At 38.9% G+C, this 72089-nt stretch overlaps 2 protein-coding genes across 3 annotated transcripts; one reads left to right on the top strand and one right to left on the bottom strand.

Annotated features, from left to right (window-relative positions):
• The first annotated feature begins 15100 nt into the window (after window positions 1-15100).
• Pou1f1 (POU class 1 homeobox 1) lies at window positions 15101-28448 on the top strand. Of its 2 annotated transcripts, none has more exons than XM_028892679.2 (6): window positions 15101-15361; window positions 18068-18139; window positions 24308-24532; window positions 26403-26567; window positions 27307-27367; window positions 28207-28448. In XM_028892679.2, exons 1-6 carry the CDS (start codon window positions 15220-15222, stop codon window positions 28415-28417), a joined length of 876 nt encoding a protein of 291 aa, XP_028748512.1. In that variant the 5' UTR covers window positions 15101-15219; the 3' UTR covers window positions 28418-28448. The 2 variants fall into 2 exon arrangements, with proteins under 2 accessions (XP_028748512.1, XP_028748511.1); XM_028892678.2 differs by having other exon boundaries at window positions 17990-18139.
• Window positions 28449-33472: 5024 nt separating this feature from the next.
• Window positions 33473-57434, bottom strand: Chmp2b (charged multivesicular body protein 2B). The gene is made up of 6 exons (XM_028892667.1): window positions 57135-57434; window positions 44477-44568; window positions 41611-41805; window positions 39928-40030; window positions 34765-34871; window positions 33473-34590 (listed from the first exon to the last, which is right to left on the bottom strand). Exons 1-6 carry the CDS (start codon window positions 57166-57168, stop codon window positions 34480-34482), a joined length of 642 nt encoding a protein of 213 aa, XP_028748500.1. The 5' UTR covers window positions 57169-57434; the 3' UTR covers window positions 33473-34479.
• Window positions 57435-72089: the final 14655 nt, after the last annotated feature.

Here is a 72089-nt window from a genome sequence, read left to right as displayed (position 1 = left end):
AGGGGCATGACTAACATTGGTCAAGAAGAGAATCCATATGTCCCTTGTCTCAGGAGTGGAAAGCCCACCTGGATAAGAGATAGGAAATCATAGCTATGATTCTTTAAAAGTACTGGGCAAATAAAGCAGGAAGTGCTTAACCAATGATTGTAGGTACTAAAGTAAAACCCAGATTCTAAATCTAGTTCTTCAATATGAAGAAACATACCTAAAATTAAAAAAAACAAAAACCTTTCAATAATATTAAGACAAAAAGAAATCTCAGTCCCCAATGTGGACACAGGCATGTCTTCACAGTGGGTAGATGCTTTTCATTTGAATGAAATTGCATTGCCCTTCTCCGTAGTTTACACGAAGAAATCTCAGTCCCTAGTGTAGCCACAGGCATGCTTTTGTAGTGGATTGATGCTCCTTATTTAGTTTCCATGCATCCTTGGGGTGAATTTCATCGTTCTGCTCCATAATTTGCATGTGCTCCCAGCCCCTTCATTACAGGCAGCCTCACCAAGATTGCAAATTAAGTCCTCCAGCCACTGAATCATGGATACCCAGTTAAAATGTTCATGCTTTCTTGTTTGTTTGTTTATTTGTTTGTTTGTTTTAATCTTCCTGGGATTTTTGTATCATGTTATGTAAATCTTAGAAGTGACATTTTTGGTGGGCCATAATTTAGTTTGCTGGGAGCCCTCTTTCCCAGTTTGTCCAGTTCACACCTGTTGCTCAGTATGGATTTTTATAGTGCACACTCCCTTCTAAAGATTGCTCATGTCACATGGATGTGTTACAAGTTCACACTAATCAAAGAGGATTATTTTGATAAAAAAGACAAATAGTGGTGAGCATGAAAGGATGCATCCATGGAAATAATTACCAGGAAACAGGGAAGGTGAGCCCAGGGCAGCCATGTTGGCTTTCACATGAGAAAATGTGCATTACTGACAGAAATGAAATTGCTTTATGCACTGTGGCCCTTCCCTCATTCTGTTTGAATGTTGAGCTCCTACCCTGAGAACTCTAACTCTTTTTCCCCTTGCCAAAGGCAGTTTGTGTGATGGAAAACTATATTTAATTTATTGAAAGAGAACGCATATTGTGTAAAGGTACATCTTTCAGTGGCATCTATCTTGGTTATTTCTGTGTTTTTAACTGATTTGTCTTCACTCTGTTTGTGTCTATGTTAACACTTACTCTGTATCTTCCTAAATAGGATTGACTCATTTCTTGCCAAAAGAATTAACTTCCTATGAAATTATTCATTTCATTTTTCAAACATAATCTTTTAGGTTTGAACACCAAATCTTATTGGTGAAGGTGTAGCCGTCCTTTTTTCAAGCTATGATGTCAGTAAGTGGAGTGACAGAACATTAAAAATAACTATTAAATATCAGCAGACACAGCTAATGCCCATGTTGATCTTGTGATTTCTTTGTCAGGGTCCACCAGCTTTCTATGAGAAAAAAAACAAAAAACAACAGATAGTAAGTAAACAGGCAAAATTACTATATCAAAGAAAAAGGCGGCTGGAATAATTGCTTTGGAGAGAGTTCCATGTCAGACGACATAGCAATATTATGGGATATCGATTTCTCTTCATTTTGGGAGACATATTACCATTTTTTTAACCATTTCTATTTACTTCTATGTCCTAGATTATTTAAATGGATAGTTGTAACATTCAGATGTTGCTGAAAATGGCAGGCAGTATGGATAGAGGAAGCAGTGTTCTGAAGTATGCAGCCTGAATCTGCTCTGTATCACACATCTTTTAATTTTGGTCTAAGCTTGATCACACTCTCTCTGAAGTGTCTTCTCATTCAGTGTTAAATGCCTATCAGCTTGTGAAATGATAAGGCTGAAATTTCACAGTCCATATGAGGAATGAGTGAAAAACTCATGTTCTTAGCATCCTTAGACTTGTCTATCCCCTCCAAAATAATGAAACAGAGCTTTGTAGCCATAAGAGTATTCCTGTGTGATGGCTACAAAAGATCCTGTCCTAAGACCAGGACCATATCTACATGTCTATGTATTGTTCAAAGACAGGTTTCTGAACACCCAGAATGTCTCATATATTTAGTATATAATTTCTTGGCTTGGTGGTTTTTTTTTTATTTGTTTTTATGAGACAGGATTTCACTATAGCAGGTGAGGCAGGCTGCCCTGGGACCTCCTGTGTAGCCCAGGCTAACCTTGAACCCACATTCTTCCTGCGTCAACCTCCTATGTTCTGGAATTTCTAGTTCAAACCACTAAGAAGAGCATAAATAACTTTTGAATGTCTATTTTCATTTTTTTTTCTAAAATCATTTCTCTTGACATAAACTTAACCTGTACCATCACTAATTTAAGAGTTTGTTATTATCACATTTCTATTTTGCTCCCATTTCTTACTAATAAAATATTTTGAGGAAATTCCTCCATGTATTTTTGGCATCTCTGAATACTTTTTAAGTTCCTAAGGAAAGAAAACTACATTATTTGGGACTTTTTCAGTAACTGATTATGATATAAGTTGACCTATATAAATGTTAAACAGATTAAATTTCTATATCGTTAGGAGCACATTGTTTCAGTATAATGGATGATCAGTCATACTACTATTTTTATTCTATTGCTTTGAGTATTAGTGAATCAAAATTGCTCTGGAATTTTAATGAGTGTTCATATTCTTTCTGGATGCTCCATTCACTGCTTCTTCTCCCTTAACACATTGCCGCATAATCAGAGATCAAGGCCCCATATGTGGCAAGCTCTATTGGCAACCGTGACACCTTTCAAATGCACAGAGTAGTTGAGATATCTACATTCTCAGGCCTGATCTCACAGTTGCTGTCCATCTGCCTGATCACTGGGTTTTTTAAATCTTCTTTACTATAAAAAATAAAAATGGCGTTAGGGTTGTGTATCAAGTAATAATTCCTGTGTACTCTCCTCCCCTTAGTCCCAAGGTACTGCTGTACAAAAATCATTGTTGTTTTGTATTTTTTTTTTGTTTTACTTGTCTACACATATAAAGATGGCAAAACATATAGCATTTCCTTAGTGCTTTAAAATTTTACATAAAAAAAGTCATGATACATCTCCCCTTCTAAATGTGCCTTTAAGCTTAGCAGCATATTATTAAGGTTGAATAATGGTTAGATGTTATTCTCCAGTGTCTGATAGGGATTCATCTCAAAATCCTTCTCAAATACCAGGCTGGTTAATTGTGTCAACTTGACACAAGCTAAGGTCATTTGGGAAGAGGGAACCTCAGCTGAGAAAATGCCTCCATCAGGTTGGCTGGTACGCAAGTCCATGGCACGTTTTCTTGATCAATGATTTATACAGGCAGTGACAAGAAACCAGTTTTCTTTGCTGTTCTGTAGACTTTTTTTTTTTGCCTATGGTAGTTCTCCCTCACGTAGTATGCCTAGTTCAGTTGTGAACAACCTTTTTATTTACTATTTGTGGTGGCTGTAAGTATCCCACACTGTGAATGGGTCTATTTGTGTAATCTCACAGAACAGTTTTGGGGGTTATTTCTTAGACTGAATAAAATAAAAATACTTAAAAAAAATTAAATTTTTTTATTTTACAATGTGACTGGAATTCCCCTCCTCCTCTCCTTATGTTTCCTCCTCCCATCTCCCCTCTGCACCTCCCATCCACTCCTCCTCTATTTCTGTTCAGAAAGGGAAAGGCCTCACATAGGTGTCAACAAAGCTCAAGGTGAGGTAGGACTAAGCTCCTCCCCTCATATTAAGGCTTGGTGTACACGCATGTAGGCCCTACGCTTGCTTCTTCAGGCTTTGTGAGGTCAGAAAAGCTTTATTTAGGCAGCCTTATTCTTTATTTTTTTATCATTTTTATTTATTTATTTTACAATACTATTCAGTTCTACATAATAGCCACAGATTCCCTTGTTCTCTCCCTTCCTGCCCCCCTCCCCTTCCCCCAGCACACCCCCATTCCCACCTCCTCCAGATCAAGGTCTCCCCCGAGGACTGGGATCGACCTGATAGACTCAGTCCAGGCAGGTCCAGTCCCCTCCTCCCAGATTGAGCCAAGTGTCCCTGCATAAGTCCCAGGTTTCAAACAGCTAACTCATGCAACGAGCCCAGGACCTGGTACCACTGCCTAGATGCCTCCCAAACAGATCAAGTCAATCAACTGTCTCACCTATTCAGAGGGCCTGATCCAGTTGGGGGCCCCTCAGCCTTTGGTTCATAGTTCATGTGTTTCCATTCATTTGGTTATTTGTCCCTGTGCTTTATCCAACCTTGGTTTCAACAATTCTCGCTCATATACACCCTCCTCTTTCTCACTAATTAGACTCCCAGTGCTCCACCAGGGGCCTAGCCGTGGATGTCTGCATCCAGATTCCTCAGTCCTTGGATGGGGTTTATGGCACAACTATTAGGGTGTTTGGCCATCCCATCACCAGAGTAGGTCAGTCCCGGCTGTCTCTCGACCATTGCCAGCAGTCTTTTGTGGGGTATCTTTGTGGATTTCTGTGGGCCTCTTTAGCACTTTGTTTCTTCCTTTTCTCTTGTGGTCTTCATTTACCATAGTCTCCTATTCCTTGTTCTCCCTCTCTTTTCTTGATCCAGCTCGGATCTCATGCTCTCTTTCCCTCGACCCTCGCCCTTCATTGTTCCCACTCATGTCCAGGCTGTTCATGTAGATCTCATCCAATTCTCCATGTCTTTCTTGGGGTGTTTTCAGTGCTACTGTATGTGAGTAGCATCCATCATCTTGTTCACATCTAGCATCTTCTATGATAGTAATACATATTTGTCTTTCTGGTCTGGGTTACTCATCAGTGATTTTTTCTAGATCCATCCATTTGTCTGCAAACCTCATGATGTCGTTGTTTTTCTCTGCTGAGTAGTATTCCATTGTGTATATGTGCCACAATTTATTTATCCATTCTTCAGTTGAAGGGCATCTAGGTTGTTTCCAGGTTTTGGCTATTACAAACAATGCTGAAATGAACATAGCTGAGCAAGTGCTCTTGTGGTATGATTGAGCATTTCTTCGGTATATGCCCAGGAGTGGTATAGCTGGATCTTGGGGGAGATTGATTCCCAATTTTCTAAGAAAGCTCCATATTGATTTCCAAAGTGGTTGTACAAGCTTGCATTCCCACCAGCAGTGAGGAGAGTTCCCCTAGTTCCACATTCTCTCCAGCATAAAGTGTCTTCAGTGTTTTTGATCTTAGCCATTCTGACAGGCATAAGGTGGTATCTCAGAGTTGTTTTGATTTGCATTTCCCTGATGATTAGGGATGTTGAGCAATTCCTTAAATGTCTTTCAGACACTTGAGTTTCCTCTGTTGAGAATTCTCTGTTTAGTTCTAAAGCCCATTTCTCAATTGGACTGTTGGTCGTTTTGACGTCTAATTTCTTGAGTTCCTTATATATTCTGGACATCAGTCCTCTGTCAGAAATAGGGTTGGTGAAGATCTTTTCCCATTCTTTAGGCTGTTGCTTTGCCTTGTTGACCGTATCCTTTTCTCTACAAAAGCTTCTCAGTTTCAAGAGGTCCTATTGATTGATTGTTTGTCTCAGTGTCTGTGCTACTGGTGTTATATTTAGGAAGTGATCTCCTATGCCAATGTGTTCAAGACTACTTCCTACTTTCTCTTCTAGCAGGTTCAGAGTAGCTAGATTCATGTTGAGGTCCTTGATCCTCTTGGACTTAAGTTTTGTAGGCAGCCTTATTCTTCTGGTACCCTTCATACCTGCTGGTTCTCACACATTTTCTGCCTCCTCATCCAAAGGGTTCCCTGATCTCTGAGGGGAGCGATTTGATGGAGTCATCCCATTTAGAGCTGAGTGTTTGAAGATATTTCTCTCTCTCTCTCTCTCTCTGAGTAATGTCTGGCTGTGGGTCTCTGTATTTGTATAATATATACAAATATATATATGTAAATATATATAAAACTCAGATGTCATCGTACTTTTATTAAATGAGAGTTTTTGGTAAAGATTTAAAAAAAAAACTCCTTGTTCCCACATAAATGTTTGCACTGAGACTTGAATGAATAATTTTGAGTTATAGTAACTGGTGAAAAAATTGTAAATATAAAATATTAAAAATACCTTATTTCAAAAATATTGAAAAAAGTTTTCACATGATGTTCTTAGATTAAAATCTTGCCTACTATGACCTATGCTTCGGAGTATTACAAATGACCTTTAACGGTTGCTGGGCATTGCTTTGAATATGCTGATGAAATCAGTTCTTTTGCAAGATGTTCCATAGGAAAAGGAAACCTTAAACTACCAACCGTGTTTGAACAGATGATGTTTTCTGCCTTCTGCATCCATATTCATTAAACAGAGGTACATGCTCAAAGTTCAGGTATAAATATACATGAAATGTGTTTTCTCTGTGCTTACATGTTAATCTCCACTGGGTCATGATTTCTCAGTACTTTTATGCTATTGCTCAATATAAATGGAGCAATTAAAATATTACAAAGTCCCTGTGAACTCTGATGAACTTCTGTTCTCCTTACCAGTCATTTTCAAACTAGGATTTTGTAGTTTGCTTTACAAACATGCATTGTTGCCTAATTCTGGGGGCTCATTCTCTTTCTGTTTTTATCCCTCTTATCCCAATTTTCCCCCTCTAGATTATGGAAAATGAGTACAAATTGGATAGAATTTAAGAAGACGTTGACAAGATTCATCATTTTGTGCTTCCATGTATTTTTCCTTGACATAGGGCATATATGAACTTTGAACATTCACTCCTTTTATGTCCCATGACACTGTCCTTAGTCATTAGATTTTTCCATTGACCTTTTAGATCCTTGATGCATGGCCAATCTATTGTTTTCAATAGTTCAATTCCTTTTCCCTAATTTTTTGTCTTCTTCCTTTTCTTTCATCTCAGCCTCTAATCTACTGAAGCGCTTGGAAATAAGTAGAGTTAATGTAAGATACAGAAGATGCATGGCAGTGTGCGCTATCACTGCCTGCGTGTGCTTATCAAGGGGAAATCTATCTCCCAAAATCTTAGTAGCTGTATTTTATATTCTGTGAGTAGTGTTATTTCACTCATTCATCATTTGCAACTTCTGAATCACTGATTCGCATTTTCATGAGTAAAGTAGCTGTCATAACCAGGACAACATATGATGTATCGCAAAATAATCTTAGTTCACAGAGTGGCTAATTTGGGTAGGATTCAATTTCCATTTCATTATCAGACTTCATAAAAACTCACTTTTAGTGAGTGGATGTATAGCTCAGTGGTAGAATGATTGCCTAGAAAGCACAAGACCTTAGTTAGGTTCAATTCCAAGCACCCACCAAAAAGTATTAAACAAAAATGTACAATTATCTGAAGTGTCCAAAGCATATCCATGACACTGTTATTTTCTATGCAGTTAAAATTATTATCTTCATCATATATTTTTCTAGGCCAGAAGTTATCTAACATGGGTTAACTATCCTTATTTAAAATTCAGAGTTTATCTGGCTTAGTTTAAAAAATCTCTGTCAAGCACTTTGCTCGTACCTTGCATGTTCTCTGAGAATCATTGGAATAAAAGTGTTAGCCCTAAAGATAGGTCCTTTCTGTTATGTAGCAACAGTGACATTTATTTGCAGGATCAGCTTAATATTAGACAGGTATCTCTACAAGACAAATTCTAATTTTATTTATTTGTCATCAAAATTTTCAAATTTCATAATTGAGTGCTTAGGCTCCCATTAAGTGTAATATAATTATATTTATTTTACTGAGAACTCAAAGATTTAGACAGCAATTAATCTCCTGCATACACACTTTCACACACACATGCATATGCATTCATATGCACACCAATATAAGTATATAATATTTCTAGTTTTTAAGGCATCAGGGATTATTTTCTTACAAATTGTTTTATTCTGTTCTCTCCATTTCCCCTTGTACAGGCAAACATATCCTACCTGTTGAGCTTGACCCTCAACTGCAATAATGGTTGCCTAAACAAGACCTAAAAATGGCAACACTAGTTGACATGCCAACATGGTTGAGGGAATTCTTAGGAATCTTATCTACTAGAAAAACTACAGGTGTAAGGCTGTTTTCTAAGCGCCTTCTAATGGTTCATTGTGATCTGACCTTCTGGTAAATCTTCTTGCCTTCACTTTTATGACTATTTTAAAGCAATCATTGCTTATTACACAGACATTTTAGCGTGACTCCTTCACTTCAACAATAATAATAGTTGCCTGAACTTTTTTGCTTAAACATATGCCAGGCACTCTTAAAAACAAGACAAGACGCTGGGGCTGTTCCATAGAATCAGATGTACCCTTTGATCTCACTTAGAGGAAATGAAACACCTTTTTCCCCTCCCACTTCGCACCCATTTACCTCAGCTCCCTCTGTAGCCCTCATGTTAGATTATCGTGTGTCAGGAACTAAGCCATCGCCAGATGATTCTAATTAAATAATCTTGTTGCAGTAACTAGAAGAACATTTTGCTTCTTTCATCTTTAAAGATGCCTAAATGAAAAAGGTGTCAGACTCGCAAAGGGGACAAACTCACTTGGTACAATATCAACTCATCTGCTGCGCTCTCTGCATTCATCTCTTGCTACACCATATGATATCCTTGTGTTACCCAGTAAGACTACTAAAAAGATAATCGCTTGTTCCTTTTACTTTCCCTAACATTAGGAGTTTAAAGAATAAAGGCCTTACTCCCCCCATTGAATCTAAATAGTAAATACATCACTTGTGAAAGATTTATATACTCTAAAATGTACCTCTATGTCTCCCACATTAATGCTAGGTAATGGAACAGAACAAAGAGGTTCTCCAATTAAATTAACTCAGGCACAGCAGTGTGTTGTTTGGACAAGTCTAGATCAATTTAAGTGAGTGAGACAAATGATAAATCTACCCACCAGCTATAGTGCAGCCGGGATATGGCCCTTGTGGGGGAAGGATTATTCCTAAGTCCGTGTCTCACCTTGACATTTATTTGCTATAAGTTACAAGCTTACCCTTTAGACAGCATTATGGGAACATTAGTCTTCAGCACCATTGCAAAGCTTTGACATTATCTCTTCCCTGGGCAATAAAAAAGCTTGATTTTTGGATATGAAAGAGTTTATGCAAAAATAAACCACATAACATGTATATTCATTGCTGCTTTCACAATCAGAAAACAGCTAAGAATGACATACAGGACCGATACGTGTTTCAATAATGAGTGCCTCCAATGTGACATAGTCCTCTTTCAAGCCATATGGCTGTTTCCTTTAAAAACTGCATTGAGTAAAATTCATCATCTTTTCAAAAGTTATGAGTTGTGTAACTATTTCATTTTACTGCCACTTAGGCTAACTGAATACATTAATTTAGATAAGATTCAATTTCGTACCAAATGGGAATCCTACATTTTCATTACTTCCTCTTCCTCATTTTTTTAAATATTCAAACTCTCCACAAATAATTGTTAGCAGCAATAGAGCATCACCTAGAATAGAAATGAACTGCTCTGCGTGGCCTGTCTATTTCCTACAAGAAATAGTCTCCATGTCACTCATGATAATATAGCTCTGTACTGATAACATTACATAGAGAAGCAGGTGCTTGAAAGGGTGCAAGAATATGCCATACTTTACAGAATTAACTTGCTGTATTTTCTTTCTGAAGCTATGAGATAAGGTAAAAGTAGAGATGGGGTGGGGAGATAGAGACAGAGAGAGAGAGATGGGGAGAGAGAGAGATGGGAAGAGACAGAGATGGGAAGAGAGAGAAAGAGAGAGAGAGAGAGAGAGAGAGAGAGAGAGAGAGAGAGAGAGAGAGAGAGAGAGAGAGAGAGAACATTATATTTAGGTGAAGATCAATCTAGCTCCTTAATATATAATAGAAGACAGTAGTAAATGTCCTCAGAACTCAAATGTCTGGCATCCCTATCCTAGCATTACCAGATACTGAATGACTTTTGATAAAAAACTTTATCTACGTGTGCCTCAGTTACCCAGACTGGAAAGACATCGACCTCACGAGGTTAATGTGAAGATAAATGAGATAAAACTTATCAAGACACATGCTATATGAGTATACATGATTATTATAAAGCTTTAATGATTAGTAATTGCTGACAATTATTGAACATTTATTATCTGCCAGACATTGTTCTAAATGAGGTATTAATTATGACCTCATTAATAGTAAAGAGACCATGAAGCCTGAAACTTCCTTGTTCATCTTTCCATGAAAGTCAGTGCTCCAAAGAACGTTGGCTCTAGAAACTAGTGATGCTCTGAGCATTCTAGATAACTACGGAATTATGAGAACATGTGGAAAGATTAAACTGGGATAATTTGTAATGCCAGCAACTGTGAGAAGATTTAAAACCAGTCTAAGCAAACAAACAAACAACAACAAAAAAAAAACAAAACAAACAAAAAACTAAAAAAATTAGAGCATTAGAACATACAAACATAAAAAGTCCTTTAACTCTATCAACTAGAGATAAATAATTTTGAATATTATTTCTTAACAGAATTATTTCTTAGCTTACACTTAAAAACGCAATCAATCTTTCAAAACTTAGTATGTTTTAATTTGAATCTCTCATCTATCTATCATCTATCTATCTATCTGTCTATCTATCTATCTATCTATCTATCTATCTATCATCTATCATTTATCTATCTGTCATCTCTCATATAATTATCTATCATCTATATATCTCACCTATCTATCTAATATGTATTTGTGATGCCGGGGACCAAACCCACAACATTTTATATGCCATGGAAGACGTCTACCACCAAGCTACATCCTCAGCATTGATTATTTAGATGATACTAGTTTTTTAAGTTGAGCTGCAATTTTTGTTATTATTTAAGTATTAAAAATGAGCTCTCAAACTATAATTAAAGCATAAATGAGCACTCAAACACAATGTGTTTGTGTTAAATGTCAAGAGGAATTTTTTATTTTCTTTATTTTCTTAGACAAGGTCTTAACAAGTACCTTAGGTTGGCCTGAGACTCCTGCTCCTCCTGTGTCTTGCTCCAAATGTTCTGATTACAGGTGGGGACCACAATGTCAGACTTGGAAAAGGAATGTAAAATATTTATGTGTATATTTACTTTTATATTATATATGAGTACTTGTATGTATGTCTGTATGTATGTGTATCATGTGCTTTCCTGTTGCCTGACATTGCCAATAAAGGGTGCGTTGGATTCCTTGGAACTGGAGTTACACACAGTTATGAGCTAGGAAATGAACCTAGTCCTCTGAGGGTAGAATATACTCTTAACCACTGAATCACCACTTAAATACCCCAAGTAGAACTTCTTTCAGACTCTTAAGTAACAACAAAACCTTTTGAATAACAGATAAAATTAAAATGCTGAATTATTAAGAAATTCACAAAAGAAGAAACAAATATATTTAATTCTAAACTATTATTTATAATGATATCTGCATAAGTTCAAAAGACGCTTTGATTGGAAAAAGTTTTCAAAAGCAAAGGAAATTTCAGTTTTTTTGTTTTGTTTTTTTGGTTTTTCGAGACAGGGTTTCTCAGTGTAGCTTTGTACCTTTTCCTGGAACTCACTTGGTAGCCCAGGCTGGACTCGAACTCACAGAGATCCGCCTGGCTCTGCCTCCTGAGTGCTGGGATTAAAGGCGTGTGCCACCACCGCCCGGTGGAAATTTCAGTTTTAATCAGATTAAGGTTGCATCTCTATGGTAGATCACTTGGTTAGCATGTGTAAGGCTCTAAGTTTGATGCACAAAACTAAAAAGCAAACGTGAATGGAAAATAATGCCAAAAAGTGTTGAATTTAAAAATCTAAAACAGAATCAGCTAACAAAATCATAGATACAAATAGCTACTATAAATCCAAAAAGATAGTGTGTTAGCCACTCAAAATGTGAATAAAAGATCTCAACTTCTCTGGTCTCACCAGATCCATCCAGCATAAGTATTCCTACTTTGTAATAGCATTGAGAATGCAAGGTGATTCTCAGTTGTACACTAAAGGTTCGTGGAGCAGATGGTATTTCTGTATTAGCCATATTTTAGAGCTATTTTTCTAGATGCTGGTGTACCTTTCATTGACTAAATGCCTGCATATTTCCTAAGCAAATTCATCCATCTACACAGGTAGGTCTTTCTGAGCCACGAATGTGCTTCTTATCTAACCAATATCACTGGTGAGAAAGAAAACTCAGAAATGTAGACTCATAAGCTGGTAGGGGTTCCCTTTGCCTAGTTGAAAATATAAGCCACAGGACAGCTAATCAACCTAGGCTATTCTGTTGAGTAAAGCCACACCAAGAGGTAGAGGAAATAGATAGGAGATTCTGAGAGATGCCAATGGCTTTCTATTTCTTTTTAAAGCTTTCCGCGTGCCCTAACTTCCTTTGTAGATTAATCTCTTCATGATATTTGAAACAAAATTATGTCATTATTTAAAATTTTTGCTAACTTTTTAAAACATTAAATGTTCATAAACTTAAATGCAATAATCCTACTTCTTAGAAATCTGTATTACCTTTGGGCATTCTAAAAGTCTAACAGGGAAAAAAACATTTTGAGAAAACATGTTGATTGCATTATTGTTTACTAAAGTGAAAGAAAACAATGTAAAGGGAAAACTATAAAAAAAAAGGTAAAATTTAGCATCTCTATAAAAGTCAATTTTGATTCTGAGGAAATGACTCAGTGATAAAAGCCAGGAATGACAGCATACCCTTGTACTTCCAGAACTAAGAAATGGGGACAGAGACATGAGGATCTCAGCAGCTTGCTGACTAGCCATTATAGCCAATCCGTGAACTCCAGGTCTCTCTTCAATGAGAGACCCTGTCTTGAAAAATAATGTGAAGAGAAACTGAGGAAGACACCCAATGTTAGCCACTTAAAATGTGACTTAAATATCTCAAATTCTATGGTCTCACCATATCCACACAGCATAAGTATTCATACTTTGTAATACCATTGATAATGTAAGGTGATTCTCAGTTGTACAATGATATTAAACTGATTAAGATTCATTTTTAAAAAACCCTGATAACTATATTATCACTTATTATAATCTTTTAGATGCATCATTTTCCCTGAAAAAAATTTTAAATTTCCTCAGTGTAGTTGCTCTATAAGCCCATTCAACCATCCATCCTTGCCTTTTTCACATCTGGAAAGAAGGAATATTATCCAAATTCTGAAAGATTATAAGAAATTATTTTGATTACCAAAGCTTTCTCCAACTAGAGAAGACTAGCTGTGCTTTCAATCCAGACTGAGAAATATGACATTTTTTAAAACAGTATTTTTCAGGCAATATCTAATATTTAGGCACTTTAATACATTTTTGTTCAAGATATCTACTGATTGCTGACCAACATGTCCATGATTCTTGAAGCTGTAGTGATGTCAATATTAATAAGTTTAGCATGAGGCAACCAATTCTAAGTTATCTCAAAACACACCATAGCAAAAGAATTCAGATACTGATGAAGTGTGGCCCTCATTCAGTACTGTCAAACAGCTGCTTTTACTTCTGTTTTCTATATTACTCTTGTTTACATTCTCTCAATAGTAGTGAGTTCACTCATTGCTGTGGTCTGGATATGAAATGGCCCCATAGGCTGGGTTCTTAACTAGGGCGTTGTTTTTGGAGTTGATGGAAATTTTAGGAAGTGAGGCCTGGTTGGAGGAAGTAGGCCTTTTGGGGGTGTGCCTTTGAAGAGCTCCTTATAGCCTGGCCTTTCATATTTGTCCCTCCCTTATCTTTTTTCAGTTAGTGTGCACCATGCTCCAGCACATGCTCTGACCCCAGCATCATTCTGCTTAAATTCTGTCCAAGCAACACAGCCAGCCTGACCATGGACTGAAACCTCTGAGTAGACGTTCTTTATAAAAATTATTTCCTTCCGGTGTATGTCACAGTGACTAAAAATCCAACATACCATTCATATACAGACATCGTCAGAATTAAAAGATCTTGAGGCTGATGTTTATGTTGGAATTGATTGTGCATGTGTTTCCTTCTCATAATATGTCAATTTATCTTGTGTGAAGTTTATCCAGTATTAACATGGTTACCTCAACATCTTTAATAGAATAGCCCAAATCCTAGCCTGTGGCTCAGAGTAGCTTATTTTGGGGGGGGGGCATGGTACATCACGTATGGAGAAGAAGGTCTATTTGATGTAACTGTAGAAAAATGCCATTGAATTCTGTCAGTACTTAGGAAGAACTGTTAGTTCTTAATGAGTACATTAAAATCAAGGGAAATACGGTGTTCCCTCCCACTTGTCTTCCCTGCACATTATTATGTATATTAAAATCTTCCCACTGTATACTTACAGGAAAACTTTCAATAGTTCTCTCTCTCTCTCTCTCTTTTTTTTCCCCCCAAAACATGCACTGTTGAATTTAAACTCAACAGCACATGCATTGTCATATTCCATTTCACATGCTGTCCTAAGTGTCAACTTAAACATTTCATTTCTTTAACAATCGTTTCTATTATTGTGTGTTTTCATGATGTATATGTGTGGGCTCATATGCCATGGCATTCAGGTGGAGGGCAGAGGACAGTTTGTGGAGTCAGTTGTCTCCTCTCCCTTTCAACTGGTTCTGGGTACAGAACTCATGTCATCAGGCTTGTGTGACCAGTACCTTGACCGCTGATCCATCTCCCAATCCCTTAAATACTCCATTTCTTAAAACTATATAGTATACATTTCCTCAGTTTAATACTACATTGAATGTAATTTAAGAAGTTAGCGAAAAGGAAAACATCTCATATTTAAAACTTTTATTATATTAGAAACCAAAAGACACCTAGTTTTCAATTCATTGTCACTTATATTACTTTGAGAAACAATTTTTCAAAGTTCCTGATTCTTCCCCAAAGGTCTCATTTATTAAAGATGCCAAATAAAGTTTCTGTTTCTGCCTTCCCCTCAATTTGTACCCACAACCAGGTTCCTCCTTGGGCACAGATAATATTTGGGTTAGAAAGACAGTTTGAGTTGACAAAGCAACACTCCTGGGGGAAAAAAAACTATTAACATGTATAAATGGATTTCCTCACAGTATAAATACTAGCCTGCACCCTCCTGGTGCCTCAGAGCCTTCCTGATGTATATATGCAGGTAGCGAGAAGTGAATCGGCCCTTTGATGATACGGTAATATAATAAAAGTGATCTGGCAAGCAGCGGGTCTTATTTTCTACTCTCTCGTGGGAATGAGTTGCCAATCTTTTACTTCGGCTGATACCTTTGTACCTCTGAGTGCTGATGCCTCTGCAGCGCTGCCTCTGATAATGCACCCCAGTGCTGCTGAGTGTCTCCCAGTCTCCAATCATGCCACCAACGTGATGTCTACAGGTACTGACTTCCATGGCCGGGCCTACAGCTTTCAGAATGGATGTGGTGAATCTTTTCAGTTGAATAATCTCTTTGTTCCATTTCCCTCCTTTAATTTGCTGTAGTTAAATATTAAGGATATTATAAAAGTCCAGTTGTCTGAGAATTAAAAAAAAAATACTAAATGAAATCATTTATCTATTTATTGGCTTTTGCTTTGCAATCCCGAACTATTTTCTACATAAGCAAATAGCGAGCTTGAGTATTTTTCATTGTGAAAACTATTTTAGTAGAGATGTTTATGGATGTTTATGTATAAAGATCAAAATGAAATATTCTGAAATAGTTAATGTTAATAGGTACTACTACTTTATATTAAAAATGTATTTCATTTTTGAATTATATTTGTTACTACCTTTAAACAAACATAAACCTTATAAAAATAAACAAAAAAATTCCCAACACAAACCATTCATGAAAGTGAGCTTTAATAAATAAAGTAATTAAATGCTTTATTAAACTTGCATTAAAATACATAGTATTAAACTTAGAAAAGAAAGCAAGATAGCATTTAGAGTTGAGAGATTTAAACTTCCTTAAGACTGAGTTTTAGAAATAACTTAAAATTTGTCTTTACTTAACATTCCTAAATGAAAATGGGGATCAAAACATGTTATCTAGGCACAAGCAAATGTATGTTCTTTGCTAATATATTTGCACTTAATGCAATAACAATTGGTCTCAAAGTCAGTTTACAGATGGATGGAGCCTTAGACTAACAATTTCTTCCATGAAACAGCAATCTGGATTCATCTTTCATTTGTTTAAAATGTAATTGACTGACATGGAGAAATGAAACAAAATTTTATATTTGTAGAAATAAAGTTTGGGCTTATTTTATTATTTAAAACAATTAAATAACTTTTTATGATAATTAGGCAGTTTCTAAACATAAGTTAAGCTTTCTCATTCATCTTTGCCTGATTTTAAATAATGAAGAGATTAGATATATGGACTCTACCAACATGACTTAATCTACTAAAGATTCCCATAGTTTAATTTAAAGGAAATTTTGAGAATGTACTGAAATATATTTGATGGAAAATATAATAATAAAGTAATTTATCCCTATAATAATCCCATAAATAGTCCCCAAGATAATCTAAAGGATTACAATACAACCATACTTTTAAAACAGCACATTTTATAGATTGAGAATTAGATAAATTTGATCAGTAAGAAAGTAAAATTTAAGATTAAAATAATGATGTAGCAAAATGATGTAGCTTTTAAGTTCTATTGATTTATTTAAAAATACATAACAAAGCATTTAACCTATCTTTTATCCAACTTCCTAAAATCTAAAAACAAATATAACTCTTATAAATAAAAATAATTTCTAAAAGTTTTCTTTAATTATTTTTAAATTATTTATAATTTTTCTATAAAATTTTAGTTATATATACATCTAGTTAAGTAAGGAATTACAAATATATATTTTAATGAAAGCCCTTAAGCATTAAATACAGTTAAAATTCATTTAATGTTTTTAAATGAATACTAAAATTGTTCTATATGAACATTATATGGGAAAATTACTTCATGTCTCTCTATATCAGTCACAGAGTAGAAACTTGTTCAGATATTTACAATATTGCTCTATATTTAGACAAAATACATTTATTCTATAAAAAGATCTCGTGTCATTATTATATCATGTACTCCCAATTATATACTCTATATACTATTTATCTGAAAAAATTGTATGTTTATTATAATGACCTAATTATTGTATTATCATAATATATTATATTATAAATTATATTTAGGATATGAAAGAAATGAGGAAGTAAATACATAGGGAAACTTTTACTGCTAGTTTTATTATTGAAAGTCCTGCTGTTAAAATGTTGATTTGTGTTTAAAACTTCATATATGTTTTATAGTTTATATCTTATTTCTAAATGCACAATAATTTTAGGAAGTATACATGTATGCATAGAATTATGTGTGTATGCACAACCTTCAGCAATATAGGAACTTATTTTTTGATTTGCTTTATCATTAAAATTTTTCTATCAATGTCATGCATGAGGGAAAACTGCAAGTCCAACATAATTGGACTAAATGCTATCACAGGGTTCTCATAAAACCCTGAAAACAGTATTTTTATGATTGTATCTACACAAGGGAATACTTACTCTGGCATTTTCTTTTTAGTAAAAGGAACAGTAAATTTATCAGCTATGATTATTCAAGAGTCTATTTAGGTATTAGCTCTTCCAGAGACACCTTTCTTACAATACTGTGCTACACAATGATGTTCAGACTACTTTTCAATGGCTATAATGCATTATCTACACTGGATGGAAGCTACAAGAATTGTACAAATCTCAAAAAGCTGGGGTCCAATCTCCTCTCATTTCACTTCATGGGATACTTGTAGCCACAACATAGACCCATACAAGTCTAGTTCGATGACATCGGATCTCATCACTTGAGACAACCTTTGGCTGATTTTATCTGCTCATTAGAAAACTACCAGTGAGGAAGAAAGTACATATTGGCATATAATTTAAGACTTGCATAGATGTGTAATTTTTGAAATGAGTTGAATGTGTCTTGAATCATCATACATTTTCTTACCAGTCCCGTCTATTTTGTCTTTGATCCAAACTCCTAAATGTTTGCACACGTATTTCTCGATGACAACTATGGGAAACGCAGCGACAGGACTTCATTATTCTGTGCCTTCCTGTCATTATGGAAATCAGCCATCCACCTATGGAGTGATGGCAGGTAAGAAAAAAAATATCTTCACATGTGGTGTTGAATTGGGGAAAACGGTGTTGGATTTCCTGGACCAGAGGGAATGGTGAAAGATTATATAACATGAAGTTCTGATCTTCCCTCTTTTGGCTTGGAAGTTAGTGGTAGATCTGTCAGTTGCAGAAGTGTCCCCTGACCAGAGACCTAGAGGTGGGCCTCATGGCCTTTTCCTCCACAACTCTATACTCCAGTGTTTCTGTCTGTTGCATGAGCTTTGTACGGTTTTGCTATCATTTGTTTGCTTTTTAAATTTACTACTGCCAAACTGCTAGATGCTACTTGTGATTGCCTCTGTGGGATTCCCTGCAGCTATGTTGTACGGGCAAGTAGAACCCATGTGGTTACTTCAATTTAAATGAAAGTTAATTAAAACAAGAATTGAAAATTCAGTTTCTCTGCTCAGTCATCTCCATTTCCAGTGGCCAGTACTCTCGTTTGTCTAGTGGCTACTCCATCAGACACCACGATTTATGGAGCATCGCCTTCATCACAGCTCTGCTTTTGTATACCTGTTCCGTAAAAATAAATAGGAGATACAAACTGAAGACTCAGCCTGATGTTCCGGGACTTTAGTCATGGCTATTTCAGGCTGTGGTGGTCCTTCCTAGGTTGCTTCTGAAGCTTGATTGAAATAGGTGAAGTGGCACACTTTTTGGGAGACGGGAAGCATCCTTCTTTCAAGTATAATGCCAACCCTCTGGTATCGGCATAAGTACATTGATAGCTTGGCTTCCTAGAAATGAGAACACATGCCCTAAGAGGTCCACTCACCACCAAATTCACTACTTAATTTCGGGGCATGACTAAAGAAAATAATTTAGTCAGTTTAAAGACTGTGGATCGTTGTTCACAGATTTTTATTTGTGAGTTTGTTCTGAAGGGAAATCTTTGGTAAGTCAATATTTGTTATTACAGCAGGAAAACAACGCTCATCCAGGGGAAAAAACAAGAACTAGCAGTAAAAGGAGTGGGGAGGAGAAACAGAGACAGAGAGACAGTGGAAATTTGGGATAAAGGAATCAAATATGAAGGAAATCTTTTGAAATTTACTCATGGTTTTCCTCCAAGTAAGCAATTATACATGGAGAAACACAGAGATATGCTGAGAATATTTAAATGAAATGAAACAAGTAATTTAGTTCATTAATCTGTAATTTCTCAGTAAAACTTTAAGATTTTCAAATAAAACAATGAGAATATTAGCCTTTCTGTATAAATCCACATCTTAACCGTTATGGTAAAATAAAGTCTGATTTTTTAAATATTTTATTTAATTTGTTTTCATACAATAAATTTTAATTGTTTTCTTTTCCCCTTCTAAGCTTCACCTCCCTATCCGCTTACTTCAAAGAGTTGTGTTCTTAATGATTGCCTATAAACCTTGGTTTTTCTTTCTTTAAAAAGATATTATTTTTATTATTTGTATGGGTGCTTTGTTTGCATGTATGTCTGTGTATCATTTTCATGTGTTGTTCACAGAAGCCATAAAAGGCTATCGAATCCCCTGGGACTGGAATTATAAACAGTTGTAAGGCACCATGTGGGAGCTGGGAATCAAATGCAGGCTCTCTAGAAAAGCAGCCAGTGCTCTTAATCCCAGAGCTGTCTCTCCAACCTGGTTTTACTTTTCAATAATTAAGGGGTATCTAACCTGAGTGCTTTTTCCATCCCTTGTAAAAATCCATCACTCATAAACCATCTACTTAATCAGTATTCATAAACAAGAACAGCTTGCCCCGAATTCCACGATACTTGCTGTGGAATAGCAGAATATGCTCTATTATCTGTCGGAGTGGAGTGGAGGTAGAATGCTTTCTTTGGCTTTCACGGGACCTCAAGGAGCTAAACAGAAAGCGACAAGCCTGTGGTCACATGCTGCTCTCTGCTGGAGGAAAGCTCTGTCACAGTGATTTCGGGGAATCCCTGTACAACCTCAGTTCCTGTATTTCCTCAAAAAGAGGAGGCTTGTGCCTTTTACTTGAGTTAGTGTGAAAGCCAAACCAACCAACATATACACACATTCACATTCACACATTCACATACATGTATACACTTAGACACACACACACACACACACACACACACACACACTCACACACCAGTCACAGACCAGTGGCTAATTAGCTCTTGTCCTAATTCCTTTGGGCACCACCTCCCTTGTACTGAAGAAAGTGGTCCACAGTTATCTAGACAGTTTATAGCTAGCCTTGGAGTCCGATTAATGTAGCCTGCACTCTCACTGGGGCAGCAGGCCAGGGTCCCGTCGAGAGGCAGTTGGCTGATCTCTGAACACCCTCTCTCCCATTCTGTTGTTTTTTCTTCCTTTCTTTCTTTTTCTTTTTCTCCTTTTTTGTTTTCCATCTCAACATAGTCACAGGAAAGGGCCTGTGAAAATTACTTTCACCATCCCCAAAGTCTGGTTTAGTGACATCATGAACCCAATTGTCATACCAAGATCTAGAGGTATCATTGTAGCCTTCAAATTGAATTATATTTTGTCACTAAAATGAAGCCTCACCATGGTGCACAGAGACCGTATTTGAATATTTCTGAGAGAGATGTCATTAAAATATTATATATTTCATAATTTGTCGGAACGCCTGGTTCTTGGCATGTATTCAGCATCAGCATGCACTTCATTGCAGATTAAATCTTACACAATCTGAATTTTCCTACGTTCATTCCCAGGGAAGCTGCACAAATTGAGTCATAAAATACCGCCATTCAAAAATGAGGAAGGCAAGGTATAAAACAGACGGTAGAAACCCAGTCGTGTCGTTTGAATTTTCTGAAATGTCAGCCACTCCCTCAAGGTCCACCGAAGCATCTTTATGGGCAGGTTTGGTGTGTTTAATCTGTGAGGGGACCCCTGCTAGAATAACTGTTTCAAAGGGTGTGGAGAATTTTAATACGGCTATTATACTGCCCAAACTCTGATTATTTCATTTTAGTATTTTGTTAAACTAGTTCACAGGAACGAAAGAGATATAGTGATTTTTGTCAGCTTGGTGAGGAGGATTTAAATCCTTAGATGAATTTCCTGTAACAGTCCAGGCACCAGCAAGCTAAAGAGAATGACTGGCTGGGCTGGAAACAGCAAAAAGTGTCACCATAAACTAATGAGACCTCTCTACCAGGTCCCTGTAGAAAGCAGGTTTGTGATAACTCAACATTCTTCTCTTTGCCCTTCTCGTATAGACATGTGGTCATTTACATCTTCCTGTCTACCCCTTAGTATTTAGCTCTAATGTCAGCAGTCCACAGTCCAAACCGCACGAGGGAATTACAAATGTTCTTCACAACCTCTGCTAGAAGATCCCGAGCCGAGCACACTGCCGGCAAAGAATGCTCAGCACTCGGGCTCCTGAGTCTCTTGGGCTGCTTGGCTTCTCAGCTTCTAAAGCAGAGTGAAGTTTAGGAGGCAAGCGTGGAGGCTGTTCTGTCCACCATCCCATGGTAACCCGGCCCACCAGCCTCATGGCAAAGAACAAGGACCATCTGGGCATGGGATATAGCAGCTAATCCTAGAGGTGGAGGGAGAGTTCTTATTGGAAAAGTACATGTTACGCGGAAAGGAAAAGAAAAAGAAAAAGGTTTCTGTTTGGGAATGAAACAAAGTCATAGAAGTCCCTTCATTCATTCCTTTTGTTTTTCCCTTTAACTTCTTGCCTTTTGTTTTTTCTTCCTTCCTCCCTCCCTTCCCCTTTCTCTCTTCTGGGTCATCCTTCCTACTTTCCTTTTCTTTTGTCCCAGGTTGGTAGGGTTGTCTAGGGAAGAATCACTCTGAAGACATCGGGCTTTTCCCCAGTAAAGGCCTCCCAGCAGGACCGTGGTACCTTTGCCTTCTAGATGGTTTACAGCCATCTTCTGTAAGGAGCTGGAGTGCAAACACCCTGAACTTCCTCTGCTTCAGCTACCTTCTCTGTTCTCGGAGAGCAGTTCCAGGCTGTGTGGAAACACAGGGACATGGGTGTGTTCCAATTAGATTTATTTTGTCAAACAATGAACCCATGTCTGGCTCAGACAGTATGTTAAGTCCTCAAAGAAAGGGAAAAAAAAAATCAAATTTGAGCATACGATACTCTTGTCCTGTGTTTGTGAAAAGGAAAGAATAAGTAGAAATATTTCAGTGTTCCTCTGCACAGTTACGATGTAGTCATGGATTCCCATGTCCTTCTGTTTCCCTTATTTGTTCTTTTCAAGCCACAGATTTTTAACCTGAGATGCTCACAGGTAGCCACATACAAGGGAGCAATTTATCCCAACACATGAAAGGCTGAGTCAACAGCTTACAAGGCAATCTCTACTTCTGTCCTCCCCTCCCCCGTGCCTGCTTTGAAAGATTTATCTGTCTTCTGCCATGTCTACCAAGCAGAAAGACACACAGAACAATTCAGAGAGGCCAAGATGGATCAGTGTGCGCTGTGAAAAACTGAGCATGGAGAGGGCTCCAGCATTTCCAAGCTTTCGCAGGGGTCCTTGTCCAGGCTCATGACAGTATTGCTTTACCAAAGTTTTGAGAAACATTTTTGAGATTTCTGCTGCCTGGGCTCACTGTGTACTTCAATAATCTGGGCTTGAAAAGTTTTGAAAAATAGCTTGCTACACATACCATACCACCACTCCCCATGCTCCACAGAGTGAGTCATGGGCTAGGAGCAGAATTCTGTCTGATTGTGATGGTTACTGCTAGAGTGAATTGTTAAGGAAGGCAAGTTCTATCAAAATGATGATCCAATGGATATAATTGTGGAAACTTTATGTAATATTTTTTGTTACACAATAAGAAATATGTTCTGTGTTAAACCACATATCTCAATCTCACTCTCACTGTGGTTATTAAAACATTTCTTGCTCATTTTTCATGGACTCCATTCAAATACCTTTTCTAGATGTCTGCTTTCTGTGAGTGTTTGTAATAAGGAAACGACCCTTGAATTTGCCTGGAGTGACACACTGCTAATGTACTTTTTAAAATCATTACAGTTTTGCCTGAAAGAGATTGTGTAGAGGCAACCAAATGTGTTTAGATTCAGGGAAACTTTGAAAGAAAGTTGTTTGATTTACCCGAGTTCAGACTGGAAAATGAAGTAGCATTTTTTTTCTTAGTGGAATGTGGTTCTTGTGACCTCTGCGTAGTTAGGACAGCTACTAATCTGAAGGGGAGTTACTGATTTCTTTACACAGAGACTGGATAATTCATAAAAGCAGCATGCATTGAAAAAAACAAAACCGAATAGTTTCTCTCTTGGGTTGAAGAGATGGCTCGGTGGTTAATAAATAGCATTTGCTGTTCTTGCAAAGGACAGAAGTGTGGTTCCCAGCACCTACATGGTGGTTTACAACTGTCTCTGACCCCAGTTTCAAGAAAGCTTCTCACCATACTTTCATAGAAGCTCTAAACTTACCTTTTGTTTCTCTGGCTCATTAAATCGACATTTATGTGTTTTAATCTAAGTTTTATCTGTCTTTATCAAATTTAAAAGACATGCTTACTTTTTAATGAAAGTTAAACATTTACCATCAAAACAGTAGTTTTTATAGTGCCGTAAGCTTAATTTCCTAATTACAAGAATTTCTCAGTATAGCATAGAGTCCAAATACTTCATGCTTTGGTTATAGCAAACACTACAGGCCACTTTTTAAATTAATTAAGAAGACAGAGATTACTCCATACAATCTGGTTAGAATCAAGAATCAGACTCTCAGGAATACATGTCTTTTTACAAGGAACAATGGAATCTTACACCCTGAGAGAGAACTAGAAAATAATTTAGATATTTAAACTTGTCTCCTGGTCCTTTGACATTGACTTTGGTTTTGTTCTTCTGGGGAAGGTGGGAGGTGAATCATCTCATACCAACTAACAGCTCACTCTGGGTCCTGCTTTAGCACACTGAACATATGGGAAGGTGTAAAAGTTAAGACTGAGTCAATGTGGCATTACACATAATCCGAGCATTTGGGAGGCCAAGGTGGCAGGATTGTGCAAGCTCAGGGGCAGCCTCGACTGTACTACAAAGTCCTGCACTGAAAACCAATTGGGAGTTTTTATGGAAAACAGTGGGTTCTAACAAAGTGATGCTTGTAGAGAAACAGACATCATTACCAACAGTCCTTTCCTCTCTTTCTCCACAGGCAGTTTAACCCCTTGTCTTTACAAGTTTCCAGATCACACCTTGAGTCATGGGTTTACTCCCCTGCACCAGCCTCTCCTGGCAGAGGACCCTACAGCCTCTGAATTCAAGCAGGAACTCAGGCGGAAAAGTAAATTGGTTGAAGAGCCAATAGACATGGATTCCCCAGAAATCCGAGAACTTGAGCAATTTGCCAATGAATTTAAAGTGAGAAGAATCAAGTTAGGTATGCCTTTGATTACTGTGATGGGTCCAACAACTTAATTCTCAAATCCTTACTCTATTTACTGGGAAATATTTTATACTCTGCTTGAAAGTCAAAGACACTTCCCATTCTCTTTCTCTCCTGTGCACTTAACTTAGTCAAATTGGGAAAACTAAAACACATCAAAATTCTTTAACTCCTTGTAAATTCTCAATAGGATAAAAGCATGGATTTTTTAAGTTCATGTTACTTCCTAAAATTTAGCCTACCTCAAGAGTAGCTTTCAAGTATCTTCTTTATTTAATATTTTATTTGAAAATTTGGGTGCTTCATTCACATGATTTGGAGTGACGAAAAAGTGTAAATGGCATTACAACATCTGCTTGTCTTTCTTCTTCACCAGTGGTAGTTTCTTGGGTATCTTTCTAGAGATACATTATACACCTATAAGCAAGTGCATACATTCTTTCATACAGACATATTTTGGAGATCTTAGAGTTTCTCCAGAGTTGACTTGGGGATATGTATGAATCTGTTAACTACCCTCCTTATGAATATAAATACACTAGTTTATTTAGCTAGGTCTCTTACATGGTTTTAATCTCTTAGTAATGAAAACAATGCCACAGTTAGAACTCTATAAATGCATTCTTGAATCTATATAAACACATGAACAGAAAATGCTGGAACTAAATTATTGATTAAACAATGTAGGTTGATAGGTGTCAGATTCATCTGTACAATACTTTACCATCACAAATATCTCTTCTGTCTCCAGCAGAGGCAAATGACCAGACAATTAAATAAGTAAACAGTGGTTGAAAGATCAGTATGCTCTTTATCCTTGGGACCTTTGAGAAGACAAAGGGGCATGACAGTATAGCGTTAGCTAACATGTTAAACTTCATTTTACATTATTGTTATTCATTACTGTTTGATAATCATCTGTATTTCTTTTCTGTGAACTGTCTATTCCACGCCACTGCTCTTTTTCTATTGAAAAGTGTTTTTAGAATTGAATAACTATAGCAACTAATTGTGGCTCAGATTCATAAAAGAATGTATTTTTTAATGGGTTGAAATGAACTGGTGGAATGAGCCATAGGTAATTTGTAATGACATTTATTGATGCACATCATATGCACTCATATTATACATAAAGGTATATAGCCCTAGGCCCTGAAATAATATGTACTGAATACATGTAATAAACAGCAGGAGACATCATTATCATACTTATTTTTGGTTCTGCTAATATTACTTTGGATGTTTAAAATTATATGTTGATGGCTTATTTTACCTTATATTCTAGAAATGTTTGGGGTAATTGATAAAGACCTTTTGCTGGGCGATAGATGCCTTACCAAATAATGCAGTAAATGTGTTTGGAAGTTATGCATAAAATGTGGAACAGTAGCCAGCCTTTTTGAATGAAGTGTTTTTAGCCTCAATCTTAGTTTTATTTGGTGTAACAATATATTCTTGTAAGTTTTATTCATACATAAAAATATGTTTGATCTGTCACTGTACATTTTGTGCTCTACAATTGATGGGTCAAATATTTTGAGCATGTATCATATTTGATAATCATGATAAAAAGATCAAGAATTTCTAAGTTCATTATCAAGCGTTATGACATGCACATGGTATCTGTTCGTGCTACCATTATCTTTACATGTGAGTCCTTTTGACTTTAAGAGAAAAAGTAATTTATTAACTGGAGGAACACTTAGTGTACTTTACAATTATATGCTAAACCTCAATAATTCTAAATTGTAAAACTACAGAATTTTTAAAGAGTAATTCACTAAGATTCAGCGTGCGTCCTAATGGAGTCACACTGGTCTTCCCAGTGAAGCAGAAGCTAAGGCTGCCTCTCACCCTTCCGCAGGATACACCCAGACAAACGTGGGCGAAGCTTTGGCTGCTGTGCATGGCTCTGAATTCAGTCAAACAACCATCTGCCGATTTGAAAACCTGCAGCTCAGTTTCAAAAATGCATGTAAACTGAAAGCAATACTATCCAAGTGGCTGGAGGAAGCCGAGCAAGTTGGAGGTACAGGAGTGGGAGTGGGAGTGGGGGGGACGGCAGGGGTGGGGGGGTGGCAGGGGTCAGGGCTGGGCAATCCTGTGCAGCCTGTGCTGTGGTGTAGTCACAAAATGACCACTAGGGGCAGCAGGATGTTTTGCTGAAGCTGGAGATTTGAGGGCTTTTTAATCTCTTTGAAATGGAAAATAAATTTGGTGGATAAAGGAGGGCTGGAGACCAATGTAATGCAAGTGTAGAAATAAATTTACCGAGGATAGCAGGAGCTGCAAGGGGAAGCTTTTTAGAAAACAAAGCATCAGCATCAAGTACTGAATATTCTTTAGCATCCACATTTCTTGGCCTTTACGCTATCCTGGAGTAACTTACAGGAACTACTTTTATAACCCGATATTAGTGTTCACACCAGTCTGTTAAATAAATACCATCGAAAAAATAAAAATCTTGGTATTTTAATACACACACACACACACACACACACATTGAAATTAAGACTTGGAAGCATTTACAAGGAATATTCTAACAAAAATGGAACGTAGAGTTTGTAAAAATCATCTTTATGAGATTTACATTTATTTCATTTTAATCCTTTTTTTAATCGAATGCACTTTAAAATTGCGTAGCTCACCAATATTTAAGACAGAAATGGGCAGCAGTTATAGTTTGCATTATTTTATATGGAAAAATTGAAAGCCGAGAGTGCTAGTCTAAGATGACTTTCTCTTTTATTCTCTTTCCCACATTCCAGCTTTGTACAGTGAAAAGGTGGGAGCGAATGAGAGGAAACGGAAACGGAGAACAACAATCAGGTATTCTGTCGAGATAACACATTTACTAGAGAAAGAAAAGCACACTGTTCACGTGGAGTCAACATGGAAGTGTAGTGTAAGAACAACATAACCCATGAGGTGAATGGAAGGAACTGAAGAAACAAAAATGTTTTAAATGGATGAGAAATGAAGTTAGTATTTTTCAACATTTGATGGATATATACGTATTGTTTGATCGACTATATTGACACAGGCATTTTGGCTAAAAATGGGAAGCAAACAATTCACGGATGTCCTTGTAGATACAAGTTCTTGCTCTGCTAATGCAGTACTTAACTAACAATAGCAATAACCAGTGTGTCAGACTAGCGTCTGTCCTGACTCCTTTCATGACAACCATGAAGTATAATTTAGTGATACTTTCGCTTCTGTGAGGTACTAACAGGAACTAGCAAAAGGCTTTGTCTCCGGCAGTTGTGGACTACACATTTCCTGTATTATAAATGACGGGGATGACCAGGTCGTGATGAGTAGGCAGGGAGCAGTTGTCCTTTGAAAGGCCCACAATTCCTTTTCTTCGTCAAGAACCTGGTGCCCCCTTGTGGCATAGAGTGAGAGAATCTGGGTTCCTTACCTTTTGCCTTTGATTTTGGGTAAGGTTATCTGGACTAAGACATGCCTCTGTGGAAACAAGTCAGATTTGTCTTTCACGAGTTTTTTGTTTTGTTTTGTTTTTAGAATCTATAAGTTACTCCTTTGTGGTAATATCTAGAAAAATAAGCTTCATTTTATTTTTCCAAAAACTTCATTGAAAGACACACAATTTCATCCTCAACTCTATCCTCTCTCCACTCCCCACCCCCAACTCTCCACCCCAGTATTGCAGCTAAGGATGCTTTGGAGAGGCACTTTGGGCAGCAGAACAAGCCTTCCTCACAGGAGATCATGCGGATGGCCGAAGAACTGAATCTCGAGAAAGAAGTCGTAAGAGTTTGGTTTTGCAACCGAAGGCAGCGGGAAAAACGGGTGAAAACCAGTCTGAACCAAAGTCTCTTCTCTATTTCGAAGGAGCATCTTGAGTGCCGATAAGACGTGTGTGTGTGTGTGTGTGTGTGTGTGTGTGTGTGTGTGTGCACGCGCGTGTGTGTTAGCCATTTGTGTAGCAGTTTTCCAGCAAAATCAGGAGTTACTCACTTGGTTAGCTTCAGGAACTAGATTAAATCACCAACTTCTGCAGTCTTTTAAAGACCCAATGACTTAAATTGAGATATTTAATTGTTCTTAGAATTCAGTGTTCATGTTAATCCTAAGACTATAACAGCCAGGAAACTCTCCCCCCAATACCTCGTCCATCCTGTCTCTGCACAGAACACACACAGAGAGACTGGGTGGGGATGACAGCAGTGTATTGTGAATCTTAGTTTTAGTTTGAAATTTCCTTTCTAAGCCAATTTATTTTGTGTTTAATTTTTTAACAAATAAGGACAGATATTTACAGATTATTAACCATGGAAAGTCCAAGCTGAGAATGTACTGATGTGCCTGGAGAGCTGGCTCAGTGGTGAAGGGCATTTGTGTCTCTCCCAGAGAACCTGGGTTTGATACCCAGCACCCACATGACTCACAGTTGTCTGTAACACCATTTCCAGGGGGAGTCCAATGACTCTGCTAGCCTCCATGGGCACCAGGCATGCACGTGGTGCACAAATATACATGTAGGCAAAAAACTCATACACATGCCACTAGCCCTAAAGATTTTTTGAGTAAGGTTTGAAGAGCCAGAGGCAACTAAGGATTTTACCATTGCCTTCAGAAATAATCTTCAGATTCTATTGATGTCTTTGAAGTTAACATTTAGGACTGGTTCTTAAACAAATGGTTTTTTATTTTTTTGAAGATTTATAGGAACATTTAGGCATGATGTCTGTATTCTTTCATAAACATGAGCTTTCTGCTGTTCTGCTATGGAAAACAAAAGTTTCGAGCTTCTGCTTAGTGGCAGAGAAATCCCTAATATGCTTCAGATACTAGGTTCAATCCTGAGCACAACTGAAATAGAAAAACAAAAAATATACACTTTAGGGATTCCTGACCTCTGTCACTAATCTATCTGTCTGTAAGCTGTAACAGGGCAAAGCTACCTGTCTTGCTTGCTGTTATTTCTCCAGTGACTAGAAAAGTGCTTGCTTATAGTAGGTATCTACAAACTGGGCCAAAGGGATGGGTGTTATAGTGGACAACTGGTACAATCAGGAAGGGTGCCAGCCAACTTAAAAAATCTGAGTGAGTTTTGAAGTCCTGGTGTAGAAACTCACTTGAGGTCCCCTAACAGTGTGTCAATTTGGGTATGGGTCAATTTTGGTCTGAATGGTTACATGATTTCTTATTAATAAAAGTTGGAAACAATGACTTTTCAGTTCTCCAGATTATAATGAAGATATTTGTTGAATCTGAAAATGAACTCTGAAACTTGTAAGTAGAAGCAATCTATAATGTGATGTAAATCTGGAACAGCAACTTTGCCATTTTGAATGTCAGTCTGCCGGCAATATTCATCTAACCTATTCTGCATAACACAAGCTGAAATTAGAAGAGGATTTAATAGTTAAGTACACTATCTAAATAAATTATATCATCCAGTGTCACATAAATTTTTTAATTTTATTTATCTATCTATCTATCTATTTATTTATTTATTTATTTATTTATTTTTGGTTTTTTGAGACAGGGTTTCTCTGTGTAGCTTTGCGCTTTCTGATCTCACTCTGTAGACAGGCTGCTCGAACTCACAGAGATCCCCCTGCCTCTGCTTCCCGAGTGCTGGGATTAAAGGCGTGCGCACCACTGCCCGGCTTAATTTTATTTTTTAATTACATTTATTCATTTATTTTACATCCTAGCCACCATTTCCCCTCTCTCGTCTCCTCTCATTCCCTCCCCCCACAGTACTAAAGCAGGGCCTGGTGACAGCCAGTTTGTGGTCTCAGCCACTATCACAGTCATCATGGAGGACAAATTCAAAGTCGGCCTGCTGGCTACAGAGTGAACTTGACTCAGTAAGACTGTATCTGAAAATAAAAAGAGAAGAGGGCCAGGGGCATACCTAAGTCTAGCACACACAAGTATTTTCCAAACAAATTATCCAAACCGAGGCACAGATGCACTGTCTCATCTGTGTCGGATGCATCTCAAGAATTCCAAATGATTGTTGTGTTGATGTAAGTTTCTCTGGATAATTATTATTTTTTAAAACTGCTTAAAACACACATTAGTTTGCAAATGGCAGTATCAATGCATAGACATGTGCGCACATACATATGCAAAAATCTCACATTGCACTTTGAAACCTTAAATAGAAGCAAAATTCAATGCAATATAAACGTAGAGCAGTTGCCATTTTATATTTTAAATATGGATCAGATGGTAATATTTAATATGACAAAAGTGTATGATTAGAACATAACTATGTGTTTATGTCATTTTTCAAGTTTAGACACCATCAGTAGACTCATTTACATCAATTTATTTTGAGACTATTTTCTAGCCATATTTAATATTCTATTGGATTTTAACCTTTAAAACAGAGAGTCCTGTCGTATGGAGTCCTAAACTGTTATTAAGGAAATGACAAATACAATTTACTGATTGGATTCTGAGGAAGAAATAACAAAGGCTGACTTCATCTACACAGACTTTCTATTTCATGTCCTGTGGGCAGCGCAGTGTATACCTCTAGGAATCCAGCAGGAAGTCATTAAAATGGAAGGATTGGTTCATCGCTTATAATAACACTAAACGGTACCTAACAGAAATGGCTGAGAAACACACTCATACAGTGTACCTTCTATCTATAATGGTGGAAAGGATTTTTTTTTTTTTTTAAGTATTTTCAGAGTTTGGGGATGGGAAAGTGTGTGCCTTCAAGGTCTGAAGCAAAAGAGAGGATTTGTGTTGGTACTTCATAATCTTTAGGCTTCACAATCCTTAGGCTTCTTATACTTCTTTTAAAGGAATTAAGTTGTTAAAAGAACCATTTTACTCAGCTTCTACATAGACAAAATGGGAAAATTCAGCTATTTCTGCTGCCAAGAAACCTTTTTGTAAAAAGGCGAAAATTATAGATCTCTTTTCAGACCTGGACAAATTTGCTAAACTTAAATCAGAGTAATTTTAACTTAAGTACATAGAAATCAGGCCAGAAATGTAGACATTGGGCTTGTGGGGAGCATGTATCTGACCAAAGGCTGTTTCTATGGACATTCAAAGGGAAATAAAATATAAATGACTGTGAAAAGTCAAGTAACATAACGCCACAGACAGCTGGACTCTTCCCTCTGGTTCATATAATTCAGTTCTGAGCCGCTTTAACCCAGGCCCTGCCCACCAGGCACTCCCTTCAAGCATCAACTAACTGCACTCAGTGTAACACAACCTGCCTGCCACGTGGTCATTTCATGCTTCCTAACACCAAGTGTCATCATTTGTAATGGCATGTTGTTGGGAGGCCCTGTTGGTCAGAGGCTGCAGTCTACCATGTCCTGGTGGCTTTCTCCAAGCTCAGCAACATGAAGGACTCCCTCCCCAGCTAGGTTTCCTTCTTTCTACCTGCCCTTATTTGGAGAATGTCTCTAGGACTGGATGCTGGACTTATGTCTAGCGTGATCCTTGGCATAGTTCCCTGCTAGAAGCTTTTCCCCACTGCTGCTTATATATTCCATATCCTTGAGTTGTCTTGCTGAAGGCATCTCCCAGAGGCTTCTTCATTGTATCCACAGCCATCTGAACCCTGTTCCCAGCTTCTGCTCCCTCCACTCCTGTGGACCGGTGGCCAACGATCCCCAAGGAAGAAGGAGAACCCCAGCATGTCCATACTATATGACATTCCTCTGGTACTCTGAAGTCTCCTCCATCTATGATCCGGGATGGACCCCTTTTCGAAGCAGAGACACTGCTATATTACTCTGTTCCTTTTCCACTGGCAAGCCCATGCTAAACAAATCCTACTAAGAAACAAAGCAAAGATTAAAAAAAATGATTTCTGGTTTGTTCAACCAATAAAAATCACCATTTCTGAAGTCAACTCTTACTTTTAGTAAAGGAGAATGAAGTTACTGACAGATTTACTATGATAGTAATGTGCCCCCAAAAAATTTATTAATGCAGTCAAGTCAGAATAATTTCACTATCAATTTTGGGTCCAAAGGTCTCTATCTGTATTTGACAAAATAGAAGTATTTGATACTTGTACATTTGTAAATATAACTCTGAAATGCTTATGTCTTGGAAACTGCAGGAAAGGAATGATCAGGTCCATTTCATTGGAAACTACTAGTTGTTGGGCTTGCCCCATTGGCAAACACCAATCTTGTTACAACTTTCAGTTCTTAAAAAAGGCATTTTCTGTGATTTTATAAAATTTAAGTAGTACAGCTACCTAATCTTCCTTATAGAAAAATAGCAAAAATTATTGTTTAAACTACTAGATATATGCAAAATTTCTAGTCTTAACAGCAATAAAAAACAAAGTAAAGGAGTTAAGAAAAAATGGATAAGAGCAATAAACCTTTATTGAGTTTTTTTTTTTTTTTTTTTTTTTTTTTTTTTTTTTTTTCCCAGACAAAATAATCTTAAAACTCAAAGCGCCCACATGTAAACAAGAAAGTAAATTAGGTTAGACAGCATTACTATGTACATCCAAAACATGTTTGGGTGCAACACCCGATGATACAGTACGATGATGTCTGGACTCATTCCCGCTCAGGGATACTGTGAATTGTGCACCTCACACCGTCAGGACTGAGGCCTACTCTCCGATGGTTGTGGGTTCTGAAGCAGAGGGTGGAGCTTCTACCCCTTGCACATATCCGTGTCGAGGATAAAGTTGCAGTATGCATCTGCCTTTGTTATCCAACAGTCCAAAGGTCCATCCCTAGGGATTAGCCAGCTTACACTGATTGGAGTTCCTACAGTTTCTGTGTTGGGATGTGTCAGAATCCATATATTACAACATCATTCTTCAAAACAACCTAATTCTACTTCTACCTCTAACTCTGTGGCATCCTTCCCTTCCTCCTGCTCTCCAAATCACATAGCTAACTTACTTTTGAAAGTACTGCTAAAACAATGATGCACGTTAGGCAGTCATTTCTGACAAAGTTGCAGTTTATTTACCAAAAACAAAACAAAACAAAGATGTTTTTACTTTAGAAATCTAAGTCAAGTATCGTCATAGTAGTGGTACTTCATTTAGAAGAATGGCTTCAATTTAGAGAGTTTAATGTGTATATTAATACAATTCAAAATTCAACACAGACTAAGTTATAATTTATATGGAGAAAGTCTCAGTTCTTGGAAGAAAGTGTGGTTTCATTACTATAAAATGTTATTAATTCAGTGTCTTCTTTCTTCATTTTGCTAATTATATCCACTTCGCTTTTATAAGCTTTACAAGACAGCTTGAGTAACTGTTCTAAGTCTCAACTTTACTTTAAAATGTAGTTCTTTTTTTGCCAGTTAAAATAATTTAAAGATGTGCACAATATGTTTGTGCTATTTAAGGCAGGTGCCAAGCACATTTTGAAAGGTAATAAACTTACCAACTAGAATGTTCTCCCAAAGGGGGAAAAATGGAAGAAAAGTAAAAAGCTCATGACGGTTTTTAAGACAGATGTTTAAATAGCACTCTTCTTTAGATGTTTAAAAATAAGTTGGCAGCTGCACCGCCTGTGGTCTTAACATAACTGTCTACAAAGGACAAGCAACAGATACAGAATTAATTATATACCTTTAATATGTTTTACAAGTCTCTTTAAGTTGGCGCCTACTGGCACTGAAAAGAACTCTGGTTTCGGTGTAAAAGATTTAGCACACACCGCGACACTAAGTAATGACACCGTTTCTCTAGGCCATGCAGAAAAGAACTCAGTTTGCACACATCATCGACCTTAGTGGTTCTAGTCAACCCAACTGTTCCCATTTTTTCATCACTGGCATTCTTTGGCAAAAGATTCAAAATAGCCATGGGTCAGGACACAACTGTTCACTCATGGTCTTCCTTGTAGCAAAATGATTATGTTTTGTAAAGGGAATCGACACCGGACCCACTTTAGATCAAATAATTGTAAGAAAGTGAAATAGTATGGCTTCTTGATCTAATCCACCCCTAGAGCTTTGAGTTGCCGTTCAATCTCTTCATCGGAGATTGTAGCCTTTGAAGTGGAGGCAGATGGTAAGCTTCTGGCAGCTGATGGAGCTTTGGCCATCTATATCCCAAACAAAATGAGAGAAAGAAAAGTTAGCAAGCATCTGAATGAGGGCAGAGAACGCACTTTCTGCTGACACACATCAAAACCACGCAGGTAGCATTAATTGGCCAAGCAAAGCAACTAACCACAGTGGCAACAGCCGTTCTCATTATGAAAAGCAGCTGTTCTCACCTTTCCAGAGATTTCGATTCCAATTTCGTCAAGAACTTGATTCACAATGTCCTGGCTTTCTTCTTCATCATCAGAACCGTCAAAGATGTCATCAAGGGTGTCATTGACTAGGAGGGAAAAGAGAGGGGAACCAAGCGATGATTTTCAAATGTGTTACAAGGTTAATTTACATTTGTGAGCTATAACCAATATATACATATTTTTGATAATGAAAAAGCAAATTTAGTGGGACCAACAAACTATAGAACTTTGTTAACCCATATGCTGATAAATACCTTTCTGAGCCAATACATTAGGAACAATGGCATATTAACACGCAATCCCGTGAATAAAAAAGGATAAAGTGGTTTATAAAACTAGATCTTGAATAAATAAAACCCATGTGACAGTTACAGCTCCAGGCTCCTAATTTTTTAAATATGATTCCACAAATGGTATCCACTGAGCTGTTAAACCTAACCAAGAAAAAATTTGTAAGAATCAAGGTGTTTGCTAATATTTGCATTATTTCTTATTTTAACATTCAAGATATATGTAGAATATTTTAATAAAAAGTATGGTTGAATATTCTATTAAATTTGTCCTAAGAATAATCAATTTTGCCCTGCAAGTTTATTAATGCTATCACAATCTTTCCTTCCTCTCCTACTCAAAATGTGCATTGAAAGAGTCTGAGTACAGGGCATCACGTTAAGTGATAGAGGGTATTTTTGGTTTTGGGAAAAGCTGGGATTGCATATTTATTTTGAATATGGGCACACATGTGTCTGCCATGCAGCACACACACAATGGAAGAACAGTTGATAAATGAAGACTTCTGCTTTATTCTCAAATGGAAAACAAAAAGCAATAGATTGTATATGGAATAAACATTCAATAACTTCAGCAAAAAGAGAGCACATCCCACCAGAAGCCACCTGTAAGACAGACCTGGAGGAAAGAACAAAGATCTGACCCAACACAAATACACACAGAAGCAACAGGGACAATACAAGGAAGAGGAATCTCTTCTGCTTGCTTGGTAATCAAAGGTGGGATTTTGAAAAGGACAAGAAAGGGGTGTGTGTATGTGAGGAAGTGACCTACGACAGGAATAACCCAAAATATTCAGAGAAAATGAAAGGGAAAATAAGACAGGTAACCTACTTTGATCTCCTTGTAATCAAACTGGCAAGTGGAATTCCGGCTACAGACTGAGCATCTGTTAGTGAGACAGTATCTACAGGGAGTTCTTAGCATATCCTAGCTTACTACTGCAATAGCTCACAACCTACATCATGGGCTTATGAGCTATGGCTCCCAGGGGATATCACATGAAGTAGTGGAGCATCTGGGGAATGACCACAGCACAAACATTTTCAACCTTAATGTGCGGTGGGATGTTCTGTATGTCAAATGTGTTTCTCTGATTGGTTAGTAAATAAAACATTGATTGGCCAGTAGCCAGGCAGGAAATATAGGTAGGACAAGCAGAGAGGAAAATTCTGAGAAGTAGAAGGCAGGGGGAGAGACTGCAGCCGCCGCCAGGACAAGGAAGATGTAAGGTACCAATAAGCCACGAGCCACGTGGCAAAGTGTAGATTAGTAGAAATGGGCTGAATATAAGAGTAAGAGCTAGACAATGACAGGCCTGAGCTAATGGCCAAACAGTTTAAATAATGTAAGTGTCTGTATGTTTATAAGTGGGCTAAGGGACTGCCTGGGCTTGGCGGGACCCAGAGAGAAAACTCCAGCTACATTAATGTTCCTTTCAACAGAAGATGGCAAGCAATGTTATGAGACGTCTCATGTAATATCTGAAATCACAGGTCTTAAATCCAGCACTGGAAGAAAAGTTAGACTTATCTGTGATCTCAGTGCACATTAGCTTTTGGTGGGCCTGATATTAATAACAAAGCTTGATGTTGATTATAATAGTGAAAATTTGGCTTGTTAAACAGTAAAAAGTAAATTTATAAAGGGCTAAAAAGCTTATGACAAACATGGAGTATCATAGAATATTATTTCCAAGCATATATTAAGACATAAATTAGATTCAAATTAAGATCTCCCTTCTTGTATTTAGTTCTAAGCAGCTTTGAGAGCAAGTCATTTTGCCTTTCTGTGGCTCCGAATTCATACTGGCCTATCACATCGTTCCTAAAAAAGTGCTTTATTTTTTGTATATGCTTTTCTTGTATTTGTTTTGTTTTGTTCTGGTTACTCTGTGGTAAGCAAGAACCCATTGCAAGAACCTGGTCAGGATGCTCCAGAAGTAAGCTTCTAGAGTATTACTTCAACAGCATGTAACCTGAATAGTAATGGCAGCAAGGTGAGAAACCAGGTCTGTGAGTGGTTCTCAACCTGTGGGTCTCAACCCCTTTGGGGGGGGTCAAAGGACCCTTCCAAGGGGTTGAAAGACCCTTTCACAGGGGCTACATATCAGATATTTACATTACAATTCATAACAGTAGCAAAATTAGAATTATGAAGTAGCAACAAAATTATTGTATGGATGGGGGTCAGCACACCATAAGGAACTGTGCTAAAGGGTGGCAGGATTAGGAAGGTTGAGAACCACTGGTCTAAATGAAGAAGTTCTACAGAAGAGGTGAAGAGGGACAGAATATGAACGAGCACTGCAGAAGCACAATCAGAAGACAGCAGACACATGACAAAGATATAAACACTTGCCAAAGCTTGAATGTGGCCAAGTTTGAGCAATGTGGCATGAGCTTGTGGTAGTAACCCACCTATATGATGTGACTTAAGGCCCACTTCACGAGATGGACCCATATTCCTGACTCTTGGGTGACTAAGGACCTGAGACAAAATAGCCCAGGGCATTAAGATAAACCCAAATACTAGTGTTACACTATATAAAGAAAAAAAAGTAGCAATACAATGACTCCTAGTGACCTTCTGCTATATAGGTAAGAGCCTTGCTCAGCCATCATCAAAGAACCTTCCTCCTGCAGCAGATGGAAACAAATAGAGACCCACAGCAAGACAGAATGTAGGGTAAGAGAACTTGGGGCACTCAGTGGTAAATGGGATGTCTCCATCAAATCCCTCCTCTCAGGGCTTAGGGATCCTTGCAGAAGAGGAGGGTTTGATGGTTGGTTTGTTTGTTTTTACAAAGGCATGAAATAGAAAGTCAACAACTCTGAACCATCAATGAAGACACTCGCAGTATAATCATCAGCAAGAAGAAAAGGAGACACTCTCATACAGAACAGGAGACTATTAGCTAGTGTGCTAATGCAGCAAGTTTAAAAGGTGTTGTTTGCTGCTACATTAGATGACTGAACTAAAATGCTAGCAAGTGAGTGGAGCTAAACTAGCAGAGACCCACCCAGATCCACCCAGAAAATGATAGCACGGTGCACAATGCTGACACACAAATGTTTCACTATTGACCAGAGTGTGCTGAAGGGCCACTCAGCCATTATTAGTAAAATAAACAGTGGGGTCATTTTGTTTGGGAAGAAGTTTAGGGTCTCATAAACAAATCTTAGTTTATAATCTCTGGAGATTTAAAGAATCAACAAAGTAAAACATACTCAGTTTCAAAGAAAACTTGTCAAATAAACTGAAAATTTGGAACAACCCTGTTGATGAAAACAAAGAGCTTAATAAAGATGTATTGATGATAACAGGTGATATACTAAAAGGATTTTTTTTTTTTTTTTGGTGCTGGGAAGCAAACCAGGGCCTTAAGCGTGTTAGGCAACCACTGTGTAACCGAGCCCCATCTTCAGCCCGACACTAACACTATTTTCCAGAGAGAGTGCATGTCTGTGTTATACTGTCATGACTCTGAAAATGAAGAAGGCGTTCACGGCTGCATGTGCTCTCACTTCCACAAAGCCAGGAAAGCACGGGGCAGAAATGTGCTGCAGCCTCAGTAACAATAGCTGGGTGGAGGCCACTTCCTCTTAGTCACCGTTTTGTTTTGTTTTTTTTCTTCACAGTATGTTTGCAATCTAAAACTTAATGATATTTTGTGACATAAAGCACAAGCAGGGTCTCCATGCCTCTCCTCTCACGGGGCAGGTCTCCAGAGTGACAACCACATTGAGACTGTGAAAACTACTATTTTATACTACCCAGAAAAATTAAAAACTGGTAAGGCCATTGGCTGATGAAATTATGGCCCAGTATTTTTTTTTTTTAACTGAAAACACATTTTTTTTCATACAATATAGTCTATTCACGGTTTCTCCTCCCTCATCCCTCCCAGACCCTTCCCACCTCCCTAGACCTCTCCAACTCCATTCTGTCTTTCTCTCCCTTTAGAAAACAAACAAGCCAATTAACAAGCAAACAAACAAACAAAAGTAAGTCAGAATGGAACAGAATTGGAAACTATTATATATAAGCAAGAGATGAGTAAGGTAAAAAAATGCCCAGACAAAGCAGTCTGAGACGAGACCCCTGCAAAATCAGCACTGAGCTCGTTCTGAGTTGGCCTTGCACTGCTGGGCTTGGGGGGGGGGGCTGCCTCTAAGTGCAGTTGGTCTAGGCAGAGACTTCACTGGAGAAAGGCAATTTTTCCTTTGCAGGTGGCTGTCAATGAGATACCTTCTTGGTTGGACAGGGGAGATCATGTCCACTTTCCTTTCCCATACTGGGACCTGCTGTGGATATCACTCTATATAAATAAAACACTGATGGCCACTGACCAGACAGGAAGTATAGGCGGGACAAGGAGAGAGGAGAATTGGGGAAACAGGAAGAAGGAGGGAGAGACACTGCAGCCACCGCCAGGACAAGCAACAAGTAAAGATGCCGGTAAGCCACCAGCCACATTTAAGATATAAGAACAGTTAGCAAGAAGTCTGCCACGGCCATACAGTTTATAAGTAATATAAGCGTCTGAGTGATTATTTTATACTTGGATTGTGGGACTGCGGGGCTTGGTGGAACCTGGAGAGAAGCTCTCCAGCAACAGGGACCCCACAGCTTGGGCCTGTGGAAGCCCATTGCATGCTGCCATGTCTCTGTGTGTTCGCAGGCAGAGCATATTTACACCCCCCCCCCCCAATTCAGTTAAAACACTGAAGGAATAGTGAGTCGTTACACGGATGTCACTTCTGGCTTCACTACCTGTGAGCATGGGACTGCTGGGACACAGACTTGGTTAACTAGGGGAGGAGAACACTACACGTTTCTTAAACTTACTCATTTCTTCAGTCATTTCCATTTTCATGTTCTCCTTCTGGAAATTCTGCATCGTTTGTAGTGTCTTCTGTGGATCCATCTTCTTGTTGACTGCTTGCATTGTCTTTAAGAAATGAAAAGAGTCACGGTAGCTACGTAATTAGTTAGGAAAGCCATCTATGGAGTAAGTCTTCAGGCAGCGACATCAAATACAGTCTTCTGACTGAGCCAGGGTGAAGTCAAATTCAAACACTTGTCTGTGGAAGCTAACACCTGAAATCCATTTAACAAGAGAGACTCCTCCTCCACTACAGCTCTGTCAGCACACTGACTTTATCTCCTGAAAGGTGTGCTCGCCCCTGGCACAGGACTGTCACCCTCAAAAGCGCTCCTCTCTGCTCTAAGCCCTTTGCATGCACTAATCTTAAGTCAAGTGACATTTGAAACACAAGAACTTCACGTGGTACTTCCTTGCCTCTGCCCCCCCCCCCCCCCCCCCCCCCCCCCCCCCCCCCCCCCCCCCCCCCCCCCGTTACAAATGGCGAGCGAGCAAAGGCACAGGTGGCTCACTAATTTGCATAAGGTCAAACAATTCTGTGAAATGTCACCTGAGTGTGAGCAAAGTTTTAGAGTCCTGCAGACACTCTGTCTCCCGTTAGCAGCCTCTTACAGAGGCGACAGGCTCTGTGCAGGTTAAGTCCTGGCTTAGCCATTTCATCTGAATTGCTTGAGTACTTGAACAAACACTTGCTGACCAAATATGTTCTGAAGACATTTAATTAGAAATTCCAATTCAGATACCCATACGTGGCAAAAGCACATTAGGTATCACTTCTGAGGCTGTCATTTACAGAAAACTACAAGGTAGTTGTTCCCCTCAACACTGGTGCAAAGTTCCCAGTCTAGCTATGTGATCGTCATATGACCAAATTACTGAGACTTTTAGTTCTGGCCACTGTAATACTACAGAGGAGATCAAAACTACTGCTCTTGTGTATTTTCCATCAGTGACAGGAAAGATCAGAGTCCTTGAAACCAAAAGTTAAAGCACTGATCACATACACACACACACACACACACACACACACACACACACACACACACACACACGCAGAGTGTATGAATGTATATATATAAACACACACATATAATTAAATGTAAGTTCCTGAAATGCAGAAGTTTCCATTTACAGTATTCATATGTGTGGTTCTGAACATTTACAAAAGTGAATCAAGAAGAAATTATTACTCAAAAAGTAGTCAGAAATTATAATAAAAAAGAAACCCCCAAATTTTTTGACAAGAACTTTGATGCTTCAAGTAATCTTTGGAAAATGTGAATGTCCTTACTTTTTTTTCCCCCTTTTGGTTTTTTGAGACAGGATTTCTCTGGGTAGTTTTGGTGCCTGTCCTGATCTCGCTCTGTAGACCAGGCTGGCCTCGAACTCACAGAGATCTGTCTGGCTCTGGCTCCCCAGTGCTGGGATTAAAGGTGTGTGCCACCACTGCCTGGCTGAATGTTCTTACTTTATAACATACTAATAACTAAGCTAGAATCAATTACTTGGATAATCTAGTATTATAACTCATTATACTAATAACTAAGATTTTTGTATCAAAGATGTACAAGAAACTGCTTTGAAATCTAATTTGAATATCAATACTTATATATCCCCGATAAAAAGACACCAAAGCTCCCAGTTACCTTTGCAGTGGTAGACATGGCACCGGCCATCTTCATTTGGGAATTCATCACTTTTGTTTGTGTGGACATAGACGTGACTTTTGAGCTGACAGCGAAAGTTCTTGTCTTCTGTTTTCGTAGATGGACAAGCTGCTTAGCTAAAACCCTGCAAGCGTCTTTATTACCTATCTTGGCCATCTTCTTAATTTCTAATTCCTAAGAAGACAAAGAAGATGAGGGAATACAATCAAGGGGTAGTTCTCAGTGATTAGCTTGATGAACATATCTAGTAGGCATAAAGTCATGGAGAGGAAGCATGCTTAAGAGGCTACATCACATGTTCACACAGGAAGAACTGTGACCCTCATTTGTGACCATAGAGCAAGTTTATGAAACAGTACATGCACAGCCCAGGAGAAAATACCAAGTGAACATCCAAAAATAGGTAAGAAAAATAGTATGACAAAGAAAATACTGAGATAGTGAAGTTAATAATACAGATAACTGCACTGAAAAAAAAACTCCACCTTATATACCACTGAAAAAGCAACTTCTGGAATGTATAATAGCAAATCCAACTATATGCTATCTCAAGAAACCAATCTTAAATGTAAGCACAAAGGCGTCTTAAAAAGAAAATATATATCTACCAAAGTCTGCAAATCTGGAGTGGCTATACTAATATCAGATCAAATAAATTTAAGAACAAGAGATATTGCCAGAAGTAGAAAAAATATCATCTCATAATGATAAAGGGACCAAAACATAAAACTCTCAGGTCAGTCCTAAGTGTGTACACATGTGTTAACTGTGTTTCACAATATGTTGATTACAACTGACCAGACTGAAAGGAGAAATAGTCAAATATAAAATGCACCCGAGTCAGAGATAATCAACCCTTCCCTTAAACAGAAAATGCTACAATCATTTCAACTACAGTTGTTTTCTCTTAACCGTAGCCATGTGTCAAGATCCCAGTGAGGCCCGAAACTGCAGACAGAGCCAAACCATTACTGTACTATGATGTACACACACACACACACACACACACACACACACATATATATATATATACATGTATATATCATAGTCTGCAGTTTCTATGTATATGTGTATGTGTGTATGATATCTTCTGCCTTCCCTTTAAGGAAAATAATGTACATTCTTTCCTCTGCTATATGTGAACTCTCAGCATCATCACTCTTAACAGTTTGGAACTGTTTTAAAGTAACATAAGGATTACTTGGTTGCAAGCACCACAGCAACTGATCTGATAACTAGTGATCAGTGGGTGGGCAGTGTATACAGTGCGGACAAAGAAAGAGTAGATTCAGTTCTTGGGTGGGACAGAGGTGGGTGGTATGAGATAGCATCAAAAAACTCAACAGTGAGCAACTTGTAGGTAACTAGGGGACATAAAGTAGAGGCAGGAGCAATCTGGGAGGAGTCAGGGGGACGAATACAATCAAACCACATTGGATGAAATTTTCAAAGATTTCATAAATGTATATTATAAAAAAGGTTCCAAGATAGGAAATGAAGACATAAAGCCTTCCTTATTCATGATGCTATGATCCACTGATATAGGACTCTCATGCATGTATAAAAGGCTACAAGAATAAACAATCTGAGGAGGCTTGTAGGATCCAAGATACACATAAAAAACTTGGTACACCTCTAAGTATACCAGTCAAGAGGGAAATATAAAAACTCATGGACAGTAAGACTTACTGTTACAATGTTAATTCTTCCCAATAATTTACACATATAATGTAATACCAATCAAAATCTAGTCATTTCTGTAGAAGTGGCAGGTTTGTTCTAAAGTGCCCCAGAAACATGAAACACCTGAAATACCCTAAAGGATTCTGAGAAAAAGGAAGCCTCGAGGTGAATGGTGAAGTTTTTTCTAACTTTAAGTCTACTATGAAATGACAGTAAGGACAGCAGTACGGCCCTGGGCTTGAGAAAAGTCCTATCAGTGCAGGACAGAGTCCAGGAAGAGCCACCCTTGGAGTCTGGCTCACTACCAGTAAGGCAAGGCAAGGTGCTACCCAGGTTACACATCTCCATGTACGCGAAGTGCACCCCTCTAGCTAGCACCAGAGAAACCAGGCTCTCAGCACCGATCTCAAGAAAAAAATGTAATGGCTATATTTTAAGTGTTCTAGAAGAAAACATAAGAGAATTTACTATTGCTTTTTTCTTATACATTAAAAGTTAATAGCCACAGGAGAAAATTGTAATTGTCTTCATCTTAATAACTAACTTTTGTGTATCAATAAGTTGTACATCAGAAGTTTTGGGGAACAATGCCTGTGTTCATTGCTTTCTCTTTCAGGGAATATACTTAAAGTATCAATGGTATACTCTAAATATGTACAACTTATTGCATGTATCTTACAGCTCAGTAAAGCTGCTTTAAGATCAGGGGCAACATGCATGTAAATATATAGCATAAAGAAAATTTTAAGATGAGCCATATCCATCTAATTAAAAATAAGCTGTCATGGAACAATCATCTTTAAAAGACCATGTAAGACACCTAGGTATTATTATTTATTACATGTTTTCTGTGACTATTTTTATTTTTAATGTCATCAAGGAGGTAGATCCATTTTAAGAAATACTTACTCCTAGACATTCATAATCTTCATGAAATGGAACAATTTGATTCTATATCAACAGAAAACAGAATTCTGATAAAAGCCAACAAATGACACAATAACAAAAGCAGAACACTCAGCAAGGGATGAAGTGTGGCTGATTTCCCACAGGTGAATCCTTACCTCTTGTTCACTGCCTGTTCTGAGTTAGGTAATTAATTATTCAACACTAATTCCCCAGTGTGTTTTAGAGTTTTCCTGAGCTTCAGTGTTCTACTCACCAGCTGCTTTTCTTGTTTCTCCAAGGCTGCTCGATCTCTGATTATAGCCCTCTGCGTGCCCCGCAACTCTCGATTCTGTTCCTTTATCACATCTAGAACCACAAAAGAAACTTGAAGTTACAACTGTAAGAATGTCCTCAATACCACTTAAAATGCTGGACTAAGCGAATGTAACAAAAAAGGAAACTTTTACTAGATGCTAATTTCTTCTTTCAATTTAATATACTGCAAACTTATCAAATATTAAAATATCTATTATAACCATAGATTATATAAAGAATAGAAAAATCTGTTCAAATATGCAGTGCTTAAAAATTTATCTCAGAAAATTATTATACAATTTCATACTGCACATGTAACAACCTCCCCCAACACACACACACACACACACACACACGTAACCTTTATACCTCTCTACTCCGGCACTATATAGATTTCAGAAAAGAACACACATTATATTGAATCCTTTTTTGTATAGTTAAGTCTCATTGGTATGAAACAACAGATTTTTAACGAAGCCAATGCCGATTTTAACTACAACTTACAGAGTGAGAGACTTACAAAGACTTAGAGAGAATATTCTCAAGCTATACATATGACAGAGGATTGATATCCAGAATGCATATGGACATCACTAGCCAATAAACAAAATTCTTGACACTAGTTATCAGGGGGATACATATATAAGATGGAAGTGGACTGTGAGTGAGGATGACTATTAAGGAAAAGGGGAGGGGCCAGTGAGGGTGTGAAGAACTCACACACTGCTGGTAGAAATGTAAATCAGTACAGACATCATCAAAAACAGAATTGAAATTTCAAAAAAATTAAAACTTTAGCTACCAAATGATTTAACAGGTCATTTCCAGTTATATAGCCAAAGTAAATGAAATGAGTGTAAGACAGACATCTGCACTCACATTTTTAATGCAACACTATTCACAATAGTCAAGAAATGGAAGTAACCTAAGTATCTATTACCTGATGATGTAGAAGGAAAATGTGGTATGCATTCCTAATGGAATATTATTTACATGAATAAAATTCTGTCATTTGTGACAACCTGGATGGAGCTGGAGTCCTTTGGAACTGATGATCATTAGGTAAAATAAGATGGGTAAAGAAAGAAAAGTAGCACCTGATTGCACTAATACGCAAAATCTAAAAAATGCTTCCACAGATCTGAGACTAGTACGGAGGTTTCCAAAGGCTGGGGACTGAAGGAAGGCAGGAAGAGGTGGAGACTGCATTCTATTGTGATTTGAGTGGAAAAGTCCCCAAAGGCTCATGTGTTTGAAGAGTTGTCTCCAGCTAGTGGCACTATTTTAGGAGGTTTGGAATCTTTAAGAAACAGGTCTTGCCGGGTGGTGGCGGTGGTGGCGCACGCCTTTAATCCCAGTACTCGGGAGGCAGAGGCAGGTGGATCTCTATGAGTTCCAGGCCAGCCTGGTCTACAGAGCAAGTTCCAGGACAGGCACCAAAACTACACACAGAAACCCTGTCTCGAAGAAAAAAAAAAAAAAAAAAAAATGGGTCTGACTAGAGCAGTGGTTCTCAACCCATGAGTTGTAACCCCTTTGGGGGTTGCACAGAAATCCTGCCTATCAGATACTTACATTAAAATTCATAACAGTAGCAATATTACAGTTATGATGTAGCAATGAAATAATTTTATGGTTGGGGTCATCACAACATGAGGAACTGTATTAAAGGGTCTCAGTGTTAGGAAGGTTGAGACGCCCTGGGCTAGAGGAAGAATGCTTAGGGGTCTATTAGGTTATGGCGCAGCATGCTTCTGGTATGAGCTCAGTACTTCCTAACTACCAAAGGGATGTGACCAGCCACTGCACACCCCTGCTGTTCCAGTGCCAAGGAACTCCTTCTGCATCCCTTTCCTGCCACACAAACAAAGAGCCAAAATGTTCCCTTTCTAAGCGGCTCCTCCCAGGTATTTGATGCTTTCACGATACAGTTCTAAGTCAAATTGGATGTGAGCAATAGTTTCGGTGTGCCACTATCCCGCAGAGAGCCATGGGGGAGTGCCCATTTGAAAACGCTAAAGGAAAGAAGTAGGACGGGTTTTACCATCTGAGTAGACAGACACATTTAACCAAGCTTAAACATTACACAATGTATGTATGTATGGAAATGACATCTCATTTACGATGAATCAACAAGAATTTTAACAGGAAATCAGTAAGTTTATCTACTGATAGCTACAGTGTGAGGGATGGACGCCAACCCCCTCCCTAGAACTCAGCGGTGGAGGATTCTATCAACTGGACTATCAAGGCTTATCAGGGAAAAAAGCAAGCCAACGTTTTCCAACTGGGGACCACACTGTTGTGCTCCCAGGATGGTAGAGTACCCAGAGCAGCTGTAGAAACGCTATGCCCTGTCTTCCACCTAAGAGTCTCTTCACGTCCCTCCTCCCATGTGATATTCTTCCCAATAAAATGATCATAGGAAACAAGGAAGACACTTCCCTGAGCTCTGAGAGCGGTCCCAGGAAACTATCAGCATGAAGAGCAAGCTGTAGACTATGTGGTCAGAAAGAGTCAGGGCCTGGGCACATGACTCCATCTACAGCCGAGCCGTCTCTGAAGGAGTCCTTATATCACATGTGTGTTCTAAGGCTGTTTAATTAGTGTCCACACTAAAATGTTGAGACAGACACTCACTTGCTGTCTAAGAATCAGAGTCCAGGCTAGATAAGGACATCTTCGATTAAAAAAAATATTATAATGAAACCCAACAGTTTAATGAAAGATAATTCAATTTTACTTTAATTTTATGTAACTATGCATACATTAACTGACACTGTATATCATAAAAGGAAAAAATAAAGAAAATTAACTACTGCATATTCCACAGCCTTATAGTTGTTAATAGACCTATTAATATTTAAACAGTGCTAAGCTATAAACTCAGAGCATCTAATGTTACATACTAAAACATAATCATAACACTTTAAAACATATTATGGTAAGTAGGAAAAGACAGTAAAATGTCTTTTCATATGAGGCAACAGCAGCAGTCTATAAAACAAACAAATTACTCCGCCATTTTCTTATGTACTCCATATGTGAAACACACATTTAATGGTTCGGTCTTCTGGATAATTCAGAAGGAATAACATAAAAAGGTTGAGATATTTTTAATGTTTTAAAGGTCAACTTTATTTTTCACTTGATTTACTTCTTAGATTGGATTTCATTCTAAGACACAGTTCTTTAAGAGTAAAAGATACATACAGTAAGAAAAAAAATCCTGAGATGTCTAAGCTTAATTTCAGGGGTGGAAGATGAAAGAGGGAAAGATGGGGTAGATTAAGTATCAGCAGTAACGAAAACTGCTTCATATATGTGAATGTGTTAAAATTGTGTGTGTGTGTGTGTGTGTGTGTGTGTGCGTGTGCGTGCGCGCATGTGGAGGCAAAGTCAGCCTCACTGGTTCTTTCTGAGGCACCATCCACCTTGTCATCTGAGCAGGGTTTCTCCCTCACCTGGGGATCCCTAAAAGAGCTTCCCAGGTAGGCAGGCTGGCCAGTGAACCCCGGGAATCTCTCTGCCTGGTCTCCTCCTCTCCAGCACTGCCATTACAAGCGCTGCCACAGGGTCTGGCTTTTAGGTGGGTTCTCGATCGAATTTCCTTTCTTCACACACTTTACTCCACAGTCCTATGTGTTAAAACATGAAGTTCCATCATTAAGCTCTAGGCAGCATGTGTCCTGCTTGTGGCCCCAACCACTTCAAAGGTAACAATTACTTATTACAGGATGTGCTATACCTGAACTTTGCCCAACTCAACACCACCCAATGCAGGGCTCATGTAAACAGTCATGCTTTCCTTCCTTAGATGTTTCAGTTCAAAATACAGCAGCTCTAGGCCTGTGGACAGTGTCCAACTGCTCTCCAGCTTTGCAACAGGAAGTTGCAGAATCCTGTCTCAGGATGTGGTCCTTTCTGTCTAGCTCAGTAGCCCTTTTATTTCAGAGATTCCTCAGGCTCAAGAGTTTTGGTTTCAGCACATATAGTGGTATGTTTATGTCTGTATTGCCACAATGCCATGTCAATATATTATATCTAACAGTGATCTTATGATACTCAAAACTTGTGATATATAAAGGAAAATGTCATCAAGCATATTTAACTTACTACTTTAAGATATAAGATCTATTGTTATTGGGAAGGATGACTGATAGAATTAAAATCTAAACAATGACTGATATCTTTGCACAGTGAAGACATGGATCATTGAAATAACGAGCATCCTGAATGTGGGGCTCCAAACAGTAGTTGCTCTTGGAAGCAATATCTGTATGGTTATATGCCCTCCCCTTGCCCTTGGCTTCCCTCTGCCTCTTGCAAAAACTGCACCCCTAATCTTTCCTGCATTCTCATTTCTAAAGAAAAAAATGGTTATCAGATATGAAATTATCATTCCTCAGAGTTCAGTAGACCCCAACACATGCAATAGCCTTCAGATAAAATGGGACTGTAACCCTTCCTTATGTTCTAATGCTATGTATCAGTTAATTTTAACCACAAGAAAAGCTGTATGTCTATTTAAACAAAATACCAGAGGTCACAGTTGCTTATACTATTCCCACTACAGATTCAAAAAGTCAAAGAGGGGACCCATACTCTGGTTGAAGACAAGCTCACTCAGTATGCTGCTGATGGTCTTCTCCCTCTAAGGCCCCTTTTAAATACTTCCATTCCCCAAGACTGAATTTGGTAACTATTAGCCTCGCCTTCTACCTTCTCAGGGGATCCCTTGCTGACTCTCTCCTTCTAGTACTGTCTTTTGAATGGCAAGCATCCAGATGTAGTCCAGTAGAACGTTTCTATTTTTAACCTGTGCCATGACAATGGCAGAATCAAGTGCAGGCCCCTGCTGACATGGAAGAGACACAGTGCTTCCTTCCCATGCATCCCTTGCTTCTTTCTTTAGGCAACAGGCTGCGTCCTGGAGTTCTTAAGAACCACCCCTTCAGCCACCTTAGAAGGCTGTTGTGATGTACTTCACAATGGGTGGCACTTGCAAACTGCAAAAATGTGTCCGAAGTGTGTAAGTGATACAGTATGCTGCTCCCTGTTACTATTCATTCATTCAGAGCCAGAAAGGGTTGAATGTCACCTAACCCTCTGTCATCCAGGTCAGCTCCATGTTGGGTAGTAAATGCCAATCTCAACCTTGTTAGGATCTTTTCCTAATGAAATGCAAGTACCTAGACCTGGGTAGCAAGATCACAGCCAGATATAATCAGAAAAGGTCTTTTTGACTTTTTAGGATCTAAATCAGTTGAGTTTATACGTTTAGAAAAGTAAGTCCAAAAAATATAAATTTAAAACAAAAGGGTTGCCAGGAGGTGATAGCACACTCCTTTAATCCCAGCACTGGGGAAGCAGACGCAGGGGATCTCTTTGAGTTCAAGGTCAGCCTGGTCTATAGAATGTGTTCCAGCATAGTCAAGGCTACATAGAGAATCCCTGTCTTGAAAAACTAAAAACTAAAAATAAATAAATAAAATAAAAAAGTAAAAAATAAGATAAAAAGGCCTCTCACTATACTTTTCTACTGAGATTTGAAGCCAAGTCCTAACTTGACTTACCGCTCACTTCCAGTACTCTGATCATTTGCATATAATTTGCACATTTGAATATAGAACCAAAAAGTGATAATAAACTATAAACAGAATCATACTAATTTGTGACTAATAGAGAATGAAGTACCCTTTGGGAGGGAAAGGGAAAGGTCTGTTTCAGGCCTAAGGGCAGCTCAGGATTACTGTCAAGAGACACCAGCATATCAAGCCTATCACATCAGCTGAGACTCTACCTGGTCCCTAGAGGCATGCCATCACACAGCATGCTGTGAGGTCCTCAAAGGCCATAGGGACTTCAATCTGAAAACAGAATTTTATACTTTTAAATGAATTCCTTTGGGAAAAATCATTTTATTTTAGCAATTTTACTGCTTATCAGTTATCCTAACTAACTATCACATGAGATGAGAGAAAAACCTAAACAATCTGCCCTGGAAAGCTGACTCATGCTTATTGATCTTGTAAAGGATGAGGCTTTCATTTCCAGCAGCACAACTGTCCCAGGGGTTCCAATGCCCTATTCTGAGCTCTATGGGCACCAAGCATGCACGTGGTACACATACATATATGCAGGTAAAACACTCACACATAAAGAAATACAATAAATCTTAAAAAAAAAAAAAAAACCATGAAACATCCCTCCATTCTGCTTTATTGGAAGACACTCTTTGAGACTTTTTCTGTAAACTGCAGCAGCTAGAATCAGGAGCAAGAGTGGACACCAGGGCAGTGGTACTAGTGCTGTCCAAACCCCAGTAATACCTGGGGATAGATGCCCTGAATGTGAGTTCAGCTAAACATTTGGTGGAATTAGACAAGAAATAGAGGGGAAATTGGTCCTGATTCTGCAGATATTCTGTCTTCTAGAGTCAGTGAGAGGAAGAAACCTTGAGAAAGTGGTATACACTCACAGGCAAAGAATACAAATGAAGGAAGCATTGGGGGTCAGTTCCTAGAAGGCTCTAAAAACCAGACTGACTCAGGCAGGAGAGAAAAGTGAGGAGGAATCAGAATTTCCCATGCAAGCAAATCAAATATTTCTCAGGCTTTAGCAATAGTGTAAAGCAACAGCTTGGGGGGGGGGCAGTGTCCACCTAATTACGTTCTAATACCCAGTACAGCAAAAGCAGGAATGACGTCAGGACAGGAGACCACCATGCCAACAGCTTTACTCCAGCCAGAGAGATAAACAACTCAGGCTCACAGGTTTGAAGAATGGTATGTGAGGAGAATGGGGATGGGTACGATCCAAGCACAATACAGGCATGCATAAAAATATCATAACAAAACCCTATTATTTATAAGATGAATTAACTCAATAAAAGAAATAGGTTGAAGTGAAACAGTAGGACTTGCATGGAAGGAAGAGGTAGACAAAATGAGAGAGACAAGCCCTATGGCAGCATAGGAGGCAAATTTTTATTCCATCTACCACAGGTATCAACCATCATCAAAGTCTTAAGAATCCATTCAAGCAAAGTTTTCAAATACCAGCTTCTTTAACTGCTCCGGAAAGCTTCTGGGATGGGCACGTGCCAGCAAACCTAGTCTAATTTGTGCTTGTCATAAAGTGGGGGTTGGGGGGAGATAAAAGGGAAGACATTTTCCTAGAGTGATCTCTTCTGAAAATGCAGAGAACTTCTGTTAAGAAGAGTAAGAAACATCAAAGGCTGGTACATGATGTTGGTCTAAAACCAGTTAAGAAAAAGTGTATGACAAGCATACTATGCCCTTGAATCCCACATTCAACTCGTTGTTTTTCTTTGCTATGTCAAGAATGTAGAGAAAATAGAGTGTAAAATGTGAGATCTACAATATTCAGGGTAATAATCACTAAGGGGACACTTAGCATTCTATGCAAGATCTGAATACTGTACATAGCACATTGCTGTTGCTGTCTTTTATCCTGGAAAGAAAGACATTTTTCTGAAAGGGATTCAGTTGCTAGAGGTGGTACTTTCCTTCTTAATGGTTCATAAATGTGGGACCACAACAGACTTCTTAGCAGACTTATTCCAACTTAGTCAAAACCCACCAGTTGTGGATAACCAGCACATATGAGTGATCCGAGAAAGCAGAAGCCAAGAAGCTCTGCTCCTTCTCTATTCAGCATTCTTCAAACTCACTGCAGGGCTCACAGCGAGTAGTAGCACTGATAGACACATCAGCAGGCTCAGGGTCTCAGGGTGAGAACATTTTAGGGTTGTGCTCTCTATACTATAAACTGCTAGAGAAATATTTTAATATGGCTGAAGACTGAAACCAATATGGAAGGCAGGAAACACTAGAATAAGCCCTCTTTGGTAGTACAAAAGAAGTTTAGTTCCAGTGAAGGATGGTAGGGATGCAGATGTCAAGATGTAGGAACAGAAGTGATGTATTTCTTCTGCAGTTTGCATGAGGGAAGGCTTCCTGAAGGACAAAACTGGAGGAAAGGAAAAGAGAATTCTCGGTTCATGGGAATCCTAAGTAAAAATATGCCAGGATGAAAAAGACCAATTTTCAGTATACAGATGAACAGAAGAACATTACTGAAGGATAATAAGACTGGGACATGGCAAAAATGAAAGCATGTCAGAACAAGGCAAGGTGGGTATTACTGAAAGAGCTTATTGGGTACCAGAGATTCATTGAAAAGTGTACTCTGAGGAGCAGCAGCCTTGAGTTGCCATAGAACAATCACACAATCAAGTTTGCAGATAAAGGATATAAAGAGCTGAGGAAATTAAAGCAGAAGGCTGCTGTGATGAAGCACAAGACAAGGAGGATCAGAATTAGATAGAACAGGGAGCTACAGACACACACAGGAACATGTCAAATATCCAAGGGGCAAAAGGGGAAGACCTGAAATTAGTGACTCAGTAATCATGTGAAGGAAGGAGGTGAAATCAGCATTACCCACACTGGAAGACTGGGCCCTGGAAGGAGAGAATTTTAAGACAGAGTTGTGTTCCTCTGGGTTCTCTGGTTTCTGTTGCTTTAGAAAACTATATGCAGACAGTCAGCAAATTAGTGGATATAATGGTTTTAAAGAAAAATAAAAAAATTTTTTAGATATAATGGCATGTAAATTTTAAGTAACGTGAAAAACAGATGGTGTAGTGAGAGATTATACAATGGTAGCCCAAGACAGACCTTAACATTTGAGGGATAGTTTTAAAAAAGAAAAGAAAAAAAGAAAAACTCAACCAAACACAAAACCCAAGGTAAAGGAAAGTTCAAAAAGTGTTTGGGAGCTGGAAAGCTGACTCTGCAGTGGAGGACCAAGTTCAGTTCCCAGCACCATGTTGCACAGTGCCTATAATTCCAGGTCCATAGGATCCAATGCCCTCTTCTGGTCTGTGCAGGTACCTGCAAATGTGAAATTTACACACATGGGCATGCGCAAACACACACACACACACACACACACACACACACACACACACACACGCACACGCGCACGCGCATGCGCACGCACACACATGCACACACACAGGCACAGATATAAATAAGTCTTTTTTTTTAAGTATTGGGTTCTAAAAGCCAAAAGAAAGCATTCTGAGGAAGAAATTATAAAGATCAAATTAAGCATAGGCCTCAGAGATAATCATTAAAAATGGCTCTTTATTGTGATCTGTGATGCCCTAAGCAAGAGTTGTGTCATGTCATGATACACAGGACACACTGCTGAGAACGGAAGAGGGAGGCACTCCTGAGGAGTCAGCTGAGAAGATGCAACACTTCTTCAAGAGGCCGACATGAAGGCCGGGAGATTCTTAGAAAATGTTAAGGTACAGGGACCTTCAAAAAAGTGGAGTCATTTCCAAGATGGAAACTAAGCTTTTATTACTACCTCAAAGAGAACAGTCCGGTATATAGGCAAAAGTGAAAAACATGTGGACAACTTCATAAAATTAACAAGGTCATCGTCTGCATGCCATGTGGTTAATCTCTAAGAAAAACCAGGCAGTGATTACATGTATAAGGGTGAGCTCCTACTTCCGCCACTGAGTACATCTTCGATCCTGAGCAGCTCCCTCAGGCCCTCTGCACCCAGTTTCCCCATCAAGACAAAGGTGGTGACAGCCGAGCTTCTACCACAGGCTTCATGAGAATCGAATAAGCACAGCACACACTCTCCTAGCACAGCACTCATTTCTAGGAAGATCGGAAACTGTCTTCACTGCAAATCTCATGTAAAAATGACAGTGTTGCAATAACTTCAGCAGTTACCTAGTTCAGCTGGGCATGGTGATGTATGCCTCTCATTCCCCCCACGGGGGAAGCTGAGACAGTGGGTCACCAGGGCAAGCTGGGCTACAATGTGAGACCTTATCTCAAGCCAGGAAAACAAAACAGAAGGGCACTGTGTTTCCCAGTTCCGGGATCAAACCCACTGCCTTGTTCACTCGCTCTATTGCTAGCTCCACCCCTACCCCCAGCACTTCAGTTGTTCAAAGGCAGGAATGGTTACCCAGTTATGATGAGTCCTAATGGAATGCTGGTCTAACAGGTTCATAATTCTCTCCAGTAAACAGGTTACTATTTGTCCACACAGAAGTAAAGACACTGATAATAAACAGATTATAAACAGTGTATGTTCATCTAATACAACTCAGAAAGTAGAAATCAAGTGCTCAATGGTAATTTCAAGTCGGAAGGAATCCTCTTCAGTGGCAGTGAGCTACACCTCTCATTAATTTCCGTAACCAAGTGTACACGGCAGAGACTTGTTCATCTTTGTGTCAAAATGAATTAAACATAACTCTGAATAGTAATGTGTTCTAATGTTGTCTCCCTTTTTAATTTACATGTGCAGTGGTCTTTAATGGTACAGTATATAATTCTTCTAGCCAATCCAGAGACGAAAAGATTCAATTATTCCACAGATCCACAACCAGCTACCTATTTCCCTTATATATCAGAATTTCATTACTGTGAGAACAGACACAAAGTCAGCATACAGTAAAAGATCGTATGATCGATAATGTTGCCCAGGGAACTGAGAGCAATGCACAGAAATACATTAAATTTCATTACATAGTGTCTCATAATGAGAGGAGTGCTGCACCTTTGATACAAAACAAGAGCCCTGTCCTTTAACAAGGAAAACAAACATCCGTAAAGCTCTAAAGTAAAATGATGAAAATGTAAACCCACAATTAAGGCATGAGTAAATGAACTGAATTAATATGCTAATTTAAGAAGATGTCAAGTCTGCAAATTGGTACACGGAGCAAATGTACACGGGATCCAAATTTACATTCAGAAATGTCACACACAGACTTTTAATTTAGTGGTGTTGTACCTAGCAAAGTCCTTAGGACTTTTCCCCTAAAAGTCTGTTTGGAAAAAAAAAAAAAAAGATTAACTGTTGTTTTTAAGACTAACTCAACTGCAGATCAATGTGCAGTCATATACCTTCCCTGCACACCTTCATTGTCTCTTCCCACCTCCTCTAAACTTCAAGTGTAAGTCACTAGGTAGTCAGAAATACCAGAAAGCACAACACTGAGTTTGCCTTTGAGGATATTTAACAGACATTAAGACTAGAATATTTGGAGCTTACTGCTAAAAATGACAAATTTGTGCTATCAAAGTGAGAAAGGAACCCACTTTTTCCTGTGCTTAGTAAATTCTCATTATCGCTATCTAAAATTATAGTGAATATGTATATAGTAAAGATTACTACTATATAAAACATGTATAGTAATAATTCAGGAGGGAGTAGAATACAATAACTAATGAGTATCACAGAACCGGTACCGAAGCACCGGAAAGAAAACAAAAGTGTCACGTTAAAGATTAAACAATATTCTCAGGAAATCACCCATCAAACCCATCCCATGTATTGTGTGATGTCACATGGCAAGTTAACAGCTATTCCAGACGCTGAAAATGTTGCTTCTCAATTAGTAAAAAGTCAAAACAATGACAAAAAAAAAAAAAATGGGTCACACAGAAGAAGCAAAACTGCATAATGCTGTTTGATGGAGATAAAATGACACCCCGTGCTGAAATGAACGGTCACGTAGTAGGGTAGAGATGGTGTCTTTGTTATCTCCCCCCCTCCACCCCCCAAATCTGGCACTGCAACAGTGAACACAAAGAAATGAAGGAGTTACCCCCAACTCAGGGCTGAGCTCTGGGTTTGTACCAATCACAGTCTAGCTACCACTGCTCCTTTTGTGGTTGGGTTAGAACCTTTACAAAGGCGTGATTATTTGCTTGAACCAACAACCACCTGGGCTCGACATGCAATCAAAACCCATTTTTAAACAACTTGGTGTGACTTTAACACCTGGGGCAGCCACGTATAACATACACACGACACCACTGCCTATGAATGTCTCTAAACTTGTACATTCCAGTGCATACACTTTTCCCCCTCTTCACAAGATGGCACTGAGCCACCTGAAACGATATAAGTATCTCTAAAAATGCGAACTTCTACGTAAACTACACATCTCCACTTTAGTTGGCAAAAGATAATCATAAAGGAGAAATCTGCACTATGGACACTAAACCCGGACCCTTCCCTGGTCGTATTTTTTCTACTGGAGTCTTCCTATCTGTAATGCTGAGGTCTATCTAAAGGTACAGGCAGCAGGGCCCCCAAGTTCATTTCCGAAGTGGATCCCGCTGCTACCCGCTGCCTGGTCCTCCACTAAGCACACGGGCTTCCCTTTCTGAAGTCAGGGAGTGGGACGTCTCCGCGGAAGGTAACAACACACCAGCGGGAGAAACCACCCAGAAATTCATCAAGTCGCCAAGTCGAACGACGCCCCAGCGCCGGTCCTGCTCTGCCTGCTCAGAATGCTCAGAATCCCTTCGAAAGGGGGAGGCGGAAAAAAAAGAAAAGGAAAGAAACCCAGGGTAGGGTGAGCGTGATCGGGAGGACGAACCGCCCAGGTGAGGCTGCGGAGGGAGCCGGAGTGACGCAGCCACGGTCACCTGTGGGGCCGCCGACCTGGGCCCACCCCGGGGCTGGCGGGGGACAGCACCGAGCCGGAACCGGAGCCCCCGATCCCCTCCCGGGGCGGTGGAGCCGGGCCTGGAACTCACCGTCCACCGTCTTCTTCTTGAAGAGGGACGCCATGGTCAGCGGCCGCGCCCGGGCGGCCCAGCTCGGCCCGGTTCGGTCCGGCCCGGTTCTGGGGAAAGGACAGTGAGGACGGAGCCTGGGAACGGCTCGCAGCGGCGGGGGGTGGCGGCGGCGGGGGCGAGCGGAGGCAGGGTCTCGGGACACGACCTGCGACGGCGGGCGTGGCTCCGCGAGGCTCCCGCGACCGCGTCCTGGGCGCTCAGGTGACCGGGAACTAAGACACTTTTTGGAGAAGTCACTTCTAGGCGGCGCCTGCGCATTCTGCGGGGACGCCTGCGCACTGCGCGTCTGAAGCCGCGGCGCTGCCCTCACTTCGCAGGCTGCCCGCTCTTCCCGAGTCTGGGTAGGCGAGCAGCCTCAGACGCAGGCTGGCCGGGCAGGTGTCTCCGTGCCCGCAGGGGTGCTCGGTTGGTTTCTGTGCTAACTAACCCTCAAGCACTTGTGAAACCTGCTCGGCTCTTCCCTCCTTGCTCCAGGTTGCTGAATTAGGGACCCCGGGAGACGTGTCGGGGACTGCCGTCCTGTGATTGCCTGACTGATGTCAGGAGGACTTCCCACGCCATGAGTGCAGGGCCCTGGAGGATGCTCTGTGAGTGCTCTGCTGAGCTTGCCCCTGACTGCTCCGACCGCCTGGAGACTTTTGCTTCCTGCCCCGCCTCCTGCGGGACCCAGCTGTACCTGCTGCCCGGTTCCGGGTGCCTCCACCAGCCCGTGTGTGTCCCTGGGGATCTGGGGTCTGGAGATTGTTTGGCCAGGAAAGGCGTGACGAACAAGTTTTTTTTAATGCCTTTTAATGCTCTTGGCCGGAAACGAGAGTGAAAGTCGACTTACTTTTCTATTTTTGCTCAAACGTTGCCAACTCTTTCTAGATGCCCTGTAAATGGCTTGGGAAAAACACGCAGTCACACACACACACACACACACACACACACACACACACACACACACAAATTGGCTATACAGTGAACCTAATAAATTGCTATACAGCTCTAGATTGATATTTGATACCAAAAGCCTCCATGCACAATTATTTGTATTCCTGAGTGTTTAAAATAAACACGGAAAATAGAATCTCGTACATGGAATATTTTTGTGTACAAAAATTTTTTTTCTTCATATCAACACCCTCAGAGAACACTGATAACCCTGATGTTGCTGCTACTCTTTAGCCAAGAGTTTTTTAAGAAAACTTTCTGGGGAAAAACAGAAGTAAGCAAGGTACATGTTCTTTTTTTCTTCCTGTACCCAGGGCTTGGCCTTTTCTCATGGAGACGCCATGGGTGTGTGGGTGTGTGTGGGGGGTTGTTACCCGGCTGCCCATAGTAATGGATGCCATAGAGCTGTGCGCGAATGCATGAGAGGCCATAAGCTGCTGTGTGGGTAGGAACCTCACTCCCCCTCTGCAATCACCCTTGTTTTATTACACTCCTAAGCGATCCCCCCCACTGACCCAATTGTAACAGTTGGGGAAATGCCAAGTACTTAGCAGCAACCATATGGAAGACCCTCCAAAAGTGCACAGCGGGAGCCAAAGACAGGGCTTGCTCATTACAATAAAGATAAAATAGAAATATGTACCACTGAAGCTCGGCACTCTAATAGCTTGCTGCTCCCGTAGTTTGAAACAGGCTGATATCCAGTTGATTTGTCTCAGTCTGGCTGGCATCGATTCCATTTAGTTGATGGCCAAACTCAATGCCTACCTATTGTGCATATGACTCCTTATGTAAAGAACACGGTATATTTAAATGCAGTTGAGGAACAAGCTTTAAATTGAAACAAGATTTATTTAAGTCCCCACTGTCATATACAAATCTGTTAAATCAACACACATATATAAGCATAGTATATTATAGACTTGAATAGTGTTCTCTAAATCTCTTTTTGAAAAGTAAATTAATATGCTGTGATAACATCTTTATGACCCAATATTGTTCTTCCAGGTTGCTCAGACAGTGAAAACGATATGTGTCATAGCTTGCAATGTGTTGGGGATATCCCAGGAAAAAGAACAAAAACATGCCCTATACCCTTTGACTCATTTCTCTGCTAGTTTTCATCTCCTCTCTCTCACTTGGGAAGGACTCAGCATGAGAAAAGAGGTCATAAAACCACACCTATTAAGTGGCATGACTGCTATGCACTTTGAGCTCCTTGCCACTGCTGTGTTTAGAAATAGATGGCTACAGACTGGTTCCCTTTAAATACTCAAAAAATCTCTGATTAGAATATTAGTAAAGTGCTTTTAAAATATGAAGTAGTGAAATTTAGCTTTGGCAAATATCTTTCTTTCACACCCTACCAATAATACAACAATAAGTCTTGTTTGCCTTATTTTGTGAGATAGTGAAGCCAATAAGACAGCATTCCACCATTTTGATTGATTTTGTTCAGGTTTTTGTTCTGTTTGCTTCGTTTTGCTTTGTTCATTTTGAGACAGGATCTTATGTGGTCCAGGCTGGTCTTGAACTGGCAATGTGGTCTCCAACTTCTGATGCCCATGCCTCATTTTTTGAGGGGTCCAATTTTAGGCATATACAGGTTTTATGTAGTGGTGAGGTTCTTAGCCAGGGCTTCATTCGTGCTATGCAAGCCTCTCCCAATGGAGCTATCTCCAGTCTTCTGTCGATTACCTCTGTTGTTTTCCTTCTTCCAGCCTCACTGCTCCGATTGGTGTCTGTAGAGTGCAATGATGCTGCTTTCAACATAAATCAGATCATGTTCTTTTGTTTGTTTTTGAAAAGAATAAAGATGTAAGGGTTAATTGTGACTGTACATTTGACTAGAGCTAGAATTGCTCAGGCTAAAACCTCAGGGCATATCTGTGAAGGATTATTTAGATTTTTTTAGACTCTGGGCATACCTGTGAAGTGCAGTGGGTAGCCACTCCAGCTTTGGTCTGGAAGTTCCAACCCCCATTGAGGTTTTGGTAACTATCACACCCACAAGGCAGGGTCAAGGGAGGGCCTGAAGACCCGAGATTAGGACATGCCATGCTCTCTTGTTGTGGAACCCGGACGCGACGGAGGAGACTTCTCCAGAGAACATCGCTGGACTACTGCTGCGTCTTTCCCAGAACCCTCAACCTACCTATTCCTTCATTTGTAAGTTACGCCATTAAATAAATCTTTTAACTACGTGGAGTGGCCTTAATAATTTCACCAATAGTGAAGGATGCTCTAGATGAGATTAAGTGCTAGACATTCTTGTGAGAGATTATACAGATTAGGTTAATTGAAGTAGGAAGACCCACCTTAATTGTGGGTGGGACCATTCCACAGGTTGAGATCCTGGACCTGAAGAAAATGAAAGGGAAGCTGAACACAACATCCATTACTCTCCTCTGACTGACTGCAATGCCATGTGGCCAGCAGGCTCCCTTTCCTGTGATCAGCTTCCCAAACATCATGGACTTCCCCTAGCACTATAAGGCAAAAGAAATCTTTGCTTTCTTAAGTTGCTTTGGTCATTTTTTTTAACAGCTATGAGGAGAGTAGCTAACCCAGAAAGATGGGCCTTGTTGTGATAAACCTGATCACAAGATACTTAGGCCTTTGTAACTAGTCTGAGGGAAGAATGTGGAAGAATTCAGAACAATGAATGGCTAGAAAAGCTCTTGAATACTGTAAATAGAACCTCCCATTCTCATGGGAGCCTGGAGGACAAGATTGCTGAGAGAAAAATAGACAGTGGATCCCTAGCTCATCAGGTTTCACAGAGGAACAAAGAATATCAAAATCTGCTAGGGCCATTCATATGATCTAGCAAAGCATCGAACTATATAATCTGCATGGCCTAGGTACTTGAATAAGGTTGACTTTAAAGGTAACGGCAGAGGAGTTTGTTTGGTGGAAGAAACGTCAAAACCGGAGAGCATTTGGGCGGTGGTGCACTACTACGTACTGCACTGAGGTCTACGGTGAAAAAGAGTCCAACATTCCACAGAAAACACGCAAAGGTACAGTTTGCCATGGAAGGGAGTATAAGCAAATTGAAAGTTGTGGCCAGCCTGAGAGTCACCATTCTCTCTCTGTCCCTTCAGCATTTTCTACTGACCCAGGCTTCAGCAAACTGTCTGCTGGGCAAAGTGTGCCTGCTGGTGGAATTGTGGTATCACTCTTATCTGGGTGTTATTTGGGGCCCCACTATACAGGATGACTTTCAATTCTGACACTGTGGACCTGGGGTAAAGCCTGTGGCCAAGGAGGCCATAGATCCCAGAGCTACTATTGGTTTTGTTAAATGAATGAACTGCCACCTAAATAGTTACATCTAAATATTTATGTTTGTATCTGCGGATTAGTGCTGCTGTCAGCGTTGACCAGAGAAACTTCTTTGTTTTTGAAGCAACTTCAGAGATTCATAACTGGTCATAATTCTGTGAATAAGGGAATAACTGAGTGCTAGGCCACTAATGGCACACCTGGATCACTCCACCCAAGGCTCAGGAACATTGCAAAAGAGGGAGCAGAAAGAATGTGAGAGCTGGAGAAAGAGAGGCTTGTGATAGTTTATCTTGGTGGTTCACTTGATTGGGTTTGGGATCAACTAATAGGACATGTGCCTCTAGGTCCATCTGGGTAGCACTTGCCTTTGGCAGCCCAGGTCAGAAGATGTATAAAGGAATGAATAGCAAGGCTGCATTTGACTGACTGTCTTTACTGCCTGCTGGTGCTAGCATCTACTCTGTTGTGAGTATTACTGCTACCATCATTTACTGATTTCAGAATCCAGATTTTTCTGACCTTCCAATATGAACTGAAAAACCTCAGCTTCCCAAATCCTCTAGGCTTCAATGCCAAACTGGAAGTCCGAAGGCATCCAGCCTCACATACTGAATAGCTACTAGGTTCCTAGTATCTCCAGCTGCCGAGAGCCACTGTTGGGTTGACCTATTCCATGTAATATAAGCCCATATAATAAATCCCTTTTGTAATATATTAATTCTACTATTTCTGCTCCTCTAGAGAACCCTGACTAACACAAACATAATGATATGTACATATGTAAAACATACATACACCCATTGTACTCCTACTGACTGAAGTTCCATATTTAGTCATTAAAAGTCTAAAATTTTACAAGCCAAGTTATCCTCTTGATTATTTCCCTTCATGATGGGTCACTTAAGTGGAAAATAATTGTTTGGATGTGATTTCAGTATGATGAAATCCATCAGTTTTCTTGTTCCATGAATCACATTTCTTTTTCTTTACTCTTTCTTTCTTTTTATTTTTAACATTCTAATTCTATTTCTTATTGCACACTCCGGAATCACATTAACTGACAGATCACATTGTTTTTCTCAATCATATCAAATTTTCATTCAATGAAACCTTTAGCATTATTTTATTTCATTTTTATTTGTTTTATACATCATATAGAGACATGCACACCCATTCATTTATTGATTGATTAGTTTACAAACACTTGGGAGTCAGTTTAGATATTTGTGTATTCACTCATGCTAAGTGTGATTTTCATTTAACTTTTACTTTTAAGTGTACTTTGCAGTCGTAATCTTTAAGGAGACATCCAGTTCCACAGCTATAAGGTACACCATGCTTATGAAATATTCAGGCTCCATCAGCCCTAGCAGGTACAAAGAATGAGTTGAGTGTAGCCCTCTAACTTTTTCGTTTCTCCTCAAGGGTAATCTGAAATTCACTGGTCTCTAACAGAAAGCACAAACTGAAGGCCTGTGACGTCCTTTTCTATTGCTGTGATAAAACACCATGACCGAGGCAACTTACAGAAGAAATAGTTTAATTGGACTTGGGATTCCAGAGGGACAAGAGTCTATGATGGCAGAGCAGGAAACTGAGAGGTCACATTTTCAAACAGCAAGTGTTAAGCCAAGAGAACAATCTGGAAATGGTGGGAGTCTTTAAACTCTCAAAGCCTACCTCCAGAGGCATTCTTCCTCCACCAAGGCCAAAGGTCCCTAAACAGTACAAGCAACTGGGGGAAAAGTGCTCAAATACATGGGATGGCATTCTCATTCAAAGCACCAGACCTTCTCTCTGTCAGCTGTTTCCTCCCCAAATCTTTCTTCTATTTCTATTCTTCTTGAATTTGTTATTTTTATAAGAATTATAAGCCTTTTCTCTTTGGCTCTGGATTTTATTCTCTTTGGAGTCAAAGGAAAAGTCTTGTCAGACCCAGTAATTTCCAATTGAAACACACACACACACACACTCAAATCTGTCTTTTTTCTACTTTACTGACTACCTCACATTATATTCTGTTTTATATTTTATAATGCTATAGTACACAATGGTTTGTTCATAAGCAAAACTAATAATTATATATCAACTTATATAGCATTTAAAATTGCTTTTAGAAATAAAAGCCTTGGATATAAAGAGTCATGATTTTTTTTACATTTCTCTCTCTCTCTCTCTCTCTCTCTCTCTCTTCTCTCTCTCTGTCTGTCTGTGTGTGTGTGTGTGTGTGTGTGTGTGTGTGTGTGTACGCGTATAAACATGTGCATGTCTGTCATGGATAGCATGTGGAAGTCAGAGGACAACTTTGGGATGCATGTCTCTCCTTCCACCAAGCAGATCCTGGGGAATGAACTCAGGTTCTCAAACTTGGTAATAAACATGTTTACCTAATAAGATACCTTGTAGGCCTCAGTCATTTTTAAGATGGCTCTCTCTTTTGTTAAGTGCAACACCCAGTCGTAGAGGCATGCAATGCTTAGTTTCAGGAATGGTTGGATAAGAAAGAGGGAGAGAGAGAGAGGAGGGAGGGAGGGAGGGAGGGAGGGAGGAGGGAGGGAGGAGAAGGGAGGGAGGGAGGGAGGAAGCTGTGTGCTTTTTTTTTCCTTCTCTCACCTTTTCTTAGTACCTCAGCACCCACTGGGCTGGCTTCCTCTCTACTTCTCCAAATACAGAACAAGATGCTAGTGCTTATTCTAACTGTCCAAAGGACAACACATAAATAACATCATCTAAAACACATCTATCATTTTCATACATTTCAAGTAAAATTATGTGTGCTGTATTTTTCTACCTCTTAGTATTTTAAAATTGAGATTTTTTTCATCCCATAAGCTCTCTATTTATGCTTTCAACAGTTCCAGAAATTTACCTCTCTTCTCTCTTTGTCACATCCTTGCTTTAAAAAAATTATACACCATAAAAAATGAGTCAGGCTATTGAGACGCTTAGTCAATGAAAAGCTAAATGAGTGTCCTAAATGTGTGTGGCTGCACATCATTGGTTTTATAGTCTAAAAGAATTCATGTGTTACTTGGTATATGTAACAACATGATCCTTCCTGAGAAATACACTAAACTTTGCCCTGAATTTCCCGATGTTAATAGGAGTTGCACATGGGTAAATCAAAACAGAATTTGTGCCCCCTGGCACAACAGCATATGTATATATTTGCTCCTCAGTTCAGGAAGGGCTCTAGAACACAGAATTACAACCACATGAAATAGAAATGCACTTAAACGTGGGGGCAATGGGCTAGTTCTTCAATAAAATAAACGTGTAATTGCTAGGTCACTTTATATTTTCAATGGGTAGAAATTAAGGGATACTCTTCATGTTAGAGCATACTAAATTACTAAGTATGAATAATTGACTAAATGAAAGACACTGAATTGTATACACAGATAACATGTTTTTAAACATGTTTTTAAAATATTTTTCTCCAAACTACATATAAATGATTTCTCTCTTCACTGTTTTATAATGTCCTGTAACAAATCTATGGAAGACCTGCCTACGAACTGTGTTATACTAGTAATATATCCAGAGGGACCTGAAAATAAAGTAGACATGGATTCTGTTTAAAGGGTATTAGTTTAAAGGCCAATGAAGTCATTGGGAGGTGCATTCAGAATTTAATTACAAAGTGTGACATGTAATCATACAACTTAGGGTCACTAACAAAATTAGGTAATTAATAGAATTTATGAATAAAATTTGGTTTATATATCTGTCCAAAATTGGGAATATAATCAGTTTATTATATATTTAAATATATCCCAATATCTAAAATATCATCTCTTAGGTTTGTTATATATAAGATAATGTTTCAAAAGCTCAAAGATGCTTAATGTAAAAATTTCAAGCAACTTTGGAAAGCAGAATTGTCATTTTCACATCATAAAAGTAAAATACCTGGGTATTATTTTTATATTCAAATTTTAAGTTAATCATTTGTAAATTAAGACCCATTCATTCAATTTGTTGGAAATTTATTGGTAATATGTTGTGGATTTCTTTCTATCTGAGGTTACCTTTTAAAAGGGTCCTCCCAACAGTACCAGACTCAAATTAGTGGATTTATAGATGTAGAGAGTTTCAAAAATATCTCTGAGTTTATTTGAAATGAGAAACTGATATATAAGGAGTATTGTCATGGTTTGGATTTGGAAGTGTCTCTCCATAGTGCTCCTGTATGGAAGGCTTGCCCTACAGTTGGTGATGACCAGCCACTGAGAGGCGATTGTATCAAGAAGGTTCTCACACCATCAATTAATTAATTCACTTATGGATTCCTAATTTGATAGCATGATTGAGAGGTAATGGGAAATTGCACATAGGACCTAATTAGAGGAGGCAAGTCACTGGGGACGTGTCCCTGGAGTTTACATCATGTCCTGGGCCCTTCTTTATCTCAGCACTCTGCTTCCTAGCCCCATGAGACAAGTGGTTGATCTCCACCATTATAGCCTACCCTCATGTTCTGCTCTACTGTAGGCCAGAACCATGTGGTCAAGTAGCTGTGCACTATGACCTTTGTAACTAGGAGTTCATATCAGTTCTTCCTCCATTTAGAGCAGTTTTCAGTTGTCAAAGTGATACAAAAGTGACTAAAACAGAGACATTTCAGATTTTCTACCAAAAATGCAAAAGTTCTCTATTGCTACTGTCTAAAGTTTCCATGAGCTTTGTGGCTTAATGAATCCAATTCTGATTATTTTATAAGTACAATAAGTTCTGGTATAAATCATTACTAACCATTGAGAAGCAGTTACCAAACTTGGGGCCCACAACCTGAACCAGCAATCAAGTCTGGCCACCCTTCCTCAACCAGACAATTAAAAGAGACAAGGTAAAAATGGAAAACATAAAAAGGGAGGTTTGTTGGCAAGAGGGAGGGACCAAAAGACCCAGTGAGCCCAAGTTGGTCTCTGGGGCCCTGAAGTTTAAATAGAGGGCCAAAGATATGCAAGTCTAGGCAGCATCCATCAAGGTGTGGTCCTATCACCACAGATTCATCATTATCTGAGCTTCAGTTTCTATAAGGGAGTCTGACAAGTTGCTAGAACTGTGCAAAATCTCTCTCCCTAGAGACAAGTCCTCCCTCTGCCTGGAGTGTTCTCCTCCCTGCATGTGATTCCCACCATGTGACCCATTTCTTTGTGGTGCATTGTTTCTGATGTCTGATAGATTCAGAGACACAAGTGTCCTTTAAATATCTTAATTTCTACCAGGCCAGTTACAAAGCCACCTGCATTCTTTGGCCCTTTGTATCTTTATCTTTATGGAAGCATCTTGCAATGTCTCTCTGACTCTGACACTTCTGTACTTCTACATTTAAGGACTGCAGATTTCATTAGGAAGACTGAGATGGTCAGGATATTTTGTTTTAATTGAAAGTAGATTTTTTTTCCCAGCCAATATATTCTGATTATGGTTTCCCCCTCCACCAACTAACTGTTCCCAGATCCTCCCTCACTGCCTACTCAACCAAATCTACACCCCTACTTTCTCTCAGTAGAATAAAAACAGGCATCTAAAATTAATAATTAAATAACATAAAATAATATAAAATAAAAGCAAACAGACCAGAGTAGGATGAAGCAAACTAACTGCCAGGAGAAAAGAGCCAAAGAAAAACCACAAGAAACACATAGATGTGGAGATACACACACACACACACACACATCCTATAAAAACATAACACCAGAAAACAGAATGTATTTGCAAAAGACCTTTAAGGTAAAGAAAGAGAGAGAGGGAGAGGAGGACGGAAGGAAGGAAAGAAGAAAGGAAGGAATGAAGATAATGTCCAGACAAAGCAGTGTGTGAAACAAGAAACCCTTTGACATGGCACTGAGTTTTCCTTTTGTATTATTTCAAAAGAATGCTTAACAACAAAGAAGATCTCTTCTAATGATCTAAACCATTGCCCTAAAAACAAGCTGTACAACTAAACACATAACATGGTTAACTTTAGTCAAGTCTCAATATCCGGCTTTTTCCGTGTCTTGTGTGTGATCCATTACGTAGAAATGCAGACTAAGCCTAGGGTTGTGTTACCAAGGGATGTTGGGAACTCTCTCGTTGGGGGTGATAAATAGTGTTCCATCTGTGTAAAACTGCTTAGGTGAGACATGCCTGAAGTCAGGAGCAGCATCAGATGATCTCTGGGGGGTCTCTGCCAGCTTTCTGAATCTTTGAGAGAGATTTCTAATCAGCATGTTAATGAGTGCTTTAAATCTGTATTCAGGTTTCCTTGAAGATAATTATGAGAAATATGAAGTGGAGAAGAGCATCTCCGGGTGAGTGTCTAATAGAAGAAGAGGAAGAAAGGAAAGTGCAAGGGATTCTGTCTGAAAAGAAAAAAAATTAGTAAGAGTGATTTAAAAAAAAGTAACACGAAATATAGGAGAGAAGGCAATTGCCTGGAAGGTGAATGGCCCAGCGGTCCCGGTAACAGCTGGGAGTTCCAGAGCTTCTGTTTCTATTGCCTGTTCTTGTGATGTTTCACTGTGTGACTCAGGGCAAGTCACTTGACCCTAGTTTCCTCATCTGAAAACAGACGAGTCCCCCTGGTTGTGCTTGATCACCTAACTAATATGAAACTACAGGAATTGAACGAAGGGTAGAATTTCATTTTGGGCTTCATCACTGCTGTGGCGATGACAGATGGGAATCATATGAAATCCGTTAGCCCCTGTGCTTCATTAACCAACAGGAAAAAAAAAAATGCCGGAGTGACATGGATGTTAAACTAAACTTTGAAAACTCTTTAGGGAATCTAAATTTTGCATATTGTATGGATAATATATAGAAATAACTTCTCGTGATTTCTGTATTGTGGAAAGTCATTTTTGATATGTCCTTTGTGTTTAACCATCTAATTACTCCGGGGTTGGCCCTGAAAGAGGAATAATTAGGAAAATACATATCTTCTGTGCTTAGTTGTTAAAGACAACACCTTTTTATGAACAGTGAATTGTGTATGAACAGTTCTGTGAGTATCAACAGGAGTATATTGATCAGAATTACGTTTCTTGCTTCTGTTATACCATTTGTAAGTTTAATTTGAATTATCTTTCGTAGCAGAAAATGTGATTTACTCTGGTTGACTAAGCTGGGAAGTTTCCAAATACAGCACACAGAATGAGATGCTTCAGTCCATCTATTTCCAATGGCATTTTTTCTTTTCACAGATTACTGTTTGTTTTGATAAGCATGAACTAATAAAAAAATCAACAAAGAAAAAATGAAATATATGCAAATATAAAAGACAACATATTCTAAAATCAACCAGTTTATCTTTCTGACACACCCTTCAGAAAGGACAATAATTTCTTTTAAACAAGGGTGTTATAAAATTAACTGACATTTTATCTGCATCCAATCTTACAAACATGAAACATCCTTCCAAGGTAGGACCTCGGAGTATTATCGACAGCAATTATTTAATTTTTAAAACTTACCATATATTCTCATTAATATGGAAGACTTAGAACTACCCTGAAAAAGTACCTGACATTTTGGGTTGAGATTGAAATTATATTCAGGCATTTTGCTTCCAAACATTAAGGAGAGGGCCGGGATACCAGAAAATACTGCTCTATGTGAGGTCTGGGAGATCGTAAATCCTGGTTCCAGCTCTGCTATTAGCTTTTAGATGGCATCATACCTTTGTTTCACCATCTGCACAGTATGAATAATCATATTTTGCTAACTCACAGGTGTGTTGTAAAGAATGGGTAATAAAAAGTAACTCTGAAAATATAAACGTTCTCAGAGCCAAGACAACAGGGAAAACAAATGGTTAAAAAACACAACACAAGTGGGTTGAAATTCCAATGAACGATGAGCATCTTTCTAAACCAGAAAACAGATATATTTTCTAACAATATTCACATTCCTACATGTCCAGGTGATCTAATGTATCAAATCTGGAAGGGACAACAAAGGCAAAACATGTGTCCTGATGCCAAGATGTATTTGGTTAGGTTCTGGAGGGCACAACTTAGTAGATCTTTGCTCTATGTTTTTGTGGTATTTAATGGTGACTGGCAATTTTAACTAAAGAACAGAGACATATACTTTACCTGAGGAGCAGAGAGTACTGCTGTACTGTACTGTAAAGAGCCAAGGAATTTCTTTCCTCTTTTGGTATTGACATTTGTTAACTGACCCAGGAAACCTTTGTGTCCTTGTACATTCAATTCCCAAGGAAACCAAATTCAATGTGTACTTGTGGATATTGTTTATTTAGAATAGAGTTCATAGGGGCCATAAGCATGTCTGATTACTAATAGGCTAGTGCCAGATATTAGATATGAAAAAAAGTCATAGTGAGCCAAGAAATCAACCAAGTTGGTGACTTCTATATACTTATTATTAAATGCTAGCAACCACTGGACTTAAAAAAGCAAAGAAAGATACAAACTTACTTTCTTCTCTTTGTGCTTGAAGGAATGTTTCTTATCAGCTATTGTCTTACAAACATCTTTTTGTCTTAACCCTTTTCATTTCATGAAGAAAATTGGAGTTTGAAAATGCAGAGCTGAAAGTTATTTTTCATTTGTCCCCCCAAAGGTTTTGCTCTTGAAATGACCACTTAAAAAAATAAAACAATATCCTTTAGCTTCTTCCTTCCATAAAGTTTGAGCTCCTTGTAAGTAAAATAAAACAAACAACACACGCCATTGGTTTAAACGCATGGGTTTAATGGTAAGAAAGTCAGGGGGAAAGAGAATTTCAAGGATGGGTAGTCAAAACTGTTAAAACCGTGCACAGTGGGTGAAAAGTACAGAGCAGAGAAAAGCCATTCTACCCTGTGATTATCATTTGTGACATTCAGAAATGCAGTTTCATTCATGTGGGGGCAGAAGGTCAGAAGACATCGAGTTCAAGAGCAAGTGAGACTGAGAAAGACGGGCAGGCAGCAAGGGTAGACTACACCTCAAAACTGACAATGGGATGGGGGAAGCTGGATTATGAGACACTTTAAACAACACCTTCCTATCACATCTCACAGCTCCGGGGTAGGTAGTTCCAGAAATACCCTTTTATTTAGAGTATTTAAACATGCATAGTTTACACAAAAATGAGAAACATGGCAGGCTTTATTTGGGGTTCAGTCTAGCCTAATTTTTGTTAGCTTTGAATGGACACTCAGAAGAGGGTCTATCTTTTTTATCTGTTTCTTTTTCTCATCCTCTTTCTTTCCTTTCCCTCCTCCTTTTGCATCTTCATTTCATTCTTCTCCTTCTCCCTTAATTTATCCATCCTTCTCATTTTTCTAGCCATGAGGGACCAAGGCCAATTGCATACTTTGCCCTCGAGGAGAAGAACACTATTGATTTGAAGCTTCAACCTGTCCTATATAGTTTAAAACATATGCTTAGTGTAAAACATGAAGAGTAAATGCCAATTAATATTGATTACTTCAAAGGAAGTGAACAAAAGGAGCAGGAACTGTATTTTCCCCAACAGATATATTTATATCAACATGAAACCTCTCTGTGGATATGGAGCAGTGAGAGACAGTAACAACATTATTTATCAAACTGATCTGAAGCTTCCGTACACCACAGTTACCCAGGATGCCTTCTTATACATACAAATTTGTTAGTCAAAGAGTAAGAAAATGGAGTATATCCTTCGAAAGGAAAAGGACTGTCTTCTCCTTGTGGATACAAGCAGAGGAAATCTTTTTTTTTTTTTTTATTAATGAACACCTAATTTTATGAAAAACTAGATAGGCTAGCAGCTGTGTTGCTAACTGAACCTGTTTACCTCTGTGAGTACTATGTAGAGTGACATCACCTACTGGAAAAGAAATAAACAGGGGCAATTACAACTTGGGATCAAAACAGAGTTTTAGAATGTTCATGATGTCAAATTCCTGAGGAAGCAACAATGTTTTGCAGCTTATGAGCTGCAGTTCTTTCTAGCATTTCATTAGCTGATAGCAACACACAATCACCACTTCCTAAATCTTGATGCAATTGCTATTCCTATCATCTGCATTCATATTGTCACTTGAGTTATGTGCATTGCTGAAAATGTCATCAAAAAGATTACTTTGTGAATCAGCACTGAAACTGTAAGTTATTTTGTACTCAGAAGGCCATGGAAACAGCAGTGGGGCATGAATTTGATATTAATAAACCAAACGCTCATCAGAGGAAGAATAACGCATGAGTCTATAAATTAATGCAAACAACAAACAAAGCTCCAGTGATAAGAACATAAATATAATATATCCATGTGTTTACTACGGAGCTGTTGGTTAAAAAGTGGGTATCATATACCAAGAGATGCTGTGGAAAAGGGATTTTACTATCTAGCTCAGGAAAGACTGATGAAATTTAAGAGCAATAATAAACTACCATGACTAGTTTGATTATAACACAAGATTACCTTTAAAGCAATTGTCAGCCAGAAGTATATTTACTGTAGCATTTTTCCATTTGGCAGCATACAGTTGAACATGCTTGCCTTTCTGTGAGCAGCACTTAAACGATAACCTGCTCAAAAGTCCTGAGTTGATTTTGCCCACTTATTTTGGCAACAAAAACAACCGCATAGATATTTTGAAATCTATTTTTATAAATAGCTGATGGATAGTCACTAACTAAAATAAAAACTCAAGGAGTAGAGCATTCATGCTAAAGAAGACATCTTCAAGGTCTAGTTGAG

This window comes from Peromyscus leucopus, chromosome 12 (genome assembly GCF_004664715.2).
Source record: "Peromyscus leucopus breed LL Stock chromosome 12, UCI_PerLeu_2.1, whole genome shotgun sequence".
NCBI lineage: Eukaryota > Metazoa > Chordata > Mammalia > Rodentia > Cricetidae > Peromyscus > Peromyscus leucopus.
Note: the sequence above shows the minus strand (reverse complement) of the source record. Positions and strands in the feature narration are given on the sequence as shown.

Excerpts from the sequence above, each read along its gene's own strand:
- Pou1f1 (XM_028892678.2), top strand. The coding sequence starts at position 15,220 with ATGAGTTGCCAATCTTTTACTTCGGCTGATACCTTTGTACCTCTGAGT. Across the intron at positions 15,362-17,989 it reads CACCAACGTGATGTCTACAG|TCCCGTCTATTTTGTCTTTG; the intron begins GTACTGACTTCC and ends TTTTCTTACCAG. Across the intron at positions 24,533-26,402 it reads AGTGAGAAGAATCAAGTTAG|GATACACCCAGACAAACGTG; the intron begins GTATGCCTTTGA and ends ACCCTTCCGCAG.
- Chmp2b (XM_028892667.1), bottom strand. The coding sequence starts at position 57,168 with ATGGCGTCCCTCTTCAAGAAGAAGACGGTGGACG. Across the intron at positions 41,806-44,476 it reads AGAAACAAGAAAAGCAGCTG|GAATTAGAAATTAAGAAGAT; the intron begins GTGAGTAGAACA and ends TTGTCTTCTTAG. Across the intron at positions 40,031-41,610 it reads CCATGTCTACCACTGCAAAG|ACAATGCAAGCAGTCAACAA; the intron begins GTAACTGGGAGC and ends CATTTCTTAAAG.